The sequence below is a fragment of the Acomys minous genome (genome assembly GCF_964271855.1).
Source record: "Acomys minous genome assembly, chromosome: 9".
Classification (NCBI taxonomy): Eukaryota; Metazoa; Chordata; class Mammalia; order Rodentia; family Muridae; genus Acomys; species Acomys minous.
In genome coordinates, this window is record NC_140490.1 from 44,497,445 (window position 1) to 44,568,894 (window position 71,450).

At 45.5% G+C, this 71,450-nt stretch overlaps 1 protein-coding gene and 3 long non-coding RNA genes across 6 annotated transcripts in view; 3 read left to right on the plus strand and 1 right to left on the minus strand.

Moving 5' to 3' along the window:
* Positions 1 to 817: 817 nt before the first annotated feature.
* Positions 818 to 15,730, plus strand: LOC311604790. The gene is made up of 4 exons (XR_014781680.1): positions 818 to 1,070; positions 2,291 to 2,759; positions 6,495 to 6,982; positions 7,104 to 15,730. It is a non-coding gene; the product is annotated as an uncharacterized lncRNA (long non-coding RNA).
* Positions 15,731 to 15,746: 16 nt separating this feature from the next.
* LOC311604789 lies at positions 15,747 to 42,051 on the plus strand. The gene is made up of 4 exons (XR_014781679.1): positions 15,747 to 20,438; positions 24,062 to 24,237; positions 33,922 to 33,999; positions 35,060 to 42,051. It is a non-coding gene; the product is annotated as an uncharacterized lncRNA (long non-coding RNA).
* A 15,706-nt stretch (positions 42,052 to 57,757) lies between these two features.
* LOC311605090 (NUT family member 2-like) lies at positions 57,758 to 65,160 on the minus strand. 2 transcript variants are annotated; one of them, XM_084795383.1, is made up of 8 exons: positions 65,032 to 65,160; positions 62,477 to 63,185; positions 61,395 to 61,523; positions 60,247 to 60,386; positions 59,616 to 59,908; positions 59,195 to 59,311; positions 58,639 to 58,750; positions 57,758 to 58,563 (listed from the first exon to the last, which is right to left on the minus strand). In XM_084795383.1, exons 1-8 carry the CDS (start codon positions 65,087 to 65,089, stop codon positions 57,980 to 57,982), a joined length of 2,142 nt encoding a protein of 713 aa, XP_084651509.1. In that variant the 5' UTR covers positions 65,090 to 65,160; the 3' UTR covers positions 57,758 to 57,979. The 2 variants fall into 2 exon arrangements, with proteins under 2 accessions (XP_084651509.1, XP_084651508.1); XM_084795382.1 differs by having other exon boundaries at positions 57,758 to 58,750.
* A 2,264-nt stretch (positions 65,161 to 67,424) lies between these two features.
* Positions 67,425 to 71,450, plus strand: part of LOC311604673 — a 59,311-nt gene continuing 55,285 nt past the window's right edge. For both annotated transcript variants that reach the window (XR_014781609.1, XR_014781610.1), the window contains exon 1: positions 67,425 to 67,502. This is a non-coding gene — a long non-coding RNA (uncharacterized lncRNA). The remainder of the gene's footprint in view (positions 67,503 to 71,450) is intronic.

Genomic DNA, 71,450 nt, shown 5'->3' on the forward strand with positions numbered 1-71,450 from the left:
CAAAACAGGAGAGAGGCATTTTGGTTGGGACTTGGTTTTTGGCTGTTCATCCCAGTACTTCAAGAGGCTCCTAAAGAGAACTGCCCCTGGGAAAGTTTCAAGGCTTTGGACTCCAGCTGAGGCTTGAGGTTCCAGCTGCTGCTCCTAGTTCCAGTGGCAACTTTGATGGAATTGCTGGTCTGCTGAAATCCTGCTGATTACTCCAGGGACTGATATCCTTAAGGTTTCATTGTAGTGTTCTTTAATATCCTTTTCTGATTGTTTTGGCTAGTCAGGTTGTTAGGGAGGTAGGCTCGTTTAATAAGTTCATAATAAACTATAATTGATAAGAAAATTGAGCCTCTACAAGTAAGCAGGGGTGTTGAGAGAGGGCGCTGTTAAGGAAACCGCAGTGCACAATCTAGACATAGATTTCTTAAGAGAGGCGCACTTTTATCCCCAGACTTTCAGTTCTTGCAAGACAGGAATTCCTTCAGCTTTGTTGAGCCCTGGACCCAACAGGTGATCCCCAGTGAACAATGAACATTCATTGACTGAATAAGGGATGACCCTTTTACTCAGGGAGGACTAGGAGCTGGGAGCAAACCCCAAATCCCACCTTCTGTAATGAGTATTTATTGGGGACCTGAGAAAGGAAGTGCAGCCATGAGTTCTTCTGTGGATGGAGGCAGTGGGGTGGGGGAGGAGCACCCTAGCTAGCCCATCCCTGGAAACAAAGCACAGGGCTTGCTAAGCCTTAACCCTACTGTTACAGCATTGCCCACCTTGGGTCTGGGTGGGAGACTCCTCACTGCAAAGTAGGCACGGGTCACATGACTTCAACATGACCAGCCAGGAGAGTCCTGATTGGCTAGATAGTCTGATTGGCCGAGTTCTGGACATGTGACCAATTAGGTCATAGGTCAGGAGTTACAGTTGGTGCAAGGTGGCTGAGGCAGTTGGTGATCCACTTGTAATAATGAAGGCCAAGTTTTCACTCAAGGACACCAGTGGAAATGACAGTGGGCTGAGGCAATGTGCCACACCATGATTATGGGAGAGGTCCTTCTGTCTGCTCAACCAACACCCAGGTACCACCTAGTCTGCTGCAGGCCTCCCTTACTGGTTTGGTTTCATGGGTCCCTCTCCCCACTTTCTCTGCTTGACTGAACCACTTTGGTTGGGTTTCATGCATTAACTCTTTTATCCCAGTGCCTGGCCAAGGAGGGCTCAGGGATGCAAGAATCTTGATTCTGAAGGACCCAGGACACTGCAGCACTCGCTGGGAAGTCTCTGGTGACCATGACACTCAGTCCCCTGCCCAGCACAGTGCTCTGCCTGCATGTACATCTGCAGGCCAGAAGACGGCATCAGATCACATTATAGATGGCTGTGAGCCACCATGTGGTTGCTGACAATTGAACTCAGGACCTCAGGAAGAGCAGTTGGTGCTCCGAACGTTGAGCCATCTCTCCAGCCCACACATAATGATTCTTTTTTTTTTCTTTTTTTTTCCTCCTTTATTAATTTATTCTTGTTACATCTCAATGGTTATCCCATCCCTTGTATCCTCCCATTCTTCCCTCCCTCCCAATTTCCCCTTATTCCCCTCCCCTATGACTGTTCCTGAGGGGGATTACCTCCCCCTCTATATGTTCATAGGGTATCAAGTCTCTTCTTGGTAACTTGCTGTCCTTCCTCTGCTTGCCACCAGGTCTCCCCTTCCAGGGGACATGGTCAAAGGTGAGGCACCAGAGTATGTGAGAAAGTCATATCCCACTCTCCACTCTACTGTGGGGAGTGTTCTGTCCATTGGCTAGATCTGGGTAGGGGCTTAAGGTATACCGCCTGTATTGTCCTTGGCTGGTGCCTTAGTTTGAGCGGGACCCCTGGGCCCAAATCTGCCTATCATAATGTTCTACTTGTAGGCTTCTAGGACCCTCTGGGTCCTTCTACTTTGCCTTTCTCCCATGATTCTCTCATCTAGAGTCCCACTAGAATGATTCTTAAATCCTGCTGTATCTGCTATAATATCACTTTCATTTGTCTCTAGTTTTACTCTGCATCTGCTCATTGGGTTAATTGTGGTATGTATTTTCCTGTCTTCTTCAATAACCAAGCTCCTTGGTTTTTTTTGTTTTTTTGTGTTTTTTTTTTTGCATTGTTCTTAACGGTCCAATTCATGGGGCTCAACTTTCATCTTTAGCATGTTTATCAGCTGCTGCGTTTGGGGTTTTATTTGTTCTTATTTCTCTCTGACCCCGAAGTGCATTGTGAGGCCATCCTTACATCTCTCTACTTTTCCATTTAGGAATTGAGAGCTGTAAACCTTCCTCCTAGACCTGATTCTTATTGTTTTCAATATGGATTTGCCTATTGGGTTGAAAATTCTCAAGCAACTCTCAGGCAAGTGAAGAGAGGAGGCAACAATGCAGCTGGACCTGGAGGGCAGGTCGTCCAGCACCGTGACCCTGATGGGTCATCATGTCACCCTCAAGATCCTTGGCAAAGGCAGTGTGACGGAGGAGTGCCACCTCAGCACAGAAGCGCAGGCTGCCTTCAGGATCCTTGATCGGGGTGAGAAAAAGGACTCCTGAAGCAAGACTGAAATTGACATCCCTAAAGTTCTGGACCACCCAAGCATCATCAAGTTGTTGCATCATCAGAACCAGAGAGCACACCTTTATGGTGATGGAGCACGCTGCTGGGGGTTGGTGAGCCACAGTGAGGAGCGGGGCTGTCTGCAGGAGGAGCAGGCTCACCGCATCTTCACACAGATGGTGTGTGCAGTTAACTACTGCCATGAGAGCAGCCTTCCACACAGGACATCAGACCAGACAACATCCTGCAGCATGGCAAAGGAAGCGTCAGACTGTGTGACTTTGGGTTACTTATCAAAATCACATCTGGGTTGAAGTTCAAAGGTGGTGGTGGCATAGTGTGTGGTGTGGTGAGGCCTGATACCCAGCACGTGTGTGACAGGGAGGGGATGTTCTGCTGGATCAGTGTACAGGACTATGTTGTCAGGTATAGTATCATTGGGTCAGCAGTAGCATGTGATACCTACAAACTTTTATGTGTTCTGTGTGCACTCCTACACCCATTAACACCCTGTATACATTGCTAGCTTAAGGACATGTGGGAAATCCACCACATAGAATTTTAGATATCAGATCTGGCTAGACAGTGTCTTTCCTACTGTCCCATGCACAGTGCAGGTACCAGACCCTGCTAGATAGCCCTCTGACCCAGTGACACCTGAGATACAGTGATGGGTTTCAGGCCCTGCTGGACACTCCACATCCTGTCCATGGTCCACATGCTGTGATCCTGCCGCTCACCTCCTGCCCTGTCGTATACCATCACCTACAATGCACTGCTGGAAACCAGCCCCATGCCACCTCACTTGCACTGCTAGGTGCCAGGCCCTATTGGACGACCTCCCCACGACCTCAAATACTTTCCCAACTATTAGGCTATGCATGACTTCCCATTAAACACACTAATGGCTAGACAAGCCCCTAATCTATACATCACATCTATTTCTGGATATTGGGTCCTGTAAGACCCCTGACAAAACCCTACATTACCTGGTAAGTCTCAGGCTATGCTGGATCCTCCCCTGCCACTGAACCCCCAACACAGGGCTGCTCACTGGGCCCTGCTTGACAGCCTCACACGAAGGAAGCCACATATACTGCTAGGTGTCAGGACCCTCTGAGACATCAGCCCCCATCACCACCTACTACAGTGTTAGTTATCAGGCATTGCTGGCTCAGTTCTTTACCACTGTCACCCAATATGCACTACTATGGCTTAGACAGTGCTGGACACCCCATGATGCCAACCTGTATCAACTTTTACGACATTAGACTTGCTGGTCATCCCCTCACCAATCTGTGTGTGTGCAGTGCTAACACACTGTCCATTAGGCCAAGCTACACATGTGATAGTGTATGTGGGATTTCCAGTAGTGTCTAATCCCTAGCACTGTGGGTGGAGTGGCATCCTTAGGGGAGACCTGTTCAGGAAGGCCTAAAACTAAGTGAGAAGGTGGCCTTGGGTGGCCATGCTTGTCTGAAATATAGCAATGTGTGTGGGCAACCTGCAGGGAGTGATAAAAGTGCGTATTTAGGGCAGTAGCAATGGGGGAAAGGCAAGACCAACAGGCCCTAGTACATAGAGTTTATGTGTGGTGGAGGAAGGGATGTCCTACAGGGCTACAGACCTCAGTGTATGTGATGTGGAAGGTGGGGAGTATCCAGAAGGATCAGAATATGGCAGGGAGTGCGGGGCTTCATCAGGGGTCAAGGGGTGTGGCCTGATAACTAGCTGTGTCTGCAGATGGCAGCGGGGAGGGGTGTTGTCCAGTAGCTTCTGTTACCCAGTGTGGTAGGAGGTTTAGCCACTCAGCAGTGCTGCCCAGTGGGTCCTGACACTTTATAGTCTACATGGAGTGTTTGATGGTGTGTCCAGCCCTGTGTGAGATTTCTCATTGTAATTGGGGGCAGCAGCATGGGAGAGTGGGGTCATAAACTTCTCGGCATCAGCCCATGCAGGAATCCCCACTCCATGGGTACACCACCTACACTTTACGTTATCAACTCCTGATAATCCCTGGGCATATATAACCTTCCAGAAGTCAGGTCCTGCTGTCCCGTACCCCACACACACTGGTAGATATCAGTCCCTGCTGTACTCTACCCTAAAGCGCTACATACATTTTATGAAACCCTACTCAAAATTCTTGTGTTGGTCCAGGTATCAGACCCTCCTGGACATATTTTCTAACTATCTTATCACCCACACATATGCTGCTAAGTTTCAGACTATGCTGGTTAGGGTTAGGGTTGAAGGTTAGGGTTAGGATTTAGGGTTAAGGTTTAGGGTATAGTGCTTAGGGTTAGGGTTAGGGTTATGGTAGGGTTAGGGTTAGGGTTGTTGGGGTCGGGGTTGTGTTTAGGGTTTAGGATTTTTATGGTTTAGGGTTTTTATGGTTTATCATTCAGGGGTTAGTGTTTGGTTTTAGGGTTGGGGTTTTAGGGTTAGGTTAGGGTTTTAGGGTTAGGTTAAGATTTTAGGATTTTAGGGTTAGGATTTTAGAGTTAGGGCTTTAGGGTTAGGGTTAGTGGTTAGGATTAGGTTAAGGGTTATGTGCTAGGGGTTAGGAGTAAGGGGTTAGGGGATGGGGTAAGGTTAGATTTAGGGCTTAGGGTCATTTAGCGTTTGGGGTTGGGGGTTGGGGGTTTTGGATTAGGGGTTTAGGGGTTAAGGTGGCTTAGGGATTTGGGGGTTAGGGGTAAAGGATTTGGGGTTAGGGTTAGGGTGATGTGTCTCACTACAGTGCTTGGTATCACACCTTACAAGACACCTCACCTCACTTACTCTGCTGGAAATTGGGACCTGAGTCACACCCTAGGTACACTGCTATGGTTTAATCCAGTTAGACCCTTGACTACCATACTTAGGACACTGAAGAATCAGCCCATGAAGAAACCACTCCTCCACCACTGTACTTTGTATAGTATCAGGTCCTGTCAGACGTACTCCTAATATAAAGTGTTTAGGGACAGGCTCTATGGGTACATGTTACCTGTACCCAGTCATTACCATTTGCACATATTGTTAATTTTCAAGTCGTGCTGGACTCTCTCCTGCTGTTTCCCCATATAAACTTCGAGGCTTCAGGCCTTTATCCAGCTGCCCCGGTTGTTCCATGCACACTATGTATTACACCCTACTGGGCACCCTCCCATCCCATAGCCAACTCACACCCACTGCAAGTTGTCAAACCCTACAGGACACCCACCCTCGACCTCCACCCTGCACACACGGCTGTGTTTCAGGACTTGGTACACACCCTCTGATGACAACCCTTCGCTCCTTCCCTCAAAGCCCCATTCCTAGCAGTGTGGTGGGCCAGCAGCGGTTGGGTGGTACCAGCAGGGCATCACAGCTAGCTGTGTGTGTGTGTGTGAGGAGGCAGCAGGGTTTGCCTGGCTGGTCCTCACTCCTAAATGATCATGTTGGCCAGGTAGGAAGGGAGTGTCTTCCAGAAGTGATTTTGAGGCATTAGCAAAGGGCAGGGCCCATGGATGTGCTTGTGTCACCAATACATTGCCAGTGATTTCTGTTCAATAAGGAGAGCAAACACGCAGTCAGAATGTGAGAGAGCTTACTGACGAGTGTTAGACAGTTTCCTAGGGACTTATGGATCAATGCATAGTTCAGTGAGCTCCTGACCTCCTTGTAAAGGTAAATAGTTCTGACACCAGCTAGAGGAAGCAGGTGTTGCTGGACATTGCACACACGGATGAGTCCTTCAGAATTACTCTCACTCAGATTCCCAAGGAGAACTTGGCCACCTTTCTCAGTCTGGCTCATATGAGCAATGGCTTTTTGTGGCCCAGATGCATTTACAAAGGGGTTAGGGATGCTGTCTATAGGGCTATTACTGAGTAAGTGAAGTATTTTAAAGTTACTGACAGTCTCCTTTCTGTGTCTTTCCTTTCAAGTGATGAAGGAGAAAAACCCATCCATCTCTGTGGTTGTTGAACCGTGGGAGCAGGGAGCAGCCTGACAAGGACTGAGAGGCACAGGAAGGAACCCCGCCTGAGCGCCATGGGGATGTGAGCCTGACCCCACACGGACACCAGTGGAACTCTGGGCACAAGTTCCTGCATCCTTCCTGCAGTGCTGATTTTAGCTCCCTGCTCTGTTAGCTTCCTGCAGCACCAGCCCCAATGTTATGCTCACTCTGGTCAAGCATGGATTTGTGGACTGTCTAGCACAGCTTCAATTCCCTTCAGCTACTTCCTGGCCAGTGGAGCATATTTAGAATACTGCTACCCTTTCTTCTCATAAACATTTCAACTGTGGTGTGCATATATATAAACATGTATCAGTAATACATGGTGAAATGGGCTCTCAAGAAGGACACCCGTGTCCTTTATGCACCTACTCTAAGAGAGGCACAGCAAAAGGTAACAGTGGCAAGAGAAATGTGAGTCCATTCTGCTAGGTCCACTTGTTTCTTAAACAGTGCGTTCTGTTGTCCGTGGTTGCTCATTACATTCTGGATGCTGGATCTTATGCTGCGTCTCATCTGAATCTCTCTCTTTCAGGAGCACAAGAACCCACGCTGCAGATGGGTGGAGATCAGCGACAACCGAAGTCCTCCCCTGACTCTTGGGCTCTGTCTGGCCAGCTGCAAACTTCTAGTCTGTATTGTAGACATAGGAGAGGGGGGACTGCGAGGCAAAGGCTGGCCTGGTCAGAGTGTTCTGCCAGGGCTGTGACCTGGCAAATGGCCTGCCACTGACTAGGTTGTAGGATGGGAATTGGGGAAGGCCAAGAGGCTTTTTGACAAGTAGAGAGTATGCATGTCTAGAGCATGCTGGGAATATCATTTTAATAGTAACACGATTTTCTATGACCTGCAAGACTGTTTAATAGTTCTGGTCTTTTTACTTCCTTTTGATTTGTGTGATGAGCTCCCTGGTATTTTCATCATATAGACTCATGTCCTTATCAATGTAACTTCTACTATGGTCCCTATGGGAGGAAAAACCTCCCTCCTTCACTCTCTTGCCCCTTTCTCCTCCCTCCTTTGCCCCTCCCCCACACCCCCTTCCTTGTTGCACTGCACTCACCCTCCTCCTCCTCTCCCTTGACTTGCTCCTCCTGCCTCCCTCTCTTGGACTAGAGACTACATTTATAGCCATCTGTCTCTGTGTTGGCATGGTACGACATGATGACATCCCAACACTTGGGAAGCTGAGACTCAAGAATTGTGACATTCTAGACCAACCTGGGCTTCATTAAAAAAAAAAAAGAGTCCCATCTGAACAGGAGCTTCTTTTTAGGGATCTTAGTCTTACCCTCTGACTCAAAGGCCTTTGTGCTATAATATCCATTTTTATTACATCTCTATGGTGGAAACCCATCAGCACATTGTCTTAATACTTTATATGTCAACAAGCCCTCTTGAGTCTGTTAATGTCTTACACAGGCTTTATTACCTCTGTCCGTGCCATTTATCTGTTCGGATTAATTTACCTTGTGGAGGGGATGGCACCAGATCCCGTTAGTTTTCACTGTGAGGCAGCTGGCTAGACACAAGTTCTTCTCTGTGGATGGTTTATGTTCTATTTGTGATTGAAGGGTGCTTTGGCTATTTATAGAATACTTTATTCTGTTATGTTGAATATTTTCTTAAGATAATTTGTTTTCAACTACACAATTTCTACTTGATTTTTCTCATATTTTTCTGACCTTATATTTACAACTAGCATACTATGACTGTCTAGTAATTTTACTACAGTCAGCTGTTCTTCATCCAAGTGACTACTGTCCTGACACCAATTCACACTCCTTCTCTGTCCCCAGTGCTGGGTGACATGCATGTGTGGCTATAGCAGGCTCTTTACGTGGGTGGTGAGGTTCCAAACTCAGGGAATTTAAGTATACACATTGGGTTCCCTTATCCACTGAGCCTTTTCCTCTGCCTTCCAAAAGACTTTTTTTTTCTTGAGATATGTTCTCACTGTGAAGACTAACTACTCTTGAACTCACTATGTAGACCAGACTAAGATGGCAAGGCCCCGCCCCTGCAGTATGCTCTTCCTGCTTGGGTTTGCATCAGAGCCTGAAGGAGATGCCCACCTTAGGCTCCTTCCCCTCATCCTAGGAAGGAAGCTGTGTTCTGAGGTTGTTACCTCTGTTTTGTCTTCACATTCTCCTTTCAATAGTTAGCATTCCTTTACTGAAAATAACTTTCTTTATTCAAATTAGTGATGTAATTATTTTGCCCGATTACACTCTAGATGATATATATGAGAGAAACCATTGGGAAGAAATTCACTTCTATTCATCCTAGAAGTGGTGTTGGGATCCAGGCAAAACAGGTTAAGATGAGTGCCCAGACTCTGCATATCTCCTGGGCCTGGCCTTTTTGTTTGTCTGTTTGTTTGTTTGTTATCTAGGAGTGTTTTTAAATGTAACTTTCAGGTGGTCTGGGAGATGCCATGATGCTCTTGGAAAGCATACAGGAGACAAATGTGATCCAAATATTTTCATTGCATGAAAAAAGTCAATGTTTATTACCAAGAAATCATCAGAAAGATGGCTGAACAGATTGGACATCTTTGGAAATTTTTCCTGGTGGGCAAAGGCCTATGCTCTTAGGGTCTGCTTGTGGTCCCTGGTTCTCTGTGCAGGATCATCTGACTGATGCTTGTCTCCAGTCTCTTTGTGTATAAATGGAGGATTGTGTCTCTTGGGGATGGTATGGGGACCACTGTCCATTTGATACTTCACTCTGATATGATCTGGGCCACATGCTCCTATCCGTGTCTTGCATGGAACTGCATGGTTGGTAAGGCACTATTCCTCTCTTCTGTTCTGATATTGGTCACAGTCTCTCTGGGCATCAACATGCAATTGATGTTTGTCTCTGATTCCCTAGTACAAGAATGGATGGTTGTGCCATTGGGGACTGGTGGGATCACAGCTCATTCATCATTCTTGTCTGCTACTCTTGGGCTAATTGAGAACCTTAGAGGAGTAGGAAGAGCTACCCAGCTGGGATGTCAGAGATTCCACATTTCACCCTTGAACCTTTGATGGGTCCTCTACATTAAGGTGTAGCCAGTTCACCAGGGTCTGTACCACAACATTCATGAGTGACTGTACTTCAGGGGCCATAGTGCAGAAGAGATATTCTATTGTGACTGCCTCCTGTGTCTGCACAGTACATGGTGGGAGGCTTTCATTCTTCAGAGAATCCCGCTGCTCCTGGTCTTTTGTGTTGAGGCTCAGATATTTTAGAATATTCCTTCTGATTTCCTTTAGACAGCTTTCTGCCAGAGCCTGTCCCTTTCCTAGCATATCAAGGGGATAACGACTCTTGGTTGTGGATATATCCTTGGTCTGGGTGGAGGTATTGAGGCCACAAGCTTGGGAGGACTGCACTCCCCCAAGCCTTTCTCCCTGTCTTTTGGCTTTGTTTGTCACAAATTCTCTCTTGACTTCATCTGAATGAAATACCTGGGGACTCTTTTCTGGAATCTTGTCTTTGGGGACTCTGCGCTCCTGAGACTCCTGGCTGTGATCCCTCCCCATAGTCACATCACCTAGATTCTCAGAAGTCTTGGGATTGGGGGATCTAATCTGAGATCTGGATAGTGAGTCCTGTGAAGGCAAGATGACTGTGGCAGGATGCACAGGACTTGACCCACTGATAGGAGCCCAGCAGGGCATGACTTTGGCTGCTCCATTGATATGAAATCACCCTCAGTAAGCAACTGTGGTTTTACAGTTGAGCATCTTGAATGCTGTGGGCTAGGTGTTTGGAAATGGTCTGGCGTTCTGTTGGCCTCTACATCCTCAAAGTCTGTGACATTGATACTGATGCCGTGGCCATTGGGAATCTCACTGGACCCTGACTCACTTTCCACACAGAATTTATCTTTTCTTCCACATCTGATCTTCTAGTTTGCTTGGCAACTGAAGGTTGGTCCCTTTTTGGGGGCCCATCACTGTCACACTCCAGCAGGGTTGCCCTGAGGTCACATTCTCAAGCCACTTCCATGGGGTGCATGCTTGTGCATTCTTGGGATGGTAGAAGGCTGCATCTTCCAGTCCCTTGGATAGTCCTGCTCTACTGGGATTTTGCCTGGAAGAAGAAAGCACGGGTCTTAGCACTCAGGTGTCTCTGTTGTGCATCTGGATGGGCCCTTGAAGCGCTGTGGCTGTGGTGGAGAAATTCTTTGGGTCTCCTGAACCTCTGAAGGTGCTTTTGCAGAGGCATCTGTGGCTGGCAGCTGATACAATTTCTACTCTTGTCCCTCCTGGATCCTGGGATCCAAATTTTCCAGAATCATGGCAGCCTTGGAGTAGTATTAACCCTTGGAAGCACAGGTGGGTGAGGAGAGAAATGCAGGCTGGGGAAGGGGTGAGGCTGGAAGCCAGGGCAGGGTGAGATCCCTTGACTCAAGAGTCTCTAGACATGGTGTCCTTCCATGTTTCACAAGAAGCTGCTTCACTTTGATTCCATTTGAATCTTTGGGTCAAGGAAGGGAAGATCCTGGGTGGCATTCACACATGACATCTGATCTGTCTTCAATGCAGGGTTTCTGGGATTCAGGTCCTTTGCAGAGATGTTGCTTGAAGTTGAAGGCAGGTCTTCAGCCCCAACACTGAGGCCTTCCTTAATGGGTTCGTCTATGTCACATTTTGCTGGGCCCTTCTTTAGTGGCATCCCAAAGGGCACGGACTACATCATATGTCTCTACTTGCAGATTTTGTAGTCAAGAATGGAGGGCGGGGCAGGCTGGGGAAGTGGGGTCTATTCTTGCACTGGCGATTACTGTGTGCTGGGAACTGTCCCTCAATCTTCATTTCCTTGGAGTGGAAGGATATGATGGGTGTTCCTTGTCTGCCATATTACTCACATTGTCCTATGGTTCTTCCTGGTGCTGGAGGACCTGACGGTGCGCAGGAAGGAGGGCAGCCGACCTGATGGCTTCAGTGGACAGAGTGGCTTTGGGCAAGTTGTCAGTGGGCTGGCTCATGGCTGCTTGCTGTCTTTGGATATTGGGATCTATAGGTTTTTCTGATTAAGTCCCTGCTGCCAGGTCTGGTTTTCAGTCTGGAGAGATGCCCATATCCTTATGCTTGGTGGGCTGCAGAAGACAGGAGGCAAGTGCATCAGCCCCAAGCATGTGATCAAGAGACCCAATCAGTCCATTTAAATGTGGCACTTGTATCCATCCCCCAGACACTCCACTGCCTCTGTATCTCATATCCCTTAGTGTGAGAGGTAACGGGGCTGTATTCCAACCCCACCCTACACACTATCCCCATTATGAAGAGCCCCCTTCCCTGATCTCATATCCTGAGGTCTGGTTTGAATAATTACACAATGTTAGACTCTTTATATTTCTTCAGGCCGTGATGTTTTCTGAGCATCCTCTGAATGCTTTCTGCCATGTCGACAAACTGGACTCTCATGTTATGGAGAACATGCAAAAGGGCTTACGTTCCGAGGGCCTGTAGAAGTGGTCCCTCTTAGAGACCATCCAAGCTAGGATTATAATGTCCAACTACCGGAGTCCAAGGACCAAGAGCCCTGGAACTGCAGAGTGAGGGCGTCACCTCTCCATTTACACCTCCCTTGCTTTCCTTCAACTCCTGTCATTCCCATTACAGCACTGTGAGGAACACAGGATACATCATCTCCAAGAAATGCCACTGGGAAAATTGAAGCTCCCTGTTCTCTGGTGACCCTGGGAGTCCCCCGTATAGGTGCACAGCACTTCTCCAGTCTTAAAACAACACTCCCAATGGCAGCAACCAAGCCAGGGGAACAACAGCTTCATTATGTCCCAAAACCTGAGGTTTTTCCCTGATTCTGACTTGCTGCCCAGCAGCCCCCTCTTCCTTCTTGGTGCTCTGCATCTCAGACCCTCAGAAGCCTGGCTCTCCTCATGGCTCTCCTCACTGAGGGGCAGGCCTGATGGAATCGTCTCCATAGGAAAGCAGAGGCCTACCTTTCACAGCAGCAGTTCTCTTCCTGGTCTTGCTCCTTCCCCTCTTCACCACCTGAGAAATAACAAAAATCAGCTGGCCCCTCCTTTTTCTCTCTGGTAGGGAAGCTGCCTGCCCTCTGTAAATGAGGATAACATGAAATCTTCATTTCCCAGAGAGCTTTCTCTCATCCATCCTAGATTCATTTGTACTGTGCATAAACACATTTGCTTTTGGTTTTGTTGGAAAAAAATAGAAGGGGCTGCCTGTCTGTGCCACACTTACCGTGGATGTCTTCAGTCAGTGTTCCTCAGACAGGATCCTGCCCAAGGCTGAGTGTTGCTTCTGCCTGTGGACTGTCAGGTGAGATGTGCTTCCTCAGACCAGAGGTGACTGGAGACCTGATCTGAGGCCCTTGGTCTCATCGCCCCTTCACATCAGCCCACCACAAACAAAAACTTCTGTCTGAGCAGAGGGCAGGTGCCCCTTTCTCAGAATTGTCCTGTGTCCCCACTGTCTCAGAAATGCAGCATGCTCATGTAGCAATGCTCTTCCTTAGAGGCCTCTCTGCCACCCTGTAGAGATGGTCTGAGGGCTTCAGGCAGACACCTCAGAGCCACTCTCACATTTGTCTTGATTGCCAGCCTCTGCAGAATAAGGAGCTGGTCTTTCTGGAGATTTCCTCTCTACTGTCTCTCTACTTGACTAGCAAGTGTGAAAGAACCAGTACTGAACTACAGAATGCACGCTCCAGTTTGTTTCGACCATGGCTTTCCTTACCTTTGGGGTGCTCCCTTTGCTCCCAGGTGGTGGTGACACTGGGTCATTCTTCAGGAATAGAATTAGTAGGAAGAAGAGCCCCACTCCACACAGAACGCTGAAGGTCATGTCCATTGCAGTGAACATGGCGCTGGGGCTCCTCCATGAGTCACTCATGCTTTTCAGCAGAAGGAGACAATTCTCCATCTTCTGCATCTCAGCGCAGATCTCAGGCCACCGAGTCTTGGGAGTGCAGTGTGAGGCTTGTCAAGAGGGCTCAGGCCACCTCACACAGCTGTGGCCTTCTCATCACAAAGGGCTCCTGACTGGAGGGGAGGGCGCCACAGCCCCTCCCCAGCCTGCATCCCAGCAGAGCCTCCTGCCTCCTGGTTTCCCTGCTTTCCTCTTCCGGGTGCAGAGATAGAGCTCCATCTGTGTAATGTTCCCCCTCTCTGAACCCCAGAGCGTCTCTGCCTCCTGGAAGATGTCTGCTTGAGTCCGTGAGGTTCATAGCGTTTGACAAAGTGAATTTCCCTGTTGTCTCCACCCAGACATGAAACCTCACACTTACTTAGCTCATCAATTTTCAAGTAAATCTAAAATGATATAATTTTACTATCTTTAGCTATAGAGTGCTAAAGAAAAATGAAATTTAGTACTTTATAATAATGCATGAGGTTAGCTATAAAACAATTTGAATGCTTCATATTTTGCTTCTTTACATGTTCATTCTTTTAAAATTAGAAAACTGTAATACAATTGACTTAGCCATTTTAATCCCTAACTGTGTTGCTCTTGTGAGTAGTGCCACAGTCAGCACGGGTGTGCAGGCATCTCCTTGGCAGATGTAGACAGCTTGGAGCCCAGGCTCAGGAATGGCAGCCCGGAGCCTGAGGTTCTTCTGTTTTGTAGTAACCTTTAGTCTGACCTCCAGCGCACTGCTTCAGCTCACACGGCCAGCAGCAGGCGATGAGGAGTCCTGTCCGCACGGCTCATTCGTCTTCACCTGAGCACCTGTAGTTTCTGCGAGATGCAAACTCAAAGGTGCCTTATCTTGAAGTTGCTTGAAGGATAAGAATGTTGAAGATGTTCTAAAATACTAATTTGTCTCTGTTTCCTTTTCAAAAGCGCCCATCAGTCTGTTAGTTGATTGTTGTTGTTTTTTTTATTTAATAACTGCAATTCTTTGTACATTCTGAATGCTAAGGCCCCGCAGGAAATTTCACTGGAGGTGACCTCCCACTCTCTAGGTGTCTAACACGAGCATCTTTTGCTGCACAGAATCATTCATGTCCTCCCATTTGTCAATGTATGGGGCTCTTTCTTGCACTGGTTGTAAGGCTTGTGCCAAAAATTACGCAAACAAACTGCATAGGTTTTTTATTTGTTTGGCCATAGACTCTGTTCTTTTGTTTCATATTAGATTCATTGTCACCTATGGCTCTCTTGTCACTAAGGATCAGAAGTGTAATGTTAGGTCAGGCCTTGTTTGACTCCAGCCGACTTCTTCCTGCCTCACTGTCTTCAGCTGTCCATTCTCCTGTATACATTTTAGAACATTTTCTACCTTCATGAAGTTCATTGTTAGGAATATGTTGATCCTCATATCACGTCTTATAATGTAGCATTTTCACAGTATTAAACCCAGGAGCATAGATGGTCTTTAAATTGTCCTGTGTGTGTTTTTAAATTCCTATTTACAGTTTTTTGTTGTTTTCTTCATAGAGGTCATTCCCTTTGTAGGTTAGATTTTTTTTACTGGGAACTTAAATTTTCTTTAGGCTATAATGAATGAACTAACCTTCCAGCTTCTATGCTCAGCGAGTTTGCTGCTGTACAGAAAAGCTACTTGGGTTTCCGAGACGATCTGACTTCTTCATCTTCACTGATGGTTTTTGTCAGTTCCAATATTTTCCTGCTGTCATTGCAGGGACTTTCAAGTACAGAACCATGTGTTCTGCACAGAGGTGCAATTCATCTTCCCCATGTGTATCCATTTTATTTCTTTTTCTAGCTAAGAGTTCAAGCTCTGCAGTGGATAAGAGAGTAGAAAGCAGACACCCTTGTCTTGACGCAGCTTTTAGAGGACACACCCTCAGTCTTACCATGTTTGGTATAAAGGTGGCTGTAGGCCTGCCATGTAAAGCCTTTATTACATTCATAATTTGTTAGGACTTTTATCATTTAAAACATGTTGAATTTTTTCAAATCGTTTGTGTACCTATTCAAATGATCTTGTGATTTTATCCATAAACATATTCATATGTAGGGTTACAGGTTTTGCTTTGCACTTATTGAACCAGCCTTAAATTCTTGGCATGAGCCCAAGTTGGTTGTGAGGTATAAAGATATATTTAAGTTGCTTATATTCTTCCCAATCTTTAAATAATATTCTATTTTTATTTACGGTGTTCGTGTGTGTGTGTGTGTGTGTGTGTGTGTGTGTGTGTGTGTGTGTGTGTGTGTGTGTGTGTGTTTTGTAAACAGGTTTCACCATGTAGCACTGGAGAATTGTGTGGCTTGGAACTCACTACCTACACCATGCTGGCTTCACACTCAGAGACTGGCCTTGATTCCATCCTAAGTACTGAAATTAAAGGCATGCTCCAGCTTCTTGGTCCCTAATTTATTTTTGACATGTCGTAGAGAATTTATCTGTTTATTCTAAATTCTCAGTCTTTAAAGAATATATATATATTTCAACATATCCCATACCTGTCCTTTGATTTCAATGAAGTCTGTTGTAGCATCTCTTCTCCTGTCTCTAATTTTGCAATTCTAGGTACACAATATCTTTGATTAGTCTGGGGTTTTCAATCCTATTTATTTTTCTAGGAATTAAGTCTTGCTTGACTTATTTTCTGTACTGATCACTTAGTCTCTATTCATTTGTTTCTGTCTTATTTCTTGCCATCTACCGCTTGTAGGGGATGGCAGGCCGCTTGCTTTGTTTTCTAGGGCCACAGGATGCATTACTAAGTTATCTCTCTGAGATTGTCCTGACTGCATGCACACACTGCTCTAAATTTCCTCTTGGAGCTGTCTTAGCTGTATCCCAAAGGTTCAGATAAACCGTTTTGTTTTGTTTTGTTGTGTTGTTTGTTTTGTTTTTTTACTATACTTTGATTCAAGAATTTTAAAGTTTTGTCTCAGATTTTTCAACAATTCTCTGGCCATTGAAAAGCGTAATGCTAATTGCTAAGGATTTTGTTATTTCTGCTGTTATTGGTTCTGATTTTGTTTTACTGTTCTTTGGCAGGACACTTAGAATTACTTAAATGGCTTTCTATTTTAAAGATTTTATTGTGGTCCAGAATGTAACCTATTTTAGAGATCACATAGGACACTGTGAAGAAATCTCTTTATTTTGTTCATATATATGTTATACTTGCTTATTGAAATATTCTATACATATCATTTATGTCCATTTTAATTTATAGTATATTTAGGCCTAGGCCTAGAGTTTTTATTTTTTCACTTGTATGATCCATCTAACAATATTATTGTTGTATTGAAATCAGTATTTTCTCTTTATCTTTATTCATTCATTTTTCATTTCTTTTTTTCTTTTTTCCCCGATGTGTGTTTTCCCTGAATGTATATTTGTAAAGGTGTCAGATCACTCTGGAAGTGGAGCTATAGACAGTTGTGAGCTGTCATGTAGGTGCTGAGAACTGACTTCAGCCAGTGCTTTTTGATAAAATGTATATATTATTTATTGTAATTTATTCACATTACATCCTGATTGTTATCCCTTGCACTTATCTTCCCATCCCATCCACCCTCTCTGTTCCGCCTATTCCCTTCCCCTAGGCCTCTGATAGGGGGTACACTCTGAACTGCCTTGTGTACGCTGCTCTCATTTGTACACTTACTAATGTCCTTGGCCTTGCATTTTTCTTTGTAACATTTTCTGTTTTATTCTCCCTCTCCACTTTTATTTTTCACTTGCTTTGTCTTGTGGTGTCTTAACTATTTTGCTAATATTGTATCCATAGTTACTAGATGCTCTGATGGTGTTCCCAACCTATTTTAGATTAGTAGTAACCCAGCTTTGATAAAATCTAAAATCTGCTACAAAACAGCTGTTATCTTTCCCTCCTTTGTGCCATAATGGCCATTTTTATTACATCTCTGTGATGGAAACCACATTGTCTTAATACTTTATATGGCACCAAGCCCTCTTGAGTCTGTTAATGTCTACACAGGCTTTATTACCTCTGTCTGTGCCATTTATCTGTTGGGATTGATTTACCATCTGGCACGAACCCCTCCACACTGAAGGACTCTTTAGTGCTTACTGTGAAGCAGGCTGCTGGGACACAAGTTCTAATCTGAGGATGCTTTGTGTTCTTTGATTGAAGGTGCTTTGTCTGTTTATAGGATTCTTTCTTCTGTTATGTTGAATATTTTGTTGAGACTGTTTATGAAACTTTAGTTAACATGATTACCAAGTTTTCAACTACACAATTTCTGTTTGATTCTTCTTAGAGTTTCTCTTATTTTTCTGACCTTAAATTTACAATTAGCATACTATGACTGTCTTGTAATTTTACTACAGTCAGCTGTTCTTCATCCAAGCGACTACTGTCCTGACACCAATTCACACGCTTTCTCTGCCCCCAGTGCTGGGTGACATGCATGTGTGGCTATAGCAGGGTTTTTACATGGGTTGTGGGTTCCAAACTGAGAGAATGTAAGTATACACATTGGGTTCCCTTATCCACTGAACTTTGTCTTCCAAAAGACTTGTTTTTATTTCTTTTGAGACCAGATCTCACTGTGTAGACTGACTACTCTGGGACTCACTATGCAGACCAGACTAACCTGAAACTCACAGAGATCTGCCTGCCTCTGAGTGCCTGGATTAACTGGAGAACGCTCTGGATGAGCTCACTGAAAACCAGAGCTGGAGGAGGCATCACATAAGCACTGCAGCTTCAACCCAGCTGTGCGCTGTTCTCTGCTCGAACACACAAAGTTCATTCCCATCCCCCTTCATTCCTTATGAAAATAAGTTTTGGCAATCTGCCTCTAATTCTCCTTCCCTGGCTCTAATTCTGACTCCCACCTCTGACCTCTCTACATCAAGGCATGTTTCCTTTGAAACATTAATCCTGGGTGAACAACAAATAGAAAGTTCCTAGGAAAACTAGTTTCTGCAAGAAACCCAGACAGTGTTCCAATGGTTTCTTGTCTCAGCATTCTTCTGCTCTTCCGACAAATGATTTTGGTGGATCTAACTCGAGGTACCTGGCAAGGCCCCGCCCCTGCAGTATGCTCTTCCTGCTTGGGTTTGCATCAGAGCCTGAAGGAGATGCCCACCTTAGGCTCCTTCCCCTCATCCTAGGAAGGAAGCTGTTTTCTGAGGTTGTTACCTCTGTTTTGTCTTCACATTCTCCCACTCAATAGTTAGCATTCCTTTACTGAAAACAACTTTCTCTTCTCAAATTAGTGGTGTAATTATTTTGTCTGATTACACTCTGGATGATATATCAATGAGGTAAATATGTGGGAAGAAATTCACTTCAATTCATCCTAGAAGAGGCTTTGGGATCCAGTTTAAAAAAGGTTAAGGTGAGTGAGATGTCCTTTGGGAGAGTTATTTATTGGAGCGCCTGCCTATAGTAGCTGTTTTGAGATAGAGAACATTGGTTGTATTGTTTGTTAGCTCTGGACTGGAATCTGGCTGCAAAATTTCCCCAGGCTGGAGATACTGTGGTGGCAGCAGTGCTCTGCAGGGGCAAGGAGCTGTAGTTTCTACAGGCCACATGGGATAAAGAGCCAGGGCTTTGTCCCGTGGTGAGCTGCGAGCACGTTTGCATATTGTGCTCGTGTCCTTGTGTCCTGTGTGTAAAAAAGCACCTGAGTTTTTAGGACTATCAGACATTTGTTATTCTATCATTAGCTGTGAGCTGATTTGCTCAGTTATAGAGTAAGGTATGTTCTGAGCAAGGTTAGCGTAACCCATTAGGGGCTCCAGTGCTTGGGTGGTAACAGGTGTCAGACTTTGGATGCTCCCACTGATGATGGGTCTCACTGGGACAAACAGATCGGAACTTGAAGGAGCAGGTGCCCTTATGTGTGGGATGTGGTTGCAGCACACCTTTACAGAAAGCTTGTCTGCTTTCTATTTGATGTTGTGTGTCTCATTTGATCAGCGTCACAGGGCTGGGAGACAGCGTTCTCAGTGTGTGTTGTGACAAGAGGGTTCCTAGGACATGTTTGAGTGGGGACACGGACTGAGAATCCCGAGAGCGGCAGCAGAAGCTGCTGGGCAGGAGCCTCTTCCTGGTAGGAGTCAGTGGAGTTCCCGCTGTGCCAGAGGTTTGGGAAAGGAAGAGAGGTTTATGGGACCCAGACTATCAAGCCTCAAAGGTATAGTGAGATGTTAAAAAAGTGTTTGTGAACTGTCTTTGTTGGCAGGGTGACACTTCTTGGCAGCACTATCTTTCCCTTCAGAGTGACCTTTCTAAGCAGACCTTTCAGTATGAAGTGGGTGAATTTAACACAGTGAATGTCATAAAGGACTCTAGATGCAGAGTGTGGGCACATCTCAGGGTCTGAATTTTTTTCTAGAAGTGTTTTGAAATGTAACTTTGAGATGGTCTGGGAGATGACTTGTTGCTCTTGGAAAGCACTTGAGGAGACAAATGTAACCCAAAGCTCTGTGGCCAGCAGGGGAGGGGTTGCTTAGGTCAGACCTCTTCAACATTTTTGGGTGAGGATGCTAAATGCAAGATTGGAAAAGCCTATAATCCCTAGTTTTAAGACGGATGGCCACACAGGTTCTGTGACAAAGCTGAGAGGCACCCATGGCATACAGTTTGCATCTCCTTTTTAGTAGAGTTGCAGGCTTCTTTTCCACTTACAAAGTTTCATGCTCTTGGCTGAGGTGTTTTGGGGGTGTTTCTCATCTTCCAATGACTCCTAGAGTCTGTCCATTGCTCACCCACTCACGAAGAGACATGCATGCCAGCACATGCATGGAGGGAGCAAGCACAGAGGACTCTAGTGCAAGCACCAGTGCTGAGAAGATTGACGCAAGTGGAGAGGATGCTGGTGGTGCAAGCACAGAAACACGAGTGTCAACATGGAGCAGTGGGAACACATCGTATCACTAATGTCAGTCGGCTGATTACGAGGGCAACTGCTGTCCATTACATAGGAAGGTAAAAGAAGCTCAGACCTCACTTCCTGAGCATGCAGTGACCATGGTCCCTGCCCTTGGCTATTAACCCCTTCTGTATTGCAGGCAGTGTGGCCCTGACTGACTTCAGTGCCCTCCAGAGGCCAGCCTGAAGCCTGGGAATTTTTACACTACTGCCATTGGCAGGTGTCCAGACCAGGCCTTCTCCCATAGTTCTGTATGCTGCCTGGCTTTTGAACTATATTAGAGAATTTAATAAATAGAGTGTGAACTTTGAAACTATGTCACATCTGTGTCCCTAGCACTCTCAGGAAGCTTCTAAGCATTTGTAAAGCATTACCATTCAACAAAAGTTTAGCTCATGTCATCTTTGCTGCACTTAAGAAAATTGTCCTTGTAATGAGCAAGATCCTCCAGCCTTCATGCAAAGTTCTATTAATGGGCAGTGACATTAGCCACATTGAATAACTGAGTTATAGGCCTTTCAAAATCACTCTTCTGTCTTCTTATGAACATAGTAGTGGCAATAATGAAAATCATTGTGTCAGATCAGATGTGCAAAAAGAATTTACGACAAAGAGTATTATTGTCTATGATTTATTTATTATGGAATGAAGTTTGTGTGTGTGTGTGTGTGTGTGTGTGTGTGTGTGTGTTATTGAGACTCATGTGTTCGAGAATGTGAGGAAGTGTGTGTTTTGATTTGATATGAGAGCTGTGGGGTGAGAATTCTCAGGTAAGCTTGATGGCTTCGTGCGGAGGGTGTGTGACTTGTGCACGCGTTAGGACATAAATTGGAACTAATGTTTGAATTAGTTTGGGGTTGTGTTTTAAGCTGAGTGATAAGAATCTAATGTGTATATTTTCACATGGGTGATGGTGTTTGTTTAGATATTTTGAATTAGAGGATTTTGATAATGTGGAGTTTATTGTATTTAAACATGTATGAGATAACATGCTTATAACTTTGAATTTGGTGCTAGGAATTTGTAATTTGGGAATATTTTATATTTGGTTTTTTTCCTTGGAAGTTGGGATATTTCAGTTTACCATGGAATTTGGAATTAATATATACATGTGCTGGGCAAGAAATAACTGTATATGACCAGTGTTAAAGAAATGGACTGTTGTTGTACAAGTGGGAAACTGTTATCAGTAAGTGTAGGTTAGTTGTTACTGACTTTGAGATGTCAAGGTTGGTTACAGGATTTGTCTGTATGTATTTTAACATGTGAGGTCCTGTGTGTGAGCAATTAGGGGCTGAAAAAATGGGTGCATACATCTGAGATGTGAGTTCATAGGATTCTACATTTGGAAGAGGAATTATCTTTGTAAACACTCACACTGTGTCATATTATTTATGCAAATTGTATGAGATTATATTGGAAGATGTACTTGCACATTTAGTGTTCTGTGTACTTATATAGATGTTTGGTGCTTGTGGAGGGCCATGTGAATATGGAGTGTGTATTTCTTCTATACCTCCTGGGTATGTATGTTTTCTGTACATGACCAGATTTTTGTATGAGGAGTCTTTGGTGACAGTATATTTACTAAAGGGTTTCAAATGTTTGGATAAATATTTTCTGTGATTCTACATATTGTAACTAGAGAGTATATATGTATGAAATAAAGGTGAGTTTATCTGAGGGAAGGAGAGATCGTATGTTTGCACAGGCAAGTGTGGGATCTGTATTTATTGCATTAAGGTTTAGGATATGATTACATTTTAGTATTGGCGATATGGGAAGTGGTTGAATTGACAGTTGATTTTTAAATGTTATGCTGGAGAGTTGTCTGTGTGTATTGGACATTTAATACGTAAAATATGTATCACAGCTGGGCGTGGTGGTGCACACCTTTAGTCCCAGCACTCGGGAGGCAGATCTCTGTGAGTTCGAGGCCAGCCTGGTCTACAAAGCGAGTCCAGGACAGGCAAGGCCACACAGAGAAGTCCTGTCTCAAAAACAAAAACAAAAACAAAAAGGAATCACATAAAGCTAGATTAAGGCATATTAGTAGGATATCAGATTTGGTTGATGATAGAGTGTTTTCGGTATGTATGAGTGTATTTAGGGGATGAGTTGGGAGCTGTATTCTGTAGGTGTGGAACATGGGTATAGTGTGTTACAGAAATATATATTCAGGTAGTAGAAATGTTTCTATGTATATGCATGTGGTAGTTGTGTGTATATAGACAGTGTCCAGAAATTAGTGTGCAGACATCTGTGTGGGTGTATCTATCTTTATCTCCCCTCTTGGTGCTGGGCACGGAATCAAGGAGGACTCTGGTTATGAGAGATTAATAGTTTTTTTATTCTGTGAGTATGCGTCTGACTGTTTGGCTACCCACTCATGAGTGTTGTGAACATGGGTGCATATTTGGAGACTTAAGTGTATAGGCGGCTCTTTATGTTTATGTAGGGTGGTAGTTTTGAAGGTGTTGCTTGTATGTGTGGTCCCAGTGTTTTGTTTGGTCTTGAGTGTTAGAAAGTGTATGTTGGTTTTGCCTGTGGATGTATGTGAGTTCTTGGGGCAATGCAGATGTTTTATGGTCGATGTGGGAACTCTCTTGGCTGTGGTTGGAAGCAGAGAGGTTGTGGAGATTGTGTATCCACTCAGGAATTGTGGAGTATACTTACTGTGCTCAGTGGTTTGTAGAGCTTATGCCTAGTGTGTTCCCATTGTGTTCACATGAGCCATGTTTGCTGCACATGTTTACAACAGGTACTTGTTTCTTTTGTGTGCTTAGTTGTAGAGGAGCATATATAGAACACAGAATAAGTAGGTATGTTTGTTTTTCCGTCCACAAGTTAGGCAATAAGACATAGTATATCTGTCTGTTCAAGATGTAGACAGCAGGTGTAGCATGTGTTCACAGTCTGTGAAGTGTTTATGTTCTGAAAGATGTGCTGCGTCTTTGGGGTTGGAGTGGAGGCTCTTACATGGGAATCTGATGGAGGTAGACTGTGTGCCATATTCATGGAAAGGATGTGGTGTGTGGAGCTGGCCTTGGTACCATATGATGCTTGTCTCCTCTCAGCCTGTGTTCAGTGGCATCAGGTTGGTATGAAATTTATTCTGCTGATGTTGTAACATGATGTAAAATCCAAGGGTTGTCTCCCTCCCACACAGACTACCTTGCTATTTACTGGCATACTCCCCTTCGTGTGCATGTGTGTGTGTGTGTGTGTGTGTGTGTGTGTGTGTGTATGTGTGTGTACGTGTGTACGTGTGTACATGCATTCCTGTAAACAATACATAGGATCAGATGTTTTGTGGAGAACGTGCAGGTAACAGTGAATTGGTTTGGATTTGTCTATGTGAATTGTTACTAGTACTTCAGGCTATTGACCATAGTGGCTTTGAGCTATTGCATTACTCTGTGCTGTGTCAATTCTTTAGGGCCAAAATGTATTCTTCAATGTTGACTTTGGAGTATTCTTTATGCAGATAGATTCAGAGCTGTCTGTATCTTAGTCACATAGATAGATGCTCCTTCACCCCCTATGTGTTCCTGGCATGTACATATCAAAATATCTGGGTCTGGTGGAAAGACAGCTGTTTAGAATGTATCTTTCTTTGATGGTGTGTTGTCTGTATGATGGGTGCCGGCAGTCACAGTAATGTGATAATTTTTGACAGGCATTCAGATGTTCTGAGTCTTCTTCGCTGATGCCAATCTCCCTGAGAATCACTGGCAGCCACAGATGCTGCTGGCACCTCTGTAGAACAGCTGCTAGAATACCCTCACCAGAATGGAGTAATTGGAAGCCTGCGGATCACCTGTTCCTTCTGCTGTGTACACCCTTTTGTGTCGGGTGAGTACTACTGGATGTTAGGTAGGCTGTCTGTCTTACTGATTGTGAACCAACATGTCTCCACTGAGGCCTGAGACTTCAGGGGTTAGGGAAGACCTTCCAGGGCCCCTTATCTCGAGTATGATGTGTGTAGGGATGTTGGGATGTTGGGCTGTGTACATGCCACAGCGGACATTTGGAGGTGAGAGAACAACTTTGTAGAGTTGGTTCATACCTTCCAGATTTACAGTGATTCCAGGATTGTCAGCTGCCCCCAACACTTTGCCTGATAAGCCATATTTCCAGATGTTACACTGTGGACCAAGCCACAATTTTAAGCTTTAATTAAATACTGACCAGGTTAATGGACTCTGTCAAGGACCATTCCAGGGTTCCCAGGAAATGGTGATGAATCATGTTTTTACAGAGACTTAAAAAAAAAAAAAGTAAATCCATAGGGCTATACATTTCTCACTAGGTCCATCAGGGTCAGGAATGTATCCTGACGAATTTCCTGCCTGTACATCTCCCACCTACATCTATTCAGGGCCAGTCATACATCCTGATGTTTCCTGCCCGCATACCTCCACCTACATGTGATCAAGCACATCTGGTGTAAGTGGAAGCTTGTTTATGGGAGCAAAGACATGTATGTGGTTTGCTATCTCCCATAAACTATGGCCTCCAGCATTCCAGGATGTTATCTGTCCTTGGGCAAGTGGGGCTTACAGGTAAACCTTGACCCTTACATTCTACCCTTGAGTTGGATCCTGAGTCAATCCTCCACTCTGTGATGGGGGCCCGTTTATATTGGGATCTAATCACCATCAGCTTAATGTATTCAGACAGGACTTATTAAGGTATTAATGATGTAAGAGTCAACAGTAATTAGCAGAAGCAGAAGGGTTCAAGACCCTACAAAGACCGACATCAGAGTTACTATCTAGGAGGGGCCTGGACATTAGAATAGGATCAGACTTTTATTTCATCTCAGCCATGCTCCCCGCATTAAAATGCTTTTTTAGTACAGCCAGATTATCTGTAAGTCTATACAGTAATTGTCTTGCTCTACATAGAGCAGAGTGAAGGCCCTATCATATTATAGAAGTACTTCAGCTAATGAATCTACCTGTTGATAGATCTGGGTCTATTTGGTTTTTAATAGGTATCTTTTCTTATGCCAATAGGCACAGTGGTAGCCATTTTGTCCCTATGCCAGGGAGCCTCCTTTTGACCTAATATTCAAGTCTTGTGCTGGAGAAGCAGCAACATACTCTCTTCTAAAACTACTTCCTGCTGAAACAAGGATGTTGTTACCAGGGCAGACACCTTTAATCCCAGCACTCTGGAGGCAGAGTCAGGTAGATCTCTCAGTGCAATGCCAGACTGGCTTATAGAGTAAGTTCCAGGGCAGCCACGGACAACAGAAACTAAAATGAAAACAAAACAAAACAAAACGAAAAACACAAGAAAATATAAAACATAAAAAAGAAAACTCAATAACTTAGGATATTATTGCTGTGAAGAGACAGCAAGACCACGACAACACTTATTATAAAGGGATATGTTTAATTGAGGCGGGCTTATGGTTTCAGAGGTTTAGTCTAGTATCATCATGGCAAGGAACATGGCAGTGTGCAGGTAGACATGGTGCTGGAGAAAGAGCTGAGAGTTCTACATTTGATTCGAAATAGGAGAAGGAAACTGTGTGTCACACTGGGCATAGCTTGACCATGTAAGACCACAGAGCCCATCTCCACACTGACAGACTTCCTCTAACCAAGCCACACCTTCTCACAAGGCCATATCTCCTACTGGGACAAGCATTCAAGCATATAAGTCTATGGGGAAGGCATTCCTATTCAAACTATCACACCCACAAAACCAGCCAAACAGCAACAAAACAAAAAACACAATTTCTGAATTGAGGCTTTTAGTATCAAAATAAAACTTAAACTTAAATATAGTCCATAGGACTGGCAACTTTGCTTTCCTGGTCCTTTCATAGTGCACCATTGCAGAATATAACTCAGTTATCAAAATAGCTAAAGCTTAACAAGTTCACAAAGACAAAGAGACTATAAATACATTTTTTCTTTGGTTTTTTTGAAGCGAGGTTTCTCTGTGTAACCTTGGCTGTCCCAGACTCTCTTTGTAGACCAGGCTGGCCCAAAACTCACAGCGATCTGCCTACCTTTGCCTCCCTGGGTGCTGGGATTACAGGTGTTCTTGACCACAACAAGCTTAGACATACATTCTTAAGACTGAATAGACCTTAGGTAAGGAGAGACATTCTCTAAGCCAGCGGATCTCAATCTTCATAATGCTGTGACCCTTCAACACAGTTCCGCATGTTGTGGTGAGCCCTAACCAAAAAATAATTCTTGCTATTTTACAACTGCAGTTTTGCCACTGTTGTTAATTGCAGTGTGAACATATCCAACATGCAGATGGCCCCTGTGAAAGTGTTGTGACACATAGCTTTGGATTGAGAACTGCTGCTCCAAGTTCTTTGTCAGAGTGCTTAGGTCATTGTCTTGCTGCCCAGTTTCTGTTTAATTTTCAGGACTCATAGCTGGGCCCCTAACTCTTTAGCCTTTTTTTAACATCTTAGATCATATATTAACAATATTAAATATTTTATAAACTTAAAATGTTTCATAGCCTTATAAATTTAAATATTTTTAAAAGCTGTTCCTTTTTAAATGCCCAGTTTTCTTAAATATAACTTTCTCTAAAACTTCAAATTTTTCCCTTAAAGAAGTTCAAAATCGCTCAACTATGTGTTCCTGCAATATCAAAAAATAAAGTGTCTTTTCTACCTCACGATGGAACAAGCAGGGCCCAACCACAGTCTACACAAGGCAGAAACCCAAGCTTCATTAGAGCAAACAATTCAGTGCTCCTTTTCTGGAATTCACTCACAATCTTCTGGACTTTTCCAGGAGGCTGGGGCCACCTCTTCTGGCCCCTCCCTCTGCAGTATATACAGCCTGTTTTCTTGGTCCCAGATTTTATTTCATTGTGGCTGGTGTTTCTGGTGACTATCAAAGGCCACTGACACCTTTCAAAACTGCTAGAGTCTCCATTTGCAACTGGGCTTTCTTTATAAACTCCAGGCCTGCCACACACTGGCGAGTCCCAGCTGTTCTCCATGATCCCTCCATGTCTTTAAAATCAAAACCACCGGCGTGACACTCATGTCACTAAAAGTTTGGCTGCAAGTGCAAGGTGTGTTCTTGCATATGAACACATGGAGACACAGCCATAAAACCTTATTAAACAAGCACTGTTTTTAAATACCTTATGTCATAAACCTTCTTTGCAGGACAGGAATTATCATACAAAAATCCATCTTAGTCCAAACCATCTTGGAGACCTGTTGCTGCCTCCTTGTTGGCCCATAACATGTGGTGGTCACCTTTAATCAAGATAGTGGTGAAGTCACATGACATCCATCCTCTCCACCCCTGGCAAAATGGCTGTTAGCCACGTGGCTGCCCAAAGATGTCCACAAACCACATATATATCCCAAAATGGTGTCATTCTACATGGTTCCTTTAAGATTACCTATGCATATATTTTAAACTATTGGCCCTGTGTTACGAGTTTTAGGTTAGCCTTTTTCACAGATTTTAAACATACCCAATAAACATAAATCTTGAGGTACAGAAAATTCACACAAGCCAAGTCTGATTTTTTTTTTTTTTGATCTGTTCTGCTTTGCTCTCTTGTCCTTGTCACAGAATCTGGTGGCTCTGCTGACCCTAGACATAGAGAATTTAAAACGTCATGCATGGGTCTGAAAAATGGAGACCACAATCCAATTTCAGAGCCAGCTTGTCAATATAGTAGAGCAACATAGAACAACTTTAATATTACCCACACCCAAAAGACATCCGAATCCCTGCTAAACTGAATCCAGTGGCAAAAACAAAACAGACCCCTCAGAGATAAATTCTGAGCCTTGGCAATAAAAACAGCCATAACAGTAGTGGAAGGCAGCAGTAGAGATAGCAACACAGAACAGAGAAAACTCACAGACTCAAAGAAGAGCAGTCATTGGCTACCATACATGTGTACATTTTGCAGCTAACCTTACAGGCACAGCAGAAAACACCTATCCACATAGACAAAACAGACAGACCAAACTTCCCAACACACAAAACTCAAAACTTTCCGACCGACCAGAGTCAGGTGTGTGGGCAATGGCTCACAGTTTGCCCTGGCCAAGAGAATATTGTGGTCCTTTCGATCCCCGTCCTTGTCCCAGATCAGAATCCCACAAACCAGAACGAGACTATGACACACCAGGTGACCTCCGTAGATGCTGCATGTTAGCATGGCACTTCAGTCTGTTAGTTCGCAAACCCAAAGGCATGCTTCAGAGCCTTGGAGCATCTCAAGGCTTGTGCTTCCTGAGGTGGCCCCTCAGCCCCTCAGCTTCAGATATCCAGAGCAAATGTGGGCTTTAGAATTTGGGTAGGCAGTCAGAATCTCGCCGGGGCCTCCAGAAAATGTTAATCACCCTGGGCAAAAATAAGGCCACTACCACAATTGTAAGTCAAATTTGCAGCAAGCTTTAATTATATTCTGGCCAGGTTGATGGACTCTGTCCAGGGCCGTTCCAAGGACTTGTTCCTAGGAAATTGCCATGAATCACATTATGTGGAAGCTTAAAAAGGTAACCCATAAAGCCACCATGTTTTCCACCAGGTCCCATCAGGGTCAACTTTATATTCTGACTTAACTTCCTGCCTGTATACCTCCTGCCTACATCTAACCTGGGACAAGCGTACACTCTGACATGTTTTCTGCCCTCATACCTCTACTCTACATGTGATCAAGCACATATGGTGTAGTTGACTCAAACAAAGTTGTTTAGGGGAGCAAAAATATGTATGTGGCTTGTTTTCTCCTATAGACAATAGCCTCCAGCATTCCAGGAAGTCATCTGTCCTTTGGTGAGTGGGGCTTCCTGGTTAACTTTGGCCTTGGTTAACCCAGCCCCACTAAGACAAATATGACTGATGTGTTGCTCAGCCATCATCAGAGAAACCTCCTCCTGCAGCAGACACTTATTGGGTTTTGGAAGCATCTGAGTCTCTAGACATCTTCTTGATGCCAGATGATGTGATGGTCTGAGATAAGCAGTGAAGATGGGGTGGGGCTGCTCCTCAGTGCACATCTTCCTGATGTCAGATGATGTGATGGCCTGAGATAAGCAGTGAAGATGGGGTGGGGCTGCTCTGCAGTGCACATCTTCCTGATGTCAGATGATGTGATGGCCTGAGATAAGCAGTGAAGATGGGGTGGGGCTGCTCTGCAGTGCAGAGTTCTGGATTTCTTCAGATCCCACTGTGGTTTTTGCTTGTGGGGAATCTTCTTGGAAGACTGTCTGCATCTGAATCTGATGGATTTAGGTGCTGTTTATTGTTTAGCAAGAATTCCCCCTTGCTAGCTGGCAGAGGATGTTTGAGGTAGGAAGAGAATTTCCAGTATTTATCTGAGGATTAGTGACAATCATGTGACTCACCATGGGCCTGTCAAAAGCAAGAGTCAAGTTAATGGTTTTCCAACTATACCTGCAAATATTAGTCTTCTGCTTAGCATCATTTCCAAATCGTGTGTTCTGTTTGTTTGTTTGTTTGTTTTCATTAGCATGTAGTATATTAGGTTTTGTTACAGAAGTTTTAAACTAAATTTGTTTTTATTGATTCTTTACCCTTTGATTTTTCTCTGTCCCCTGCCCCCACTGTGCCCTTCTGTCCCGAGAGGTCGCCTCAGCTTTCATAGCACATTGTATTTTGTTCCCCTTTCTTCCTTTTCCCCAATGTCTTCCCCCAAAATGTGGTTTCCTTTTAAATTTCACAGCCCGTATCCACACTCACACACACTTGCATAATACATACATGTAAGCATAGAGCTAGCTTTCCAATATGGAAGAGTAAAGAGATTTTTTTTTTCGACCCCTGCATTGACCTTGCCCTAAAGCTTGTTCTTTAAAAAGATTTGGCATCCTTTATTATAAAAGGCAATGCCTGAGGCTTCTTTGGTACTAAAAGAAGCTGTGTGGCTCTATAATGACACTGCACCTCAGAGGAAAGTCGCCTTCACATGCCATTGGCCACTGGTTGCTTAAATGCACTGCAGATCATTTATCGCGGAAAGGGTGGTTGACAATCCTGGAGTTTGTTCTCGAACTTTTTCTCGAGCCCACCATGTAACCAGACCTTCACAGCTCTCTAGGACTAAACTGCTTGCATCAGCTGATCCTGCTTTTGGTGCCTCATTTTCTGAGCAGAACCGAGAGGATGTTTCTGAGCTGTTGCTGGCGATCTGGCTGGGTGCTCGGCAAGGTTGTCCCCCAACGCAACTAAAGAGTTGTGCGAAGCCAGTGAGATGAACAGAGCCTGGCTTTGACTGAGTGCCCTCTGATTCCATCCTAATGTCCATCGTTCCTTCTTTCACAGCCGTGCTCAGGGTGCATACTGTCTGCTCTCGGTGTCCAAAGGGGATCAGTCCCTGCGTGTTAGCCACCCTCCCCTGTAGGTACCAAAGTGCTTAGATAACTTGGATGAAATGCCATAGTGTTCATGCCTCACAGTATTGTATGCTGTAATCATCCTCCATGCTTCGTGCTAAAGGTCAACATTACAATATACATTTGTGTACATGTTTTCATTTCTGGAGATTAAAGCCAGGGCCATGTGCATTTTAGGCAAGTGCTCTACCATGGAGCCATAACCCAGCTTCACTCTGCTGGGTTTTGTTTTATCTGCATTTATATTTGTGTGCCACCTGCATGCCTGGCACCAGCGAAGGCCACTCTTAACCACTGAGCCATCTCTCAAGCCCCATCACTTTGTTCATCTTAATAGGCTTTAATTCTGTTCTAGACCTCTATAGCATCCTAGTCAGAAATGCATCCTAGTGTTTCACGCAGCACATGGATGGGCTGGACTTACAGACAGAAGAGGAAATAACACCAAGGATGAGGCAGATCATCTCATTGCTTGCAGTTCCTGTTTTTCTTATCTGAATATAGACTAGTTGGCTCCTTATGAATGGTTGAATCTCTACTACTTATTCCAAAAGCAGGTCAGATTGTAGTGCTTATGAGGTCATCTTCAGGCAGGTCAAACACTTCAACTAGGTGCTCAAGTGAATGTTAACACAACTCATCCTAGCGCTCACCACACCTGACACAATCAGCCTAAGGAAGGAAGGATTTATTTCTGCCCACAGTTGAGGTTCCAGCCCATCATGGCAGGACAGGTGTAGCAGCAGGAGCAGGAGGTGGCTGGTCACATTGTGGTGGCCGCCATGAAGCAGAGACAGATGTTGGTACTCAGTCACTTTCTTTTCTAGGGCTCCAGCCCACAGCACGAAGCCCCCACCACATTGAGGGCAGGGGCTTCCCCCCTCAACTAACCTAATGTTGATCGTACCTGCAGATAAGACTCCTGAGTTCTCTCTGGGTGACTCTGGGTCCTGTTAACTACACAACTGAATTAGTTAGGGAATGAAGACAAGGCAAATGGTCTGTACGTGTTTACTACAGGTGCGACCATTACGGGCCTAGTTGTGTTGCACTCATAGGAGCAGTGTCGCATTTTGAATCTGCAGCTGGTTGCATCCCAGGACACCCACACAGGACTGCATTAGCTTAGGCCCCATGGCCCCTCCTCTCCAGAGTTCCACTGTCGTCACTTCATCTTGGGACCCTGGAAAGAGTGAAGCTTGATGTTTTTGTCACAAGTGAGAAATCGGGAGCACAACGGGCTCATGTCATAATTTAAATTGTTGAGGGAGTCTGTAAACCCCAGGGGACCAGGGTTTTGACTTTTACATTTGTGGATTTCTTCCCAACTATGTTCTTTGCAGCCAGATGACTTTCATGGTTGGTTATGGGAGTGAAGGTTTGTTTCTGTTTTCGGTTCATAGAACATAGCTAGATGGCACCATCCATCACTGGGGTGTGTGGAAGCCCTTGTCCTTCCCTGGCACTCCAGAGTCTCTCATGCTGCAGCCTAGGGCCACCACTATCTTCACAGCATGCACACAGGGTAAGGGCAGCGGCCAGAGTCCTGTCTGAGAAGACAGCAGAGCCAGGCTAATCCCCACTGTTGGTGGAAGACACTTTCTAGTATCAGAAACAAGCTAGGATTTTTCTTTTTTTTCTTTGTTGTTTCTTCTCCGACATCTTTATTCTTGATAAAATATATTTAATTTTGTGTGTGTGTGTGTGTGTGTGATTTGCACATCTGTTCAAATGGTTGTTGATTCCAGAGAAGAAACTTCATACTGCCTCTTTGTCCCTGTCTCCATGTCTCTATGACTCTGGCAGCTCCAGGGACTTCAGGTGAGGTCATTATTACTATATTTGTCCTTTTGTGCTTGGCTTGTTTCACTTACCGCAGTGCTCTTCTGTGTCACAGATCTCCCTTTTAGACTATTGGCTGCTCTGTGGCAAAATTTTGATGTTCGAAACCCAAGTTGGTATAGAAGGGGTGAATTACACCAAACTCTGTTTCTCAGCCTTATTTGTTGGGCCTGTTGGGCCTGGATCCTAAATAAAGCCTAGGTGGGCTGAAATGTATTTCAGAATCAGAGTGAAGGAACAATGTGAGAATTTCTTGTGGCTTCCTGAGTTGGCGGTACACCTGCCCCTCCCTGAGACTGAAGGACAATCGGCCCCTTATCATGAGCATTTGGAGAGTCTGAGCCCATGCTTGCCCTGTCACTCGTCAGAGCTTCCAGAAACTCACTATACTGCATTGACATCAGCTGTTCTAGGAACTACTCCACACAGTGGCAGGACCGGCAGAGGATTCAGAAGAGCACATTTCTGTCGTGATAGTTGTGGGATTGATCATTCTGAGCTGGGACACCTCAGAATTAGTTGCTTAAGAAAGTCTTCAACTCCTGCAGCTTGCTTTGGTGACGCACAGCACATACCAGCACTTGGGACACGGAGGCTGGAGGTTCAGGAGGAGTTCAAGGCTATAGTCCTTGGCTGTATAGTGAGCTGAAGGCCAGCCGAGGCTCCATGAGGAGAAATAAAAAAGAAAATCTCCCATTCTGAATTTGTCTCCTAATTACTAGGAACATCCACTCCCGCATGGCCTTAGAATTCTTCCCTTTGACAGCCAGCCCTTTACTTTCTCATACCTTTTCCTCTCCCTCTTTTCCCTGGTGACATACGAGGCTCCATCCACAAGTTCCTACATTCATAGCTGTTCTTGAGATAAACTTTAAGAATTACACTTATAGTGGCATGGAATCTGAGTTGTAAAAATTAGGCAGAGGTTGCATAGTGTTCTCTGTCTATGCTGCCTCTAGACCCAAATTTCTCAACCTCCCTAATGCTGTGACCCTTTCATACAGTTCCTCATGTTGTGGAGACCTGCAACAATAAAATAACTTTCATTGCTACTTTGTAACTGTAATTTTGCTACTGTTATGAATCATAATGTAAATATTTGTGATGTCCGATGGTCTCAGGCAACTCCTATGAACCCAAAGGGTTTGTAACCCACAGGCAGAGAGACTGCTGTCCTAGACTCAGAGGTTCGCCCTTAAGACACCATCTTGTCTTCTTCCTCTGAGTTTTCTGGACACTGGCAGGCTTCCTCACATATCCATCTTTGCCCCTGTAGAAAGCTAAACTGTGTGTGTGTGTGTGTGTGCTCTTCTTCCCAGGTGAACTGGAAGATCTGGATCCAAGAGAACCCTTCGTAATAACTCCATGGACAAACAGGCCACTCCCCACCTGGAAGGGTAAGCGGGAAGAGCTCAGCCCTAGTGGTGTTTCCAGAATGTCATAGGTGGGTTGCTTTACCCTTGACTCTGGATGTTGCCTGACTCTTAGAGAGTAGGGTGGCCTGGCCGTGAGCTGCCACCCCCTTGTTGGACAGGTGAGATGCCTACCTGGAGTTCTGTTTCTTGCTCAAAGCAATCCCCACTCCTATAGCATTGTTTAAATCACATACTTGGTGTGGGGGTTACCTATACCCATATCAAGACTGATCTTTCTTCCTCTGCATTTTTAATATCACATGTATTCTGTGAACTGCTGCTCAACTGTCAGAGCATTCAGATGCTCACTAGCAGAACCCTGCACACTCTGTTAACTGCTTCCACAGGAGATGCATGACATAGCTCTTGCCACATTTGACTTTGACTGACCTGGACAGACCCTTGTCCATCTTTCCCTCTTTCTTCACTGTTTTTGTACTTCTCAAACCCCATTTCCATGTAAATGTCACTTCCCACCTCAGGGATCAGCAAAGCCACCAAAGCTCCAATGGGAGTCTTGAGCCTCTCTCAACCCTCTGGTGAACACAGTCTTATTTAGCCTGGTGATGGACATTCAGAGGCTGCCATCATCATCTCTGGGTCTATTAGTAATGCCTGTCCCTTCGTTTTCTAGTTCCTGATAGGAATGGGGACTGTAGCCTGTGATAGTCAAGTGTCCCTACTGGCTCCCTTGAGCTAGTCTGGCAGGGCCTGAATCACCTCATACTGCCTTGGGCATTGCAGCCCTCCTAGTGAGGTGACATGGGCAGCATATTGCTCAAAGTCTCTGCTTCCATGGTATTCAGACTGGTTCTTTCTGTGCCATGTTCAGCCTCAGGGGCCAGGCTGCGAGCAGCTTCAGGGCTTGCTTAAAAGTCTTTCCGAGCTCCCGCAGTTCAAAGACAGAGCACTCCCTACCTGCCATGGTTCTCTGCACTGGCCTGTTACCAATTCTCACACTGGTATGGGGCCACCTGGGTATGTAGGTTTGTTTCTGAGAGAGCATGTATACAGATGTGTGAGGCCCAGCTTTGATTCCCAGCACCTCAGAAGAAGAAGAAAAGAGAAAAATTCTGCAGAGGAAACTAAAAGATGAAGTATTTCAAGAAATGAAGCTCATCATAAAATTTCTGATAAAAAGAAGAGATGTTGCCTGGGGAATCATGGTATGTGTGTAGTCGCAGCTTCTTGGGAGGATGAGACAGGAGGATTGCTTGATTCTGGGAATTCAGGACCAGTTTGGGCAGAACGTCCCCAAGCAAGCCTCACATGTAGAATGTGGGCCAGGGTCCAGGTCAAGGGCAGAATGTGCACTTACTATATGCAAGGCTTTGCATTTGCTCAGGAACATGAAGAAGAGGTGACAAAACAGCACTCTGATGTGTCTCAGGATGCTGCAGCTCCTCACCCTGCACCTACACGACGTACCTCTAGATGTGTGCTTGGGTGCTGTGGACTGAGCATGCTCACTGTGTAGCCTGAGCTGCACCCTCACCCTTTTCTGGTTTCTCAGCGGTGAGATTTTTATCCCTGAGAATAAGACAGCATCTTGACTATTTGTAGCTTGTGTAGGACCCCACACTGTGCCAGGGGCAGCACACAATATGTTTCCACTCACATCTGTAGAATGATTGAGCGCCTCTCGTGCACTGTAGAAAGTACCTTGACGTCCAACCTGTAGCCACTTCTCGTGGGACTGTTGGAAAGGAACGGTGGAACCGAAGAGGGCCAAGAGCACGTGTCACAGACTGTGAGCACAGAAGCAGTTTAGAGAGAACGGGCATGGTGACTCACAGAACACTTGAAGGAGACCCATAAAAGATCTCTCACATTTCTACTCCAATATTTTTTTTCTTTAGGGCAAAGAGTATTTTTTTTGCAAGTAGGTAAAAGGTTTACTCAGCGTATGGGGCTATTACTCCAAGAGAAGCTTGCTGGGTGTGTTGTGCCCTAAATTTGCCATGAACTTAGCATGTAGCATTTCTTTTCATTACTGTTATTTTTCTTTAGTTCACAAATAATCTGGGTGCCAGGGAGAAGCTTAAAACCTGTCAGGCAGAGCAACAAGGGCACGGTGTCCTGCCACAGCAAGAAGGAGCCTAGAGAGTAGAGAGGATAGTTAGTGCCGCTTGGACACTCCTGTTCTCTCCTTGATCCATACAGAGAAAGCAGCCTGATGTGGAGGTAACAATGTGCCCTTACGCTGTAGCAGCATCATTGACCTATCACTAAAGATGACGACTCTGTCTTGAGCCTTGTGGTCGTGGTTGGGGACCATCCACTAATATCAGGCCCTCATCTCTCGGGGCAAAACGAAGCGCTTAGGGTGCAAGTGGGACCCATGCTTCTGTACCTGGAGGAAATGTGTCAAGAAATGAAGAGATGAACTGTGAAAGCCAGAGGAACCTGAGCTGTGGATTTGTATATATTACTCAGTGCTCCCTGGCATGTCAGAACTGCACTTTTGACCCCTCTTCTACTAAGTGACATGGACACAGCTCACCAGCAACTGTTGAATGTGAATGTTATCAGAAGTAGCTGCTCAAGCCCAGTCAGCTTCCTGTGAGCCTTGTGCCCCGGAGACAGCAACATGAGCTCCAGTGTCAACTGTGGTGCTATCTGGCATGCAGTGAGGCAGGCCCCTTTCAGGGCAGACCCCTGTATCAATGCATCCTTCTGTTATTTTCAGACTTAATATTCCTGTGCAAACTGACCGTGCCCACAGGCATTTCATTCCATCACTTAAAAATCTTTTAAGCATGAACTCTGTGACTTTAAACTCAGGAATATAATTATTTCTTCATTGAACATGCTTTGGCATGTAATGAACTACTTTATTGAGCACGCTTAGAAGTGTAGTGAACTTTACCTGGGATGCTCAGCAATGCAGTGTTCTCCTCTGTAGAACATAATTAGGAAGGAACCTAGTGCTCTGAGAATATGCCTAAAGCTCTGTGAGTAGACAGACCCCCATGCTTTCTTTGATAGGGACATTGCTTTTGAAATGTCACCCGTGTTCTTGCCCACACTGCAAGTAGTCATTCTTTCTCCTTTATGTCTCAACTCTGCTTATTTTGGCTTTGCAGTCATCAATATGAGAGCCTAGGGGTTTAATTCAGGGCTCTTGTAAACTGCCGGAGTAGCTACACACAGCAGCAGCAGCAATCCCGATCTTTACCTTTGCTGAGACTCTGATCCCAAGTGCAACCTAACTCAGCTATGGCTTCTGCTGGGCAACCAGGAAAGAGATGGCCTACCTAGAGGACCTCAAGTTTCTCATCTTCATGTTAATGGTGACCCAGGCAGCTGCAGTGCTAGTGGGTCCTCCTCAGATGCTGAGCGCCGTGCATCCCCCTTCTCTGCGCTCTGTTGGGGCATTGTCTTAATGTTCTCAGAAAGATTTCTTGGAACATCTATGAGGGGAAAAAAGAAGACATAGATCACTCTTTTATATGGTGAAAAAACAAACAGGGTCAAAAGGGGGTGGTGTTCCACAGTCAGCCCCCCCCCCAAAATAGGTAGCTCCTCAAGGGATTGTCCTGTAAGTCTTTAGACCATAGAAGACTTCATCCAAAACCAGTCCATGGGTGAGAAACAGTTCTCTGTCACATAGGTCCTTGTTGGGCCCCTAGGGTGAGTTCTGGTGCCCCCCACCAAATCACACATTAGCTTTTACAATAAGAGATCAGGATGGCTTTCTACACCATCACTACCATAGCTGTCAGTGCTGGCCTTCGGGCTAAAGAACCCCTACAAAAGAGAAAGGACATTTCAGGAAAATGAAGGAGCTGGCTCAAACCCCTACTTTCCCTAGGCTAAGTCCTACAGCCCCCACAGAGAACAAGGAGCTTGTTTTTGTGGGTGTTCCGAAACTAAAGGGGCAGGTACAGCTTTTATGTCCTCCCTTTATGACCTCCCCTGAGCAGACACAGGAAGAAGCCTCAGTTTTCTGGGACGAGCTTGGTCTGGTTGGCCCTGGTGCCGTCCTGGCAATAGGCACTAAAAGTGTACAGCCAGAAACAGACCCACACCACCAGTACCTGTGCCTGGGCTCTCTTTCTTCCCACACTCACCTTCTTTTATACTTGTCCAGCAGATGATGACACTAAAAAGCTTCCACATGGACCCAGCCTGTGGCTATACCAGGAACTGTAGTTAAAAGACCTGACTGCAAAGATGCACAGTCCCCTGCCCAAACCTGTTCTTTCCCCCCTCCCAAGGACAAGCTTCTCGGCATCCATGAATCAGTCCAGTGTCCCCTCTATCAAGTGGACATTTACTTGGTCTTTTCCCCTGCACCAATTTGAAGCAGAGACACATGGAAGTGTCTCTGACATAGCACTGAGCGAGCTCAGTGGAATCACAGTACTCTCCCTGTTTTCTTCCTTTTGAACCTGTGCTCTTCTGCGGCCGTGCCCCCCCCCCCGCCCCCCAAGCCTCTGGTTGCATCTTCTGCTGTCTGCTTCTGCCTCAACTTTCCCAGGTTCCACATACGGATAATGCTAAAGGATGGTCTCTCCTAAGGTGACAGTTATCAAGTTGCATTCCCCATAGTGAGGCAGGAGTTTTCATTTGTAAAGGGCATTCAAGAAGCAAGTGAAATGCAAAAGAGCATCCATCTGGGCAGCTGTACCTGTAAGATTTCCACTGTCCTCTCCCTTCACTGCAGCCTCTTAACTTTGGGGCTCTTGGCTCCTATTTGGAGATGACAGGCAGTGGTACAGTGTTCTCGGAAGGTTAACAGTTTGACTCCTTACCTCCTCCTAGCTCCTGCATTTGTTGATCTTTAAAGTTGTGGGTGCAACATGGGTCTGACTACTGATGATGTTTGGCCCAGCTGATATTCTCTAAGAGGACAAGCCAATCTTATTTTCAATTGGCTTCGTGGCTGTCATATCAAGGGGTGGCCCTAGAGAGGATGGACTTTCAGGTTGGGTATCATAGGATGTCATGCTGATCTCAATGTTGCCCAAAATACTTTTGCTTAAGTTGGCACCCAATGCACGATGCTGTGAGAATGGGGTGCAAGGGCAGGTCATCTTTCCAGGCAGCATAGCATGGCATGTGGTGGCTTCTGCCACCCTTCATCTTTTGTTTCTGGTCATCCAGCAGCTATCACCTCCCAAGCAGTGTGAAGGTGGAAACGTCAAGTTCATTCCTTCTCTGTGTGAGGGAGAGGACCTGCAAGGCTTTTGTCAAAACAGGGCTGAATGGGCTTTGCTGACTGCTAAGAGCTAGCCCTATAGCTTAATAACTTAATATGATATATGTTGCTGTGACCTCATTGAACACTTAGTGCTTTTAAAGACTCCACAATTTCATTGAAGTTGTATTCTGTGGTGAACAAGGCCTCTACAGTCTTGGAGATTAAGACGCGTGAGACTGTTTCTCTAGAGGAAAGTGGTGAACCTTCTTAACCAAGCAACGGCCATGTGTGCCCTGTGAGCTGGTCTATAGTCATTGGGTACCCAGAGTTGACACTGAGTATGTACACAGTGATGCTTTCCAAGGTTTGTCTTTTAAGATGTTAAGTGGAATACCACTGTGTGTCATGATCAGCTGTAGCATCCCTGCAAAGGTTGGTGTTCAGTATGGTAAACTCCCTGTTACCATTGCATAAAGCACTGTACCAAGTCTCTACTTGTCACCGGTAGTCTGTCATAGGATCTGCCCACTAAGTCCTCCAGGGCTATATAGGAAAGGGTGCCACAGGCCTTTTGCAGCCTCTGCTCAGTGATGACTTTTGCAGCCAGCCTGAAATCACAGATTTTGGCATGTCTCTCTCCTCATCTATGAGGATGTTCTTCAGTTTAGTGTGTTGATGTCCTGTTTTGCTTTGGTGGAGGCGGTTAGCTGTCAGCACTGTTCATCAGAACCTGTGAGCTGTCTCCTTCTCATGTTTACAGCCCAACACACCTCTGTGAAGCTCACTAGAGCTCTCCAGCCACATGTTCCATGACATACATATCTGAAGTTCTGTCAGTTCCTTGGAACGGTTTCGTGATATGTGGGTGAGCTAGCGGGTTTATGTGTTCTGCCTCAGTGATATTGGTGGCACTGCTTCTGTTCTTGTTGGCGTTCTTAACAGCTCTGTGAATATCTGTGTGGGCGGCGTGCCGTGGCCAGCTGCATCTCTGCAAAGGTACCAAAACCAAGGGTCACTAAAATACTGTCATAGTTTGTGATGCCTTCGTTAGAGGTGCTGGACAGTAGGTCCTGCTCCATTGCTTACCAGCCTAACTTCTGGGGAGTGACAACCACTACATAATGCCACGTTAAACAAAGTTCCTAATAGGTTCACCTCTGGGCCTTGTGAGCTCCCTCCCTGCAGGTTCTTAACCAGATATGGTATCGAGTATGAATTTCTTCCTGTGTACCAGGCCTTGAATCTAATAAGAAAGTGGTTGGTTATCCCTCTAATATTTATGCTGGCAGTGTACCCATGGACTTATATTGTCAGCCTGATTGTTATTATAGCTCGGAGCGTTCATAGGCTGGGTAACGCTTTTAATGACTTTCTTCCTGTTCTAGTTTACTTCTCTCGCTGTGATAAAACACAGACCAAAAGCAACTTAGAGGAAGGAAGGGTTACAGTCTGTTATCAGTGAAGCTGAGGCAGGAACTTTGAGCAAAAACTAAGCAGAGACCGTGGAGAAATACTGTTTCCTGCCTTGTTTCCCTAGGCCCAAGATCAGCTACCAGCCCAGGCCCTCCTGCTGGTGGGTGGTATGCCCATAGTGAAATAGGTACTGTCTATAGCAGTGAACAGCTGAGACATGGCCAGAGGCCATCTGCCTGAGGCCACTCTTTAGTTTAAGCCCCCCTCCACCAGGCGTCTCTAGGTCTGTGTTGACAGAGGATGCTAGCTGTGACTCATCCTCAGCAGCCTCGTGGCACGTCTCAGCACTGTGAAACCTAGGTAACGAGGACTGGGCATCCAGGTTAGTACCAGCTCGATTTCTTCAAGTTCTGTGACCCAAGTGTGCGGTGTCTTCAGCACTGGGGTCTTACTATCAAGTTCTGGTGGACAACCAAGGGCAGTAGTGATATCCTGAATTGTTTTGGGGCATTTCTGGGACCCCGTGTCCAGCAGCTGGAGGTGGAGGTACCCCAAACCTGGCACTGGGTGAGCTTTTTATTTTTCAGGTTGTGGCTTCTAAAAGAAGCATTGACCCCCATGTAGGGTAACTTCATTTAAACTGTGTACATATAATTAAGGAAGTTAATACTAGTTTTTCTATATGGATTTTTCAAGCATTGTTAGTGTCCTCCTTGCCTCCAACCCTCCTTTTATACCCACCCCCACTAGTATTATTTTTCTAAATGGAGATGATATCTGACTGCCTTCTAAATCCCTCTCTTTACACCCAGCTCAGCTCTCAGTCCTCACCAAAGAAGCATCATTGTGTTGTGGTTGGCGGTTCATACACAGAGTCACAATCAGTCAACTGGAAAGAACAGAAAGAACGAGTGTCAGTGGCGTGTTCAGCTACAGATGGGACACCTGTACCACACCCACTCCCCTCAAGGCTCAGGGAACATTGCGGAAGAGGGGGCGGAAAGATTGTAAGAGCCAGAGGTCAGGGAGAACTGGGGTGAAATTGTGTCTCCTGAACATGACAAGAATCACTGTGCTCACAGCTACACTGGTTGCATGCAAAGGCCTGAATGAGATCAAGCAGCCAACATTTCAACATGGGTAGGGTAGGGGGCAGGAGCTCGTAACCCATGCTCCAGTGGATAGCCTCACACCCCCATATATGAACAGCACGCAGACTCCAACTTGAGTTGGGGATCATGGGGGAACTGGAGGGGAAGGGAAGTAAATACAACAGAAAACAATATATGTGTGCTTTAAATTCCTTCTAAATAAATTATTTTAAAATTAAAAACAGGATCTAAGAGAAGTTTATAACTATAAATTCTAATATTAAAAAATAAGCACAAAAGCCTAATGAGAAACATTAGGTTTCTCATTAGAAACTTCAAGAGAAACAAGAACAGACCAAACTCCAAAACAAGTAATGACAAAACAGCAACTGAGCTGGAGTGAGAGGTGGAAATGGGACCACAACAAAGGATGTAAGAAACAAAAAGTTGGCTATTGAAAAGGATAAGCAAGATTGGCAAACCCTGCTTAAAGTGACCAAGACAGTAAGAAACAAATTAATGAAATTAGAGATAAAAGGAGGTGACATGGTTACAGACAACTAAAATCCCTATGATTATTTGGGAATATTTATGGTGAAGGTGGGTTCACCAGGGGTCCTAGAGTAATTCCACAGGCACGTACTGATGAGCAACACAGCTTCTAAGCAGAATGAAAGCTGGAGTCACATCGTTAGACATAAAACTATGAAATTTTGTCATTTAGAAAACTACATGGGACAGGAGTTCATATTATATGTAACAAGCTAGTTCTTTAGAAATGTGGAAAGTGGGTGTGGCCTAATATGAAAAGATGAAAAAGGGCATTAGCAATGGGGGAAAATAAATTAGAGCAGATGAATATGACCGGAAGGCAATATATCCATGCATAGGAATGTTTTAATGTATAAACTACATTTTCAAAAAAGGAAAAGGAAACCAAATTAAGTAATGACATTTTTTAAAAGATAAATGGAAGATATTGGTGAATAAGGATGAAAACATGAACACAAATCAAACCCAAAACAAAAACTAATAAATAAATAAATAAAATTTTAAAGCCACTAATCCCAGTGTGCAAGAATGAGCCATTACCACAATTTTGAGCCAAATTTGAATCAAGCTTTAATTAAGTTCTAGCTAGGATGACAGACACTGGTCAGGTCCATTCCCAGGTTCCCAGACAATGGCCACGAGCTACACCGGCAAACCCACGAGGCTACATACTTCCCACCTTCACCCAGTTGGAGACAAGCAAATACCCTGATGTACTTCCTGCCTATGTACCTCCCCCTACGTGTGGCCAAGCACAGCAGCCAGTGCAGTTGGGTCAACTAAGCTTGCTTAGGAAAGTGAAAAAATGTGGTTTGTTAATGCTATATGAATGACAGCCTCCAGCATCTCAGGAAGTATCCATCCTTGGGCGAGCAGCTTACAGGCTAGAGGCATTTTGTTTTGTGGATCTCTAAGGCACAGTAATTAAAACATAAGGCATAACTTTGGCTCTCACATTCTCCCCTTGGGTTGTATCCCAAGTCAAATCCTTGACTCTGTGATGGGTACCTGCTTATATTGGGATTTATTCATCAGCTTAACGTACCTAGACAAGAATTATCATCTAGTTAAGGTGTTAATGATGCAAGCATCAACAGTAATTAGCAAAAACAGAAGGGTCAAAGGCCCTGCAGTGGCTGACATCAGAGTTATTATCTAGAAGGAGCCTAAAATGAAAATGAGACTGGACTCTTATTTCCTCTCAGGTCCTCCCCCACATTTTATAGTATAGTTAAATTATTTCTAATGATTCTCAAATGGTTCGTGTAGAAACAGCAATTTTCTCTTAAAAAGTGTACCAATAACTGGGCTGACAAGATGGCTCAGTGGTGATGGGTGTTTGCTGCCAAGCCTGATGATCCTCCTCCAGTTCCTAGAACCCACAAGGTAGAAGAAAACAACTGACCTTTTCAAGATACCCTCTGATATCAACCTATCTGCTGTGGCATGCGTCCCATCCCACAGTAAATAGTAAATGTAAAAAATAAAATGTAAAGCTTCAATGCAAATAATATTAACATAAGAACGTATTTTTAAAAGTGTACAATAACCTCTCTGTTTTAAATAGAGAAGATTAGGTGCCCTATCATATTATAGAACTATTTCAGCTAATGTTAGGGTCCAGAATGTGCTGAAGGAAAGATCCCAGACTCAAATAATATGCAAGCAGCAAAGAACATTTACTCTGCAAAAATTCAGAATGCTAGGGTCTTAGATACAATGTCAACCCCAAGGTGAGCTTGCAGGCTCTTTTTAAAGGCATTCAGGGCAACTCCAAGGGGGGTTAGGTAATCTTTAACTTGATTGGAGCATTCAAACTAAAAAACACAGGCAAACTGAAAAGGTGCTGGCAAGCTTAGTCAGTGGTTATGAGTCAATCATAAGATTTCCAGACCTGCAGTAAATCATCCTTAAGCAATTAGACCAGCAGCAAGTCAACCTTCAGCAAACTTTTCTTCCTCTGGCAGGGTGGCTAGGCCATCTCTGATTGGCTGCCTATTCTCTGCAGTGTTCCCAGTAACAGCTGAGCTCATTTCTGAGGAATGAGGCCTTAGGCCTGTTCTAAGCTAACAAGAAACTGAAGCCTGTCATGGAGTTGGCTAGGCTTATTTAACCAGGCCTCCTCACTAATGAATCTTATCTTTTGATAAATCTGGGACTATTTGGTTTTTAACAGGTACCTTTCCTGGTATCCTAATAGGTACTGTATGTAGCCATTTTGTTCCCTATACCAAGGAGTTTCCTTTTAACCAAACATTCTAGCCTATCAAGGACAAAGGGTGATGTATTCTACTCAGAAACTACTTCCTGCTGAAACCAGGACATCATTGTCAGGGTCCAGGAAGGCTGGAACGTTAGTCAGAGGCTGGAAGGGAATCCGGGCAGTAGGGCATTTATCAGAAGCTGAGGTGCAGGGGAACAATCACAACGGCTAAACTAGCTCACATTGGCTTTCAGGAACTCCAGGAATCGCAGTCATTTGGAATAGTTGTCATCAGCTGTTTCTTGGATGGTGCCAGTCAGCCAAGTAGAAATCTGTTGAGGCAGATAAACTATGGACAGAAGTTAAAGTTTAGGGACTTAAAAGAAAATATTGCATTCGGAACTTTCAGGCCCATTATCCTGGTAGTGGGGGAGGGGAGGAGTCTCATGACGAGGGGAGCTAGATCCTGAGGATGAAGGGGAAATGGTACACAAGATGCCAAGGGGAAGGCACAGCATAGGGGGAAAGAAGGCCAGGCTGTAAAGCCCTGTTAGGCTGCATAACCATTGACAGCTCTGGGGTCCTGACGTTTTCTTAATATCAAAAATAGTATTACAGGGGGACTGGTACTGAGCTCACCTTGTCCAGTGAAAGCTGCTCCTCAACCAACTGTGTAGCAGCTGGCAGTGCCTCCAGTGTAGGTGGCCACTGACCCATCCAGACTGGTGGGTCTGTAAGCCTTCTTTCTCAGGGTTGAGGGAAAGCATGTTGGTAGAAATTATCTCTTGCCCTTCTCTATCTAACCCCCCTCAGGGATTATAACCTTGTTGAAACATTTTATGGGCCACAGTAGGCGTGGGGGACACACACCATTGCTCTCTTCATAGACGGCACATCCTTCCCCATAAATCAGTGGGCAAGGTGAGAAGACCATATTGGTTGAAATTGCCCTCAGTGACTCTCATCTGTTTCCCAGGTGAGGGCTCTGTGCTTGTCCAGCCCTCACAGCCCTGTGATGGCCTGCTGAGCAGCCAGGCCTTAGGCCAGGCACTGAAGCCTATCACAGATATGTCAGCTCAGTACCCACTAGGCCCTGAAGCACTTCGCCCTCACTCTTTAGCTACAACTCAGGATGTTGTAGCCCCAGCAATTATACTGAAAGGCAGCATTGGATGAACCCCAGAGCATCTGAACCTCAGGCCCCCAAGGGAGCCCACACCCATGTGCACACACCCACATGGGCACATACAAATAATCAAAAGCAGGAGACTTTCCAGATTGGCAGAACTTGGGGAAATTTGTCAGTGGGAGACTCACCTTAAAAGAAATGTTAGATACAATTCTTGGAGAAGGAAAAAAAAGGATAGAAGTCAGACACTCGAATCTCCATAAGAAAAGAGGAATTTTCTCAAAGAAGAAAACAAAGAAATAGTCATTTAATTTTTTTTCTGGCTCATAATTCATCTAATAGATGGGGAGATTGCTCAGTCAGTACAGTGTTTGTTGTGCAAGCCTGAGCATCTGGGGTTGGTCCTCAGCACCATGTAAAAGCCTGGCATATGATGTGATCCCAGAGCAAATTCTGGGTCCCAGTGAGAGACTGACCAGACCTCAAAAATTAAGGTGAATGGCATTTATTTGGTACCTGGTGTTGTCCTCTAGCTTCTTCATACATTTACACATACGTGAACATGTACACAGAAAGAAAAGACATGAAGGAAATAAGGAAATCTAACAGAGGTTGGGCACAGTAATTATGAACTGTGTACAAGTGTGTACTGACACAAGGCCGCATGGCCGTTGGTGTAAGTGAAATGATGGAAAGAGGAGTGAGAAGGTGGGAGAGAGAAACGAGGGCACTGCCACCAAGTGTGATGACCTCAGTTCTAACACCAGAATCCGACATGGTGGAAGGAGGCTCCCACATGCATCCCTGACCCACACGTGGACAGTGCACATGTACACACAAAAACAGCACTAAAGCCGAGTATGGTGGCGCACGCCTTTAATCCCAGCACTCGGGAGGCAGAGGCAGGCGGATTGCTTGTGAGTTCGAGGCCAATCTGGTCTACAAAGTGAGTCCAGGACATCTAGGGGTACACAGAGAGACCCTGTCTCAAAACAAACAAACAACAACAACAACAAAACAAAAGAAAAAACCCAAACCAAAAAACCAACACTAAATAGACACCAGTCCTATATGTTATTACTGGTAAATGCCAGCATCTGCTTGGAGGAGAAATTATACTAGGTCCCTTTTGCCCAGTAGTACTGTTGGCTGAGCCTAGGGGAGGCAAGAGCTCTACCACCAAGATGTATCTCCCTCACCCCTTCCAGTTCCCCGCACACTCTCCAGAGGACAGAAGCAGATATCCACTCCTGTGAGGCCAGCATTACCCAAATACCAATCCCAGACATTACAGGAACAGAAAATGACAGACTAGTGTCTCCTATGAACACAAAAGCTACTCAACAAAAATATTAGTATACTGTCCAGATGTACTTGGGGCAAGCCTGTCATGGCAGGACCTGGGAGACAGGGCCAGGAGGACTCAAGATGAGTATGAGCTACACAGTGAATTCTGAGCCAGCCTGGGCTACACAGGAAGATGCAGACTTCCTGCATCTGCAGGCACTCGCCCTGCTTCCGGTGCCCTGTCTTCTGAGTCCTTGGCAGGGGTGTGCCCCAACCTCTGCCTGTCACAGAGCCTGTGGGCAGCTAGGCCCCCAGTGATGCCTGGAGAACCACCAGGTGCCAGGCAGGGCCAAGGAGGAGGAGAAGGGAGGGGAAGGAGCAAGAGAAGGAGGGATAAGGGGAGGAGGAAGACATATATACAAATCAAAGATCATATGCAATGTATTTACAAGGGGGTCTTAAAATCCAAATGGAATCTTGGATCAAGTAAGTGAAAAGAAGTATCCCATATTCATGTGTGTATATATATATATATATATAAAACAGCCAGGTATGGTGGCGCACGCCTTTAATCCCAGCACTCTGGAGGCAGAGGCAGGTGGATTACTATGAATTTGAGGCCAGCAGGTCTACAAAATGAGTCCAGGACAGCCAAGCCTACACAGAGAATCCCTGTCTCGAAAACCTCTCCAAAACAAACAATCAAACAAAGAACAAAAATAAACACACAAAAAACTTGTCAGCCAGGTGCGGTGGCACATACCTATAATCCCAGCACTCAGGAAGGTAGAGGAAGGCGGATCTCTGTGATTTTTGAGGCCAGGCTAGTCTACAAAGTGAGTCCCGGACACCAAAGGGTACACAGAAGACCCGTCTCAAAGAAAAAAAAAAGCAAAAAACCTTCTCAATATTATCAATATGTCAGTTTTTCCAAACTGGTCTATAGATTCAATGCCATGGAACAGCCTAGAAACACATGGAACATCCTAGAAACACACTCATCTAAATCTAATGGATTAGCATTGGACAAAGCAGTAAATACAACAAAGTTGCTTTTCAACACATCCTCACGGGAGAGTTAAAATTCAAATGTAACAAACAAAATAAAACCCCATAGAATCAAAACAAAATGAAACAAAAAAATGAATATAGGCAGTCATAAACCATCACAAAATATAAGTCAAAGTGGGTCACAGACGCTGAGTGTAGTGGCACACACCTTTAATCCCAGCACTCCGGAGGCAGAGGCAGGTCCATCTCTGTGAGTTCAAAGCCAGTCTGGTCTACAGGGCGAATTTAGGACAGCCATGGGTACACAGAAAAACCCTGTCTTGAAAAACCAAAAATAAAAAATAAAAAGTGGGTCACAGATTAAAATGAAAAATGAAAAACTAGGAATGTGTAGAGCATAGCATAGGAAAACACCTACATGACTTACAATAAGATATTTTTATTTAATATTTTTTATATTTCTCATCTATATGGGTGTTTTACCTGCATGTATGTCTATGCACTGCTTGCCTGGTGCCCACAAAGGCCAGAAGAGGATGTCATATAGCCTAGAACTGGATGTTATAGATAGTTGTGAGCCATCATGTGGGTGTTGGAAAAGAAGCCAAGTCCTCTGCAAAAACAGAAAGTGCTCTTAGCTGCTGAGTCAAGTCTTCAGCCAAATCACATACAAGACAAGATTTTAAAAGGAACAAAATTTTTGACAAGGCATACTTCACTGAAATGGGAACCTTCTGGACTCCAGGTGGAGCTCAATGGTAGCCGTTCACTGGAGTGGACTCAAGAGGCCTTAGGTTCAGTCCCTGCCACTGCTCTGTAAGGGACAGCGTCAGTAAGATAAGCCGCAGACTAGGGACCATCTGTGAAAGACAGACTTGATAAAGGAGCTGTGTGTAAGATGTGCAAAGGATCCTGACAAAGGACATTTAGAAGGCAGACCGTTTGATCTCAACAGACACCCGGCCAAACACACAGAGATGGAATGTTGTTTTAGATGATACAGTATCAGGAAAGCGTTAAAGTCACAGTCAGAGATGGCAGCAGCACACTGTGTGTGTGTGTGTGTGTGTGTGCGCGCGCGCGGGCGCGCACAGGCCCAAATCACAGCAGTGCCAAGACACGAAGCATCAGGACCTCTTGTGGGCTGCTTGTGGGACTGAGACGTAGCACAGGAACATTTTGGTGGTTTAAAACTGAACCTCGCTCTTGCCACCTAATGATGCTCATTGGTTATTTTACACATACATTACACACCCCTCTCAGCTGAAGAACCTCACAACAGCCAGTAAGGTTCCTGTCCTAGTGGAAGTAGGTGCAGGGGGTGGGGCTTGAGCTGGGTGGGGCTTCCTTGGCAGCACCTGGGATAGTGGGCCAGGGTGGGGCTTGTGAGGGGGTGGAGCCTTAGTCTGAGACAGGGTCTGTGTCTGGATGGACAGGGCTGGATCGGCTGGTAGAATAAAGCTAGGGCTCTAGACATCTGACCTCCCATCACCTTTTGTACCTAGGTCCCGGGTCACAAGCTGGAGGTGCCTGTAGAGGCGCACAGTGAGTGACACAAATATGTTTGGACACATGGCTTAGTGTGGGTCTGGATCTTAGGAGTTTGTTTCTATGCTTGAGACTTAATTGGTTCTTATGATAGAGCCCGGCCAGATCAGGAACTAACAATCCTACGATCTCAGCTGTTTACCCTCTGGATTAAAAGTACACACCACGATGTGTTTTTATATTCAGTCAGCACTTCAGTCACAGGTGTCCGCATTCTAAGGGCCAGAAAGCAGGGTTTGGGACTAGGAAGACCATGGCTTCAGGAGCAGCTGGGTGGGATAGCTGTGCCCTGAAGGCTCCTGCAGTGAGCGTTTGAGGAGCCTTTTCCTCTTCTGCTCCTGATAAGTTAAATGCGGGGTGCAGGAGTGATGGTTGCTCCACTGGTTGACATTTGTCTACCGTTGGGAATCAGTTCCTCTGTAAGGCGGTTCGGGAACCCATGGGTGTTTTCAACCAAACGGAAAATGGAAGATGTGGTTCCATAGGTAAGAATTCTCCAGTGCCGTCTAGCCAGAATTTAAGGCGTATGCATGTGTAGTATCTGTTTGCAACCCAGTGTTCTGTACTTCTTGTCACCTATAACAATCTATTGATTTTTAAAATTTTTATTTATAAAAATGTGAGAGCAAACACTTCTCCTGGTCCCTGTGGGAGTTAACAGTTGACATTTAAGCCTGGATATTAATAAACTGTGTGCTTCCCAGTTCACAGATCTGTGTGTTTCACCAGAGCCAGGGCCACATCCCTGCATCTAGTGGCAGCGATTTTATTGGCACGTATTAAAGTATTACTGAGTATAAATTTTCATTTCCTGAGATAAATACACTTGCTTTTGTGTGTACACATGTGATTCTTTTTTGGACCCATTTGAGCTGGGAAACAGCAAGTGCAGAAAGCACATTTTAACTCAGACATGGTCCTGGGTGGGGCAGGTGGGTGGGGCATGTTTAATTGCTGTTTCTAGCTCATTGGTTGTTATGTCTGCTCCAAGTGTTTACTTCAGCCTTGCTTAACTTTGGTTAGGAGCTGTACATTTAGAAATCCATCCATTCTTTTCAGGTTTTCCAGTTAGAGAGAGGAGCAGGATGTTAATTCACTCTCTGGCTGTGTCCACATTATTTTCTATCTGTAGCTCACACTTACATGCACATAACTTAGAAACAGTTTTTTTGAAACTCAAGTGAGCAATTCAAAACAGCATTTTCTTAAATCAAACATTATAATATGATTCTTAATCTAAAGACTTGGTATTTACATGCTGGCAGGGAAAAGTTAAAAGATTGTTGTTGTTTGTTGTTGTGCAGAAAAACTTACAGTACCGCAGCTCATCTCAGAGCCCACACATGATAAGAGGCTGTGCCATGGAGGGCCACTGATCTCCTTCCTATCTTTTTAAATTTACATTTTCTTTCACCTGCAATATTTTTAAGTTCGTCTTTGCTTTAACATCTATCATTTGTTTGTTTCTTTCCCTTTCCTCCCTTCCCTCCATCCAACCATCCTTCCTATCTTTCTCTTCCCCCACACACCCCCCATCTTAAAGTTTCTGGGGTTTTGGTTTTGTTAGCTTGCTTTTTTTTTTTAATTGTCTTGTTTCAAGACAGGGTTTCTCTGTATAAATAGCCCTGACTGTCTTGGAACTCACTCTGTAGACCAGGCTGGCCTTGAACTCACAGAGATCCTTCTGCCTCTGCTTCCCAAGTACTGGGATTAAGGTGTTCACCACTGCTGCCCAGCTCAGTTGTTTTACAAAGTTATTTTGTTTTGTTTTGTGAGACAGGGTTACTCTGTGTAGCCTTGGTTGTCCTGAACTCACTTTGTAGACCAGGTTGGCCTCAAATTCACAGAGCTCCACCTGTCTCTGCCTCCCAGAGTGCTGGGATTACAGGTGTGCACCACCCCATGTCCGGGAAGGAAAGCGATGCACAGGAGGAGGGAGTGACAGAGTGTCGAAGGGTATGGACATGGCGTCTCTGGAAGGAGCCCTGTGCTTCCTGCTGTTTTATGGCTGTAGCACACTTGATTATGCCTACTTACCAAGTGTGGGCATTGGTATTGTGTGCAGTTGGGGATATTATAAATATTCTTTGTCCTTCTGTATTTGAGATTTTATTATTTGTTTCAAAGATAAGACATTTACATTTTTACACACTTACTGACACCCACTGAGAGTCTGCAAAGCCCTGTGTGGCTCTTCTTTTGTACTCCAGCACAATCCAGCTTTAAAATCATGTGCCATCTTTCCCAGAAGAGGGTACAATGGGCCACTATTCTCAAAGACCTGTGATCATCTGTGTAAGTCCCACAGATTCATAGTTTTGTATCATGTGCACATGTGCTCAGACCTTTCCCAGGACATTAACAGAACTAGAAAAGCCAGCATGGCAAAAGATGTTGGCATGCACACAGTTCCTACAGGGCAGTCGTCAAGTAGGGGACTTTAGAGTACACACAATTCTTTAAAAAGTAGGGGACTTTAGAGTACACACAATTCTTAAAAAAATATAGTGTGTGAGCCAGGGAGTTACCTGCACAGGTAAAGGGCCTGTCAAGCACATGTGAGGACCCCAGTTTCACCCCCAGCCCTCATATAAAAGCTAAGTATGGTCACTGTAGCCCTTGTGAGGGGAATGGAGACAGGCAGATCCCCAGAGCACCCTGGGCAGGCAATCTAATCAACTGGTGAACACCAGGGCCAGTGAGAAATTTTGTATCAAGAGATAAAACGGATGACAATTGAGGAAGACATCTGTCACCAATCTCTGGTTTACACACACACACACACACACACACACACACACACACACACACACACACACTGGGATGAAAAGTAGTTTAAAATATTTAAGACCTATTGAATGTGCTCCTGAGACTCCAAAGTGTATCATGGGGTATAGTGAGAAGTTCCCAGCCATGTGGATTCTACTACTTGGGGGTCTGTTTTGAACCAGAGCATGATGGGAGGGTGAGTGAAAACCAGCAACCCTGATCACTCCATGACAGCTCAGAATCAACCCCAGCAGAGAGCTGCTGTCCCAAATCCCCCTTAAAGGCCACACCCCCAGTGACCTGCCTTCTCTCACTAGGCCCACATAAAGTTTCCAGCCCTATTGAATATTGTCACAGGTACACAGACCTTTGGGGGACATTAGGGATCCAACTATAACCATCTATTATGGTTTCCTATTTCCTGGTGGTGTCTGATTCTTAAACCTTTATTTCATCCCAGTTCTGTCTCTGTGTCTTACTGTGTGCTTGAGAAAATTGACACTTATAATTCATGACTGGTGTGTGAGGAATAACTGGATACTGTGGAACTCTTCCCCAAAAAGGTGGAAACTACCAAGGTGGTTTCCAAAGTGATTCCATAATGGGTTTGTAGCAGCAATGGATGGAAGTTCACAGTTGGTGCCAGAATTTGGTACTGTCCCTGCTCTGGCCTGTGACCATTCTTCTGTAGCTGTACCAGACATCTCACCTTGATATGGGGGTGAGAGGATATATCTATCCTACCAGGAAGGTTTCACGCTTTTGGCCATTAAAAATTATGTTACCTCGGGCTGGAGAGATGGCTCAGAGGTTAAGAGCACTGCCTGCTCCTCCAGAGGTCCTGAGTTCAATTCCCAGCAACCACATGGTGACTCACAACCATCTATAGTGACATCAGATGCCCTCTTCTGGCCTGCAGGTGTACATACAGGCAGAACACTATATGCATAATAATAAGTAAATATTTTTTTAAATTATGTTATCTCAGAGTTTCTTATTAAGCTGAGGATTTTTTAAAAATCCATCTATGTGTAAGCCTCTGGGAAGCACTGCTTCTGTTGCATAATTTTCATGAGCATATATGGTTATAGTGCCTGACTCGTAGTTAATACACTTAGACCACCGAAGTTAAAGTGGTCACACTGTAACAGCTTGATTATTATCTACTATATTCATGTCCATTTTCCCTTGTTCTTTGTTCTTATTTTTGTTCTTTATATGATAGTTTAAATTGAACATTTTATTTTTTTTTTACATTTTAAAAATTAATTTATTCATATTACATCTCGATTGTTAGCCCTTCCCCTGTTTCTTCCCATTCTTCCCTCCCTCCCACTTCCCCCCTTCTCCCTTCCTCTATGTCTGTGATTGAGGGAGATCTCCTCCCCCTATATATGCTCTTAGAATATCGAGTCTCTTCTTGGTAACTTGCTATCCTTCCTCTGAGTGTCGCTAGGCCTCCTCATCCAGGGGACGTGGTCCGAAAAGGGGCACCAGAGTTTGTGTGAGAGTCAGATCTCACTCTCCACTCAACGGTGGAGAATATCATGTTTGTCGGCTAGGTCTTGGTAGGGGTTCGAAGTTTACTGCCTATATTCTCCTTGGCTGGTGCCTTAGTTTGAGGAGGACCTCAGGACCTAGATCTGCCTGTCATAAAGTTTTTCAACAATTAATAAATGAGACCTCATGAGGCTGAGAAGCTTCTGTAAGGCAGGAGACACTGTCAGTAGAACAAAGCGACAGCCTACAGACTGGGAAAAGATCTTCACCAACCCTTCCAACCCTTCATCTGACAAAGGTTTAACATCCAAAATATATAAAGAACTCAAGAAAGTAAACACCACAAAACCAAACAACCCAATTGCGAAATGGGGCTTGGAACTTAACAGAGAATTCTCAATAGAGGAATGGCCGAGAAACACTTAAAGAAATGCTTGTCCTCGTTAGTCATCAGAGAAATGCAAATCAAAAACGACACTGAGATTCCATCTTACACCCATTAGAATGGCTAAGATCAAAAACTCAAATTGAACATTTTATATTATCTATTTTCTCTCCTTCCTTGGCACACCATGTTATAGTTCTTTTAGTGATTACCTTAAAGTTTGCAGTTTACATGTGCAATAATCCATGTCCACTTTCAAGCAGCACAATAGATATTATTCAGATGTCTTATAAAGACAAAGTATCTCCCAAGTCATTTCTGTTCTCCTCAGTAATGCATATGCATATACACATATACACAAGCATACACACACACACATGTACACATGCATATACACACATATGTACACACACACTTATATACACATATGTGTTGGCATAATGTTCTTGTGGACTGTGTACAGTTTGCCCTTGTTCATTCAAATGCTGATTTCTCTACCCCAGTATCTGTTTTCAATCAGGACGTTGCATTGTGGTGTTTATTCTAAATATCTCCTTTCTCTCATTTATGTACATGTCACCATTTGTTCTCTGTGTCACCAATAAAAGCCAACTAGCCAATGCTGAGCAATAGCAGAGAATAGGGTGGGACATCCTGGTCCAGCTAGGGGAGGAGAAAGAGCAGGAAGGAGGAGAGAGATACACATGAAGAGGACCAGAAAGAGCCAGCATTTCCAGTGACATTCTCCATTATAGTTTCAGGCTTACAAACAGATTATTTATTTTACTGACCTTCTCAAAACCAATTTTCATTTAATTGATTTAATCTTTTAACTTTAAAGTTTTTGCTTCTACTCTATTGCCTTCTTCTCCATTTACTGGATTATCTTGTAGCATTTTTCTAATTTCACTACACAAACACCTTAATTTTGTTCTTAGTTCTAAGACAGGCAATAACCACCACTTATTTCCCTCTTACCAATGATTTACCAGTTATATTTTCACCCATTTCTAATCTTTGATTTTCCTTGGATTTATCTTTTAACTCATGAACTATTTAGAAGCATGCACTTGAATTTCCATGTGTTTGCAAATACATAAACAGCCTTAGAATGTTCTTAGGGGAGGGGAATAAGGGGAAAATGGGAGGGAAGGAAGAATGGGAGGATACAAGGGATGGGATAACCATTGAGATGTAACAAGAATAAATTAATAAAGGAGAAAAAAAGAATGTTCTTCTCCACAATGACCTTATATACTGAAGCTCACATGTTGACCATGCAGCAGAATGTGAAGGCTTATTGGCGCTCGGTACATTCTCTGAGTACCAGTGGGGTAATAGGCAATGAGTCTTCTACCCGTACAGAATGTCCTGAACCCATGACCCCAGATGCCAAAGGCTTGTTTTCTGGAGGCGCTCACAGAGGCTAAAGTATGGCATTTGCGGATGCCCAATGCACAGTAAATTCTGAGACAGCACCCAGTGATCCCAGGAAACTAGCATCAGTAGCCAGACAAAACAGTAGGATGGAAGGAAACGGGATGTTCTGGCATAGTCCTGTAATGCCAGCACGGCACCCAGTGTCATGTGCTGCACTGCTTAGTGTCTTGTCAAATTGACGCAAGCCAGGGTCATCTGGGAAGACAAACCTCAACTCAGAAAATGCCTCCATCAGATTGGCCTGTAGGCAAGACTATGGGGCATTTTCTTGATTAATGACAGACGTGGGAGGGCTCAGAGTACTGTGGGCTGTGGTATCTCTGGGCAGGTGGGTTGTATGAAAGGCAGACTGAGCTAGCAATGAGGAACACGGCAGTAAGCAGGATTCCTCTGTAGCCTATGCCTCAGTTCCTGTCTCCAGTTTCCTGTCTTGAGTACCTGCCCTGACTTCTCTGCATGATGAACCGTAGGCTGTAAGATGAAACAGACCTTTTCCATATGAGTTGCTTTTGGTCGTGGTGTTCACCGCAGGAATAAAGGAGACTAAACCACTTGGCTCGTGTGCTTTCTGCTTTTAAAGTTCTCCTTCGAAACATCATGAGGAACCCGAATTCAGTGTCGAGCCAACGGCATGACTTATCCCTCCGCTTATACTTACTAGGAATTTTATTCCTGTCCTCATGTGGGAGACTCAACTGTTGTTTAGTGACAGAGGTTTCGTCCTCATATACTTTTACAAACACATTCAGTACGTGTGCAAGGATATGACTGTTGGGGTAAATTAGACAAAGGACACACATAGCATGAAGGGTGGAAAGGACCAAGATTGGGATCAGAAATGAACCACTGGTGTGCTGTCTTGAGCATTGTAAGTCATTAAATGTAATGATTAAATGAGGTCAAAGGACACAGGTTTGCACAAAAAGCACCTGCTGTGATGTCAGACCCAAGAATTCTGGAAATGGCTGAGAGTCTCAGGACAGATCCTGCATAGGTTGAAGGGGCTTAGGCAGACCCCATGAACTAGGCCAACAGCCAGGCCTAAGCCAAGTCGTCTCCTGCCGTGAGCCTCCTCTGAAACCCAAGTCTATCAATAGCCAAGGACTGACTTATGTGTGGACACAGCTAGGTTAGCTGGTGTTGTAGCCAATTGGCCATGATGGGGCAGCCTGGCCAACAGCCCACGGACAAGGGCTGCTCACCAGTCCTCCCAGTGCATGCAGGCCTGAGGAGCTTCCATCAGCTATGAGTTAGAACACATGTGAAGCTACAGTATGAGCCTAAGGGAACAGGCATGTAAACTAGGCTACAAGGTGGTGGTGGCATCGCAGGAGCAGTGCTTGGCTGCAGGGTGAATTCAAGGCCAATTTAGGAACAGCTTAGGAAGACTATCTCAGAGAAGGAGAAAAGGAGCCAGGCAAGGCAGCACATGCCTTTAATCCCAGCACTCTGGGAAGCAGAGTCAGGCAGATCTCTGTGAGTTTGAGGCCAGCCTGGTCTACGAAGTGAGTCCAGGGCAGCCAAGGCTACACAGAGAAACCCTGTCTTGAAAAACAAACAGACAGACAAAGAGTAAAAGAGGCTAGGGAGATGATTTGGTAGTGGGATGCTTGCTTAGCATAGAGGCCTTGTGTCCAGTCCCCAGTCAAGAAAAGTTAAGAGAAGAACAAAAGAGAGTCCATTAGAACATGCTCCTCCTGTCACTGTCAGGGCGCGTGGCATTTGCTGACACATAAGATGGGAGTTGCTAACGGTGTCAACTGAACATTCCCCAGCTAGCTATTGGCCTTTTCTCAATGTAAATGACAAGCCTTTTCCTCAAACCACCCACTCAGGAAGCCCTTGGCTAGACGAGGACTGGATTAGCCTTGCCACCCATGTCTTTAGGGGAGCAGAAAAAGCTCCCTAAGAAAAATCCAATCTCTAGGCTAATCTTAGAAACTGGGTAATGGTCCAGAGGGCCGAAGGCTGGTAATCAGCTCTCTAGCCAAAGGTTTTTTGAGGACACAGGTAATAACAGCGTGTTCTCAGTCATTCCTGTGACCAGACAGACGTTGTGAGAGGGCGAGGACTAGGATTCCAGGAGCCGTCAGTCTGTGTTCTCCCGAGGTCAGTGAGTAAATCCAGAACACCCTCCAGAACGGCACGTCCAGGTCACCGTCCCCACGGTATCTCCTCATTTCATGCAGTAGCACAGGTGTCAAAATGAAAGTAGCAGTCCTAACACCGTTTTCAATAAAACTACCTTTATTCACAGTAACTCACAAACTCCTAAAGTGCTTACGCCCTCTCACTTCTTGCCCCAACCCTCATCCTATCTTTATTTCCCAGCGCCTCTAACCTTCTAGATCCACCCTTAGCGCCGCCTGGATCAGTCCTGAGTGAGAAGGAGCTGTTTCTTTTCTTTTCTTCTCTCATTCTTGGGGCAGTATGGGATAGAGGCAGGGTGAGATCTCTGCCCACTTTGAGGAAACAGCACGCAGGCGGCTCAGTGCCTCTTCTTCCTCTTCCTCTTCCGAATACCTAGTGGCTCATGTTTCCTCTTCTGAGGCTGCGAGAGGTGAGCCAGCTCCAGAGCTGTGAGTGGCCCTTCCAGCATCCCGTGACCAGGCCCCAAATTAGGCCTCTTAGCCAGGGGAACTAAGCTCCCAATGAAAGCTCGCTTCTTTGACTTGGCAATTGGAGATGGATCAGGACTGAGGCCCCTTATCTTTGGAGATAGTCTGGGGATACTGTCAGAGTCAGAGAGATCTGCATAGGGGCACAGTTGGTCGGATAGTTTCCATGGCATCAGCCTGTACTGGGAAGACAGAAGGAAGGACAGGCTGGGGAGCTCTTCCTTGTCCTCAATGCTTCTGCCCAGTGGCTCATGGGGCTCCTCAGTAGCAGACGCACTTCTGAGGCTCCCTGCCCATCTGGACCCCAGGCTTTGGGGATGGGCTCCTCTGCCATAGGGAATGACACTGTACCCGATGTCTACCAGTGAGGCTGAACCCTGGCGACTTAGGAGGACAGCGGCAGGCTTAGGCCCCCGTATTTCTTCTACGCTGGTGGCTCCGGGATACTGCTGGCCTAAGGAAGCTATTTGTGAGGAACCAGTCAGCGCACTGGATCCTCTTTGGGAATTATGGTCATCGCTCTCTGCACCTTGGCAGACAGTCGGTACAGAAGCTCTGGCGGTTGTCTGAAGGGCACCAGGCTTTACAAGTGTCCTCTCACCTCCTTTCTTCTTCAGTACCAGGCAGTGCTTCTCCAGCAGCTGCAGGGGGAAACGGGCACATCAGACACAACACAGGCTGGAGAGGCAGAGGGAGCAAAGCATTTGGGCAGAGATAGCCAAGGGAATAGTCAACTGTCTGAGTGTCAGAGACAGGCTCTTCTAGCTAACAATACTTGGTTCCTTGCAGCTGTGCACTTCACCCCACCCACTCCGTATCCATGCCTGCATCCCCTTCTGCAGGAAACCCAAGGAAGGATGCCTTGATTTCCCATAGGTCTTGGTGAGTCAAGGTCACGTGGATCTTATGAGCAGGGTCTTCTATTTTCCTTATTCACTTGGTGTCCCTCAGTGCCCCCACTCCATTCGGGGCTTCTCCCTCCCCGTCCACTGTACCCAGTGTCTCTCTATAGCCTGCCTATCTGGTGTCTGATTGTCTCTTGTCTACCTACTGCTGCTTCCCCACTGTTCACCTTCCCGGTCTACCTGGTCAACAGTTAGTTTTTCCTCATACTCCAGCTCTTTGGTCAGAGACAGTATGTCCATCTCTGGTTTGGATGATAGGATTTCTGCCACAAACTGGGGATTTATTATGGCCTCCACCTATAAACAGATGGTAAAGGACTTGAGTGCCAGGGTCAGGGAACCCTCCAAGCCAAGGGGAACTCCATCTTGTCCTATATTGTTGACAAGTCATGATGATAACCAGCAACACACACACACACACACACACACACACACACACACACACACACACACACACACACACACGAGAGAGAGGGGGGGGAGGAAAAAGAGGGAAGGAGAGGGACAGAGAGCTCTGCAAGTAGGGAAGCAGGTTTAGTTACAATGACTAGGATGCCAAACTCAGAATCTGGGCCACACCAGGATTGCAGAGGCAGCTCACTTGTTCAACAAAGTGTTTCTGGGAGCACAGCTCGTCAATGTAGCTCAGGAGTCCTTCGTCTGAGTACATGTCATCTTCCTGCTCTGGCCCAGTGTCCTCGTCGTCCTCCTTCTCCCTGGGCTCGCCTATGAACGACCTCGGAAGGCCCTCCAACCAGTCCATGATATCAATGTACTCCTGCACAGCTTCGGATGGAATTTCAATGGGTTTCTCTGTCTTTTTAAAGTGCTGCTGTCTGAGTGCTGGGAGGTGGACAGAGTCAAACTTGGTGATAGTCTTCCTGGACCTATACACTAGGAGACAGGAAAGCACAGTGATACATGGGTGGGGGTCTAGCTGTACCCCAGCCATGCGGTGCAGGGCATAGTTCAGGGCAACTGCAGTAGCCTAGCGTGAACCCAAACAATTTCTCTAAAGACCTATGAGAGGGGACCTTGTGCAAGGTGACATATCTAGAATAGTCATGTGGGAGAACATTTGGAGCCACCGATATTTCAGGTCCTGATTACACGGTATTTGGATCATTGGAGAAATGATCATGGCTGCCCCATCCTGAAGGAAGAAGCCCACACACGGGACAAAAGTCTATTCTAACTTCTGCATATGAGACCTAAAGCTATGTGAGCCCTACCTTTTTCCTCAACCACTTCAGAGACTGGGGGTCTTGGATGATCTTGCCTTGGTGTGGTTGTAAGAACTTGGCGCTGGACACCTCTCACCATCTCCGGCCTTGAATTTTCCATCTCTTCTGCACTCTCAAATTCTGTGAACCTAGGGATTAGGGAGGCCAGGGACCAGCACAAGAGATTACGGAAGGGAATTGTGTTCACAGCGTCTTGGGATGATCTGGTACAGTCCCATGAAGTTGCTGATCTTGGGACATAACCACAGCTCTGGGGTTATCCTGTATCCTTTGGTATTTGCAAAGCGTCAAGCCAATTTGATGTGTCCCAAGCAGGGCTTTCACGTGACTCCTCCTTCAGGCCTATCTTGACCTTATCTAGAGCCACATAGAATACCTAACTGCCAAGGTGGCCACAGATATGACTGATGGAGTACATCAGCGATCTTGGACCAGATTCAGAGATGCCGAAGCTGAGACTGGGAGATCTGAAACGACCTGGGAGAAAAGGGCCCAGGAGATAGCAGGTGAACGCAAAAGGGAGGACTTGAGTGCCAGTGGCTGCCTCCCTCTGAGAGCTGTTCGTTGGCTTGTGTGCGTGAGGGGATCACACGGAGCAAAGGCAGAAAGACTGGGGACATGTTCTCGGAGTGTCTAAGGGGCTTCCTTCTCCCGCGCACCCTCTCTTGACTCGCACCCAATACATGAGAATTGCCTGAAGCAACTTTCTTGAGATACAGTGCTCTCCACTGTCAAAAAGCAGTGGCAGCTGGTATAAAGACTTGTGGAGCATGTTCCCTTTGCACAATCCACAGTGCTGGAGGAGACCCCCATGGGGCTGGAATGGGCCACTTCTCCTACCCTCAACAGAAAGGCAGGCATAGACTCATAACCAATGAGGTCAGAGCTGCTGGGACCATAATAACCCAGCACTCCAGGAAGTGAGAACAGCCTCCTGGACAGCAAAGATTACCACGGAGGGGCCTGAGTGCTGAGCAATCCTCCGGGCAAGGTGTGAGTAACAAACTAACCAGACCCAGTCTAGCTGTGCAGAACCCGCAACACATACCCTTGCCAAGCTTCCTGGCTCACCAGACCCACCCCACGTCTAAACAGCTCCCCGCACACCTTCCTGTAAGACCCCCCCCCTCACTCACTTTTCTGCCATCTCAAAGAAGATCATGCGGTCATAGTTGCTTGTGCACTGCCACTCCTGCAGACCTCTCCACAGGCCCTCCTCCACGTTCATGCTGGGCTTCCTCCGGGCCAGGGACCGAAGCACTGGGCTGTGATTCATTAGGGCCACTCAATCTAGAGATCAGCGTGCACGCTCATCCCAGCAGGCCTAGCCCAACCACAGCTATGTCCTTGTATCAGTATAGTAGAGCCTTAGCCTCCAGGAAGCCCTAAGCCTGCAGCAATCAGGAGCACACAGATTTAGATCTGTTTCCCTGCTGCCACGCGAGTTCTCCCATAGATCACCGCGTGTGGATGAACCCATGGGGTTTAGGATCCCAACATGAAAGTACGGGTGACAAAATAAAAGTAAAAGTCATAAGAAATGGGACCTTGGGTGGTAGCCAGGCTCAGGTCATGATGCAGGCCTCCCAAGATGGGCTATAGTGCTTTTCTGGGAAAGGGGGAAGACGCTCCCAAGTTCTCTTTTGATCCAGTGAGACAGCCACGGACACTTCATCCAAACTGGTTCCTCCAGCCCTGTCTGGCTCTCTAGAACCATGGGAATACATTTGTCTGTGGTTTCAGTCATGTAGCTGGGCTGGCTGGCAAAATGCACAGAAAGAACTGGAATCTAGGGTTAATGACTGGGGCAACAGTGCAAATGCCTGCTGAGGGTCAAAATGGGGCAGAGACCAAAGTGGGGTTTTTTTTTTTGTTTGTTTGTTTTTTAGCCCCAGTGCAGGTCTAGTGCCTTTCTGGCCTAAGGGGAATCCCCCAGAACAGTGGGGTGAGAATACATGCACAGGTCTCTCTGGGGCCTGGCGTTCTTCCCCTAAATGCTCAGGTTCATGCTAGAAGATAAACAGTTAAGGAGAGGAAGTGCCAAACGAAACCAAAGGCCCAGACCCAAAACCCTAGCTCCTGGGGCTTCGGGATCCCTGGTGAGGCACTGCTGTTCTTCAGAATGTGGCCCGGTAACTTCAGCATCTTCCTTGTCTACCCTCCCAGTCATGGCGCAAGAGCCCCCAGGAGGACTTTAATAGCCACAGGTGACACTCACATGAGGAAGCAGGAGAAAGCTGCCACGTCGGGAGTCTGGGGCAGGTGCCTCTGGACCAGCGTCTTGATATGCTGCCAGCGCCGGAAGTTCCCGTAGACGCTGTCTGGTTTGGACAAGTAGTTTTCTGAGGAGTTGGTCTGGACGCTGGCTGGGCGGCTCTCTCCATTTGCTGCTTTTGGAGGTGGCACTGAGTTCACTGGGGACCTGACAGAAACCAGCTGGACAGCTGGCTGGGTGGTAGGAGGGCGAGGTCCCAGAACCCATGTGCCTTCTTGGGGTTGGACAGCTGAAGCAAGTCTGGCATTTATCAAGGTGTTTGCAGCAGATGTTGTCATGAAGAATGAAGCAGGGTGCCCCGTGCCCCCACCTTGGGTCCCGGGGACATTACAATTGAGAGGCACCTGAGTGAGGACAATGTTGGCATTGTGCACAGGCTGGACAGGCCTGCCTGGTGTCCCAACTTGTACAATATTCAGAGGAACAGCTGCACCTAGGCCAGTGTTTCCATCTCCTGCCACCAAAGACATCCCAGGTAAGGCAGATAGCACTAAAGGATTCCTGGGAGAGATGCCTGCAGTTATGAGGGGTGCTGGGGGCTCCCAAAATAACTGAGGTGCTGGTTGCGGGGCAGGTGGGAGAACAGGCAGGGTTGTAAATGTAGGCACGGAGGCACCAGGGATGACAGTCATGTTCTGTCCCAGTGAAGATGCTGCGAAGATAAAGGAGAGAGTGAATTGAAGAGGAAAAGGGCACAGGAAGGAGGCTCTCTGATCCTGGTAGGCAGTGGAAATTGGGGAGTCATAGGGAAGAGGAGAGTGTACAGTTCGCAGACATCCCTCAGTGAATTTCCTGCTGGGTTCATCTGGCTGAGCATTGTTCCAGCTAGAATCTTCCTCACCATTGACCGGGGTCCCTGATCACTGTCTGTGGAGAGGAGCCCTCAGCTTTCCCCACGTCTGAGAGGCTCTCTCAGGAATCCCTGGCAGAAAACTCATCGGTATTCTAGCTCTCTCCCTAAAAATAGATCAGTTTGACTCTCCCTGGACCACTGTCCCAGAACTGATGCTCACAGTAGGCAAGGCACCATCAATGAGGACCAGTTTCTACACTTCATCTAAGCCAAAAAGCCAAGAAGCAATGAGGGCCAGTTTCTAGAAGGGCCTCTGTGAAGGTGGCAGGTTTCAGATAGTTTGGCCTCATCCCCTTCTGAGTGTTTCTTTCACAGCCTCGAGGCCCCACCCCTCTCTAGTCCAGCACAACAAACCAAAAGCACCACTGAGTCATCTTCCAAGCCAGCACCCCGGAGTCCTGGAGGGGAGCCTGTAGCATGGCCTACCCATGCTGCTGTTCCCTCTCCTAACGCCTCCCACAGGCAATGCCCGGCAGTGGCTGTGGAAGGTTGTAAAGGGCCAGGAAATGGTGAGTGGAGAGGCTGATGGGAGGTTTTGGGGGGGATTATCACAGCTACTGGCATTGCCACAACTGGCCATGAAATGAAAACCATGTGTGGTCCTTTTTGTGTGAGCTCCCAACAATACAAAGGAGTGATTGGGTGATGGGGGCAATACAGTCCTGAGCCAGGTGTCAAGTGGGATGCAGTTATTTTAAGTTCATCAGGAACTCGTGAGGACCCCATCAAAGAGAGCCAAGTTTAAAGGGCCGGCACATGATGGACAGGACACATGTTCTAGGTCTGCTTAACGGTAACAGTAGACTATGTGCCAAGACAAAGGCTTCCCTCCACAGCCTCTGGAAAAGGAAATCAGCCGCCTCACAGCCCACTAAAACCAATGGCACTCTGCATCCCTCTTCCCCTTGTCATGGCAGCGTCAGGGAAGAGAGGCTTCCTATCACAGTTAACGATGGCCTAGCGGAACTGCACCATAGCCCCCAGACAACACCTCTGAGCTGATGTTTTAAAACATAGGTCGAAGAAGTACCCATTTGTTAGTTGACATTCCCTAGCTGCCCTGTCTTTGTAGAATCAAAGACATCACCAACCTGATAAAGGAGAACACTCCCCTGCGTGAGGGAGGACTCTGGATTGCCAGTTGATGGAGTAACCTCCACCCCCACAGAGAGGACCCCCATTGAGCTGTTTCTTGCCTAGCCATTTGCCTACACTGTCCTTCTAAGGTCCAGGGCGGTCCAGTTAAATTCCTGGCATCCATAATTTCATAGAGCAATTCCCAGCAGCCTGGTGAAACGACCCAGAGCTCAGGCCTTGCCCCCACGCCTTCTCTGGACCACCACAGTGAACCATGCCTCTACACCTATGAACTGTGCTCAGGAGACCTGCCTCCCATACAGGAAGAGCCGATCCAGATCTTGTCATCATTTCTCCTAATCCACTGTACTTCCTTGTGGCAACTTAGTACCACCATGGGCTCTGTTCATCCTGCTGTAAGCTTTGTCAGCCTCCCAGGTGAGATGTCCTTGTGCAAGTCCAGAGCTGTCTCCCCCTCCCATTGGTCCAATCAATCATTGCTAGTTATCAAATTTAAATCACTTGTGGCAGGGAGTCAGGCCCCCAAACCCTCCCACTCCAGGCTTACCTTCTGAAGTGATTCCTACAGGCTTGGGCAGTAGCCATGCCTGTCTGCTAGGCTCCATGGTGAGAAAATTCAGGTAAATCACACTGGGAGTCACCAATACGTGGCAGATGCTCAAGAGAGCCAGCCACACACAGCTGAGAAGAGTTTGAAAGTAAACAGCTCCAGAATGTGATGTATAACATTCTGGAATGGGGGAGGGGCAGCGGTAAGACAGGGCTGGGGGAACATTCCGAGGGGGGCTCAGGCCCGGTGCGTAAGAACTTTGGGGTCAGTTCAAATGATGCATTCTTGTTGGAGGTGTTTGTGCATGCTTGGTGTTTGCCTCTAGGTAAAATTTAAATTTTTTTCTTATATTCACATAACACTGGGGTCACTTGTGCCCTCTTTCTCCCACTTCAACTTCAGTAGACCCCGTTTTATTTCCTTCATCCTGAGTCCTGCATCCCTCTGGCAGAGAGTAGGCTCTCGAACATTATTTTTATAATGTTTACACTCACTCAGAACAAATTAGAACACATATTCAGACAAATACAGAAGATCTAAGTAGCAGAGGACATGGTGAAAATGTGGCCTTGGGAGAAGTATGGATCTTCTTGCCAGGTGCATACCATTCTTTAAAGAGCAGTCCTTCTGTGTCCAGCCGGCGTAGTGCTGGGGTCCCCTGTAGCATCATAGTCTCATCCACCACCCCTTTCGCTAGAAGCCTCAGCCTATGAAGGCATCACTCCTTATGTAGCCCACAGCACTCAGAGCTGAAATCACTTTTCTTTGGAGCAGCAGAATTGAGTCCTTTTATCCCAAACAGACTTTTGACAACACAAAAATCTGGTCACTACCACAAAAACAAATGTGTAGGCATATGTGACCAATTGACCCTCCTGAGCCTCTCAATGGGAACAGGATTAAGTGTGAGAGACAGGAAGAGAGAAAGTATTCTCCTACCCCAACGTGAAGAGGCTTAACATTCCCAGGGGCCTGATTTTCCAGGCACAGAAACCCACTACCCGTGTGCATTTGCCTGCCTTGTACCCAGCTCCAGTATGATCCTGGATTCACTAGCCGTAGGCTTCCATTTTTTTTTTTTTTTTTTTTTTTTTTTATGCTGGTGTCCTTGGAATCACGTTTCCAGGTTGCAGAGCATTCACAACAACTCATACTTGCATCTTGTAGTTTGATCTTTGAACTGACTAGAGATGCTGTCACAATGCATGTTGACAGCCCCCGCCCCCCTCCCAATAAAGGATGCAAGTGTTCTACACTGCGACCATTAGTCGTTTGCATTTTGCACATTTGGGAGATTATGAGATGCATCTGATGCAAAGACACCAAGGTTTTAGTAGCATGAAATATTTGATACTTTATCATAAAGAGAACTTTGCATTAGATAACTTTGCTCCATTATAGGAGAATGTCTGTTTTGAGCATGAGTAAGGCGCTCCATGCTAGGTACAATCTTGGAGGTTTGGCAAATTAAATATATATGTGTATATATTTGATTTGTGTCTGATGATGACACTGAGTCGTAACTGAAGGAGCAGGAATGGTTGCAACATCTCTTTACAGAAAGCTTGTCTGGTTCCTATTTGGTGTTGTGTGTCTCATTTGATCAGAGTCTTAGAGCTGGGAGACAGTAGTGTCATTCTGTGTTGTGACAAGAGGGCTTCAAGGACATGGATGAGTCGGGACCTGGACTGATAATCCTGAGAGCGGCAGCAGAAGCTGCTGGGCAGGAGCCTCTTCCTGGTAGGAGTCAGTGGAGTTCCCGCTGTGCCAGAGGTTTGGGAAAGGAAGAGAGGTTTAGGAGGACCCAGCCTATCAAGCTAATACAAGGAATTATGACAAATTTCACAGGAAATGTTTGTGAACTGACGTTTATTGGGAGAGCTCTCCTTGCGAAGTGAGCGATCTTAACACAGTGGATGGTTTAGGAAGGACCTTAGAGGCAGAGTCTGGGTAAAGTAATCTCAGAGTGTCTCCTAGGTCTGATTTTTTTTCCCCTAAAAGTGTTCTTTAATGTAGATTTCAGAAAGTATGGGAGAGGACATGCTGTTCTTTGAAAGGTGCAAGGGAACCAAACGCCATCCTAAGCGTTGGGTCCAGAAGGAGCCATACCTCTTGAGCGGTTTTCGGTGAGGATGCTAAGTGCATGGGTGGAAGGTTTGTGATCCCTGTTTTTGAGGAGGGAGGGTTGCACGGGTTCAGCAACACCTGTTCCACGTGCTTACTTTCCTCTCCAGCAAAGCTCTATGCTTCGCCTGAGAGCTCCTCTTTCTGCATGCTACTGGAGTTCTAGCACGAGCTCCTCGTCTCCCCTAGCTCCTTGCATCTGTCGGTTGGGCACCCGCTCAGACACACAGGAGAAGGCGCGAGCACGCCACGCCAGCGCGAGCACGCAGGACGCTGGAGCGAGCACGCCTCTTAACGTTTGGTGAATATGGCGGCGGCATCCAGAGTCCGTTACAGAGAAAGAGGTAACGGAAACTCAGGCCTAACTTTCTGAGCATGCAGTCGCCACAGTCGCTGCTCTTGGTTCTCAGTTCCTTGTATCTTGGAGGCAGTGTAGCCCTTGAGTGACTTGACTGCCCTCCTGAGGCCAGCCTGAAGCCTGGGAGTTTTTACACCACTGGCATTGGCAAGGCTTCTTTCCAACGTTCTGTAGGCTGCCTGGTTTTTGATGTGCCTGTTCGGGGTGGATGGGCCGAGTTAATAAATGAGGGGTGAACTTGGAAATTGTGCCTTACCTGTGTCCCCTACACTCTCTGGAAGCTTCCTAAGTGTTGGAAAGCATTATTCGGTTAAGCAAAGAAATGTCTCATGTTTTTGAAAATGGGTGAACTGCACATATGAAATTTGTCTGTATAAGCAAAGATACCAGCTAGCCTCCATGTTGTAACTCCACTAGTTACCATTGATGTCACTGACTTTTCACAATTGCATAGCCGGCCTCTTAAATATAGCCTTGCATCTCCTTTTGGACGTTAAGAAGGGAAATAAGAAAAGCATTATGTGAAAACCAAATGAGTAAAAGGAATTTACAACAGGCTACTTATTATTAAATTGTATTTGACTATTATGTGAGAGAGAGAGAGAGAGAGAGAGAGAGAGAGAGAGAGAGAGAGAGAGAGAGAGAGAGAGAGAGAGAGTGAGAGAGAGTGTGTGTGTAGAATATTGAGACTGAGTGAGAAGGTGAAAAAGTGTTTTAATTTCGGAAGGCATGAGAATTGGGGGATGGTTGTTTTCATGTATAAATGTGGTTGTTTGCTGACCTTTTGGGAAGTGTGGAACCTCAAAAAAGTATGTATTGCTCACTGCATAATTTTTATGACATAAATTTTGAATAATGTATGAATCTGTAGCTTGAGATGATGAGTGGCGAGAATCTAGAGTATGCATCTTCATGTGGATGATAGTGTTTGTTTAGTATTTGTAATTATGGTCTTTTGATAGTGTGTAGAATTTATTTTATTTAGACAATGTGCGATAACAAGCTCATAACCTTGGACTTGAGGCTGGGTATTTGTAATTTAGGTTTGGGAATATCTTATCTTTGTTTTTCCCCTTGAAATCTGCGATATTTTTTGTATGCCATGCTGTCTGGAAGAAATGTATTTGGGCAAGAAATACTTGCATATGGACAATATTAAGGAAATTATGCATATTTTATGGCAATGCAAAAGGAAGAATGTGGTTGGAAAGATGTAGCTTTATTTATATAGTTGGAATATCGTGGATGGTTATGGGATTTGCCTACTGTGTTGTGTTGTGTGACATCAGACGTGTGGTTCGCTGGGGGCTATGTGTACCTGCAGTGTCAGGGTCATATGAGTCTACACTTGGAAGATGGAGGAGTGATTTCTTTTTGGGTTTCCGAAGTGTGTCATCTCACCTATGCAGGTGGTGAGATTGTACACTTGGGGGCAGGTATTTGCACATTTGCAGTGTTATATAAAGTGTAACGTTGATGGGGAGTTACATGGACACACAGTTTGTGTTTTCCTGTGCTTCTGGGTAGTTATGTTTTCTACATATGACCATATTTTTGTGTGAAGAATATTTAGGTGGTGGTATGTTTACTAAAGGGTCATGGCACTTCTCTGATACTCTACATTTGGTAAATAGGGAATAATTAGTATAATACAGTAAGTAAGCAAGCACGGGAGTGTCTCGTGGGTAGGTGAGATTGTACATTTGCATAGACAATTGTGTGCTAACTATTGCCTGCATTAGGGTGTGTGCTATGGTTATATGATCGTATTGATATAGGAAATGATTTCTAGCAGCTGGAGGGAATTCTGCGTCAGCATGTGGTTTGTGTTTGTAGTTTAAATGTTATGTTTACTTCTCTATGTCTCGGATTGAAGCTGGTTGTGGATGTATGTCTGTGAGCACGTACTTGTTCATAGAAAAAGAGGTCATTTGCAATATGTGATAATTACTTTTCCATTGCTGTTTTAAAACATCATCACAAGGAAAATGATACAAGAGAGAGTTCATTTGGGCTTACAGTCCCAGAAGGGTGGGAGTCCCTCATGGAGGGGATGCATGGCAGGCATGGCAGCAGGAATTAGGAAGCCGAGCAGTCACAGCCTGAGCCACAAGCACAGTGCATAGAGACTAAACTGGAAATGGCACAGAGCATCTAGACTCTTAAAGTCCACCTCCAGTGACATACTTCCTGCAGCAAGGCTGCACCTCCTAATCCTCCCCAAACAGTGCCACTGACTGGGGACCGTATGTTAAAACACCCAAGCCTATAGGGAACATTTTCATTCAAACCACAGTGCATAAATGTGCTTTAGGTCTGGTTAATGATGCTGTGTTTCTAGTGAGCATGGGTATGTTTGGAGAATGAGCTCAGAAGTTTGTTTTATGGATACAGAATATTGTTATAGTTGTATATTTTCAGGCACTGAAAATATTTTTTGTGTCTATGTGTGTATATATAAGTTACTGTACAGAATGTAGTCCCTATACAGGCAGCACGTGCATGCGTGCGTGGTTGTGGGTATATTGGAATGGAGGTCAGACTACAATTCTGTAGGTGTTGGTCTTTGCCTTCCACATTGTTTGAGTAGCAGGATCTTTCTGATGTTTTTCGGCTGACTGGACCACAAGCTTATGCACATTTCCCCATCTCTGCCTCCCATCTCCACATAGGAGAGCTGGTATTACAGACATGTACCCTACTGCATACAGATTGATTTGGTTTCCCAGGGTTCTGACTAAGGTTCACCACCCTTGTATAGCAAGAGCTGTACCCATCAAACCATCTCTCCAGCCCATGTTTAAGGCTTTCTTTATACCCAGAGGAACTGTTAAAAACTGGTCGGACCCTTCTGGAGGGTAGCGCATAGTGGAAAGAAACCGGGTGATCCCAAGTGTGCTGTTAAGGTAGAGTGAGAACCGGAAAGTGATGTATTTGAAGGTGTAGTCAAGGGTGGTATGCTTGCAAAAGAGATCGATGCGATGAATAATGCCCTTTGCTTTGCCCCGGGTAGAAGATGCCTTGAGGGAACCTCAGGGACCAGCAACAGCCTTCCCATTAGCGGCTCAGGAAGTCGTGTTTAAGAAGAAAGCCCCTACCTTTCCTACCCTGGTGAACCCTGCTTTCCCAGAGCTCCCCAGGGAATAGTTTTCCAGGAGTTTGTTGCTCTTACTTCACTATGATCATACTGGAGGCTTCTGTAGCTGTGGACCGAGTTTGTCTGGCTCCTGCTCACTCTGGTGTCAGGGCTCATGATGCTGGTTCTACATGAATTACAGAAGAAATCCTGCAAGGCTCAGGCACTATCCAGAGTCCTTGTGAGCAATCTCCATGAGAAGCTGTGGTCAAATCTCCAGAAAGATAGGCATGCCAGGATAGACTGCCTGCTGAGAGCAGCAGCAAACGGGGCCATCCCTAAGCACAGACCTGTGGGTTGAAGTGGACGTGTCCATCACAGAAGTGCTGTTGATGGCCCTGGGAACACATATGGTGCCCCAAACACAGACTATTGTTTGTCCCACTGTATTTTTTATCTTGCTTTGCTACAATTCCTCCTTGGTATTTTTCTTGTTCTTTCCCTTTGAAATCAACTTTTTAAAACAGAATACCTTTGTATCTTTGGTATACATTTCTTTCTTCCTTTCTTCTTTCTTTCTTCTTTATACTTCTTTCTCTTCTTTCTTCCTTCCTTTCTTTCTTCTTTCTAGGGGTCACAGATAGTGCAACTCAAAGAGCTTAGATTCTACAGCCACCTGAAAGAACCGCTAATTTGAGAGAGGGCATGATGGGAAGAAAATTTATTTCATTTAAGAAAAGCTTGCTTATTACAAGATGAAAGACTAGCTAATGCCATCAATAGGACATTTATTCAGCATCTTTAGTGAGAATATTCTCACAGTCTCAATTGGTCAGTGTCTTGATTAGGAGTTTGCCC

Excerpts from the sequence above, each read along its gene's own strand:
- LOC311605090 (XM_084795382.1), bottom strand. The coding sequence starts at position 65,089 with ATGGAGCCTAGCAGACAGGCATGGCTACTGCCCAAGCCTGTAGGAATC. Across the intron at positions 61,524-62,476 it reads GCTTTCTCCTGCTTCCTCAT|CCCAGTGCTTCGGTCCCTGG; the intron begins GTGAGTGTCACC and ends AATGAATCACAG. Across the intron at positions 59,909-60,246 it reads TGAAGTGGTTGAGGAAAAAG|TGTATAGGTCCAGGAAGACT; the intron begins GTAGGGCTCACA and ends CCTGTCTCCTAG.